The sequence below is a fragment of the Strongylocentrotus purpuratus genome, unplaced genomic scaffold (assembly GCF_000002235.5).
Source record: "Strongylocentrotus purpuratus isolate Spur 01 unplaced genomic scaffold, Spur_5.0 spur5_scaffold_7, whole genome shotgun sequence".
In the NCBI taxonomy this organism is placed as follows: Eukaryota; Metazoa; Echinodermata; class Echinoidea; order Camarodonta; family Strongylocentrotidae; genus Strongylocentrotus; species Strongylocentrotus purpuratus.
In genome coordinates this window covers 34,928,979-34,998,505 of record NW_022145613.1, presented here as the reverse complement: position 1 = coordinate 34,998,505, position 69,527 = coordinate 34,928,979, and the positions used below count along the sequence as shown (strand labels likewise).

At 36.2% G+C, this 69,527-nt stretch overlaps 1 protein-coding gene across 1 annotated transcript; it reads right to left on the bottom strand.

Moving 5' to 3' along the window:
- Nucleotides 1–17,108: 17,108 nt before the first annotated feature.
- Nucleotides 17,109–47,060, bottom strand: LOC578462 (gamma-2-syntrophin). The gene is made up of 18 exons (XM_030974067.1): nucleotides 46,982–47,060; nucleotides 42,701–42,841; nucleotides 34,648–34,677; nucleotides 34,145–34,201; nucleotides 30,588–30,645; nucleotides 29,803–29,846; nucleotides 28,816–28,857; nucleotides 26,565–26,649; nucleotides 25,835–25,917; nucleotides 25,315–25,463; nucleotides 24,382–24,511; nucleotides 23,875–23,913; nucleotides 23,411–23,527; nucleotides 22,807–22,878; nucleotides 21,732–21,884; nucleotides 21,066–21,158; nucleotides 20,485–20,595; nucleotides 17,109–19,660 (listed from the first exon to the last, which is right to left on the bottom strand). Exons 1-18 carry the CDS (start codon nucleotides 47,018–47,020, stop codon nucleotides 19,538–19,540), a joined length of 1,566 nt encoding a protein of 521 aa, XP_030829927.1. The 5' UTR covers nucleotides 47,021–47,060; the 3' UTR covers nucleotides 17,109–19,537.
- Between the last annotated feature and the right edge of the window lie 22,467 nt (nucleotides 47,061–69,527).

Sequence of the window (69,527 nt, the reverse complement as noted above, 5' to 3'; positions counted from 1 at the left end):
GGGTGGAAAATAGCCAGAGTCACGAGGCCTTGTCAAAAGCTATCACAATTCACGCTTAGAGGAATTCAAATCGATGCCACTACTACCCCTCCTACTGAAAACTGTTATCATTCAGATTCATATGTATTCATATATAGCTTACCTCAATTGATTAAAACACCATACTTACAAGAAAGAGAAAACTTTAGGACCTACCTGTTATTGTAAGGCTTATCACAAGAGCTGGTACAGACATACTCAATCCAGCAGTACAAAGGCACGCTGATGATAAGATCGCGCCAATTAGAGCACACGTCCGAGGCGTTGCCACGCCTTTGTTCAATGCATAAGCTACAGCAGGGCCTATGAACGATAACAATGTTAGGTGTAAGAAATAGGGTAGCAAAGATTAAAGTGGTCCATAGTGTTGATAATGGTTAAAGTTGTGCTGAAAATAAATTGACTTCTTCTTTTTATACAGTTTCATAGACTGATCGATGGGTCCAAATGCCTCTATTCGATGATTTTTATCCTTTCATTATTTTTATCCCAAGCTAGTTTTAGGTGAAAGTGTTCACGGGATCCCCGAGATCAAGTTTCCGGGAAAAACGAAAAATGCCGGCCTCCCTTTTCTGACAATCCAGGATCCACCTGTGCTAGAAAACATTCAAAATTCGAAAAAAAATGATAATAAATAGATATTTTTTTTATAGATCCTACTGGTCCAGTAGAGATACCCGCATCTCTTTCTTCTTGCCCATTTGTGTGACAATTTCAACAGATTTGTATTAATCCTTTTGGCTTAAATTACTTTTTAGATCGTATATAGACTAAATAAAAGTTGGCAACAGAACCTCGTGGCATAATTTCGAAAATTATCTTTTTAGATAACCTTTTGCCTTTTTCCTCTGCGGAGGAATATGTGTGTAATATATTTGTTACCCTTGTGACTGTGCCAAACACTGTGGATTTCTTTTATGGTAATCATCATTTGTAAATGTTAGCTTAACCAATATTATCATTTGGGGCACCTAAAGGTAGCCCAGGAGCCCTAAAGCTATTCATCACGGCCCAACAGGAAATGCGTTAAAAATCATTTATTTTACTGACTAGAATATTAAAACATATTATAATGTGGTGAACCCATCAATAATCATCCTTGATAATAAATTATACACCATGGGCACCTACAACTTCAATCACTATGCTTGAAGTCAATTTTCTTCATTAAATCGTAAATTTGGGCCCACCGAAGGACTCACTGTCACTTGCTTGAATAAGGAAGTGATTATTAACAATATTGTATGTTGATCTCATTAAAGGTAATACAAAGTTTTGGGAAATTATGAAAATTGGGTGGATAGTGATTCTTTACAATTTTGATATATTTGGATGCCCCTGTGGATGCATTAAAAGCACTAGAAAATTTGGCCCCTAAAACACTTCTGTTTTCCAGAAAAACTAAATACAAACGTTATCCAGTCTGATGAATGTAAAGTTAAGCTATTTGCAGATGATACCAAGCTGTACTCTTCAATTGCTAACATCGACGATGGTAAGACTCTTCAATCAGAACTAAACAACCTTCTTGTATGGTCTACAACATGGCAACTCCCTTTCAACATTGAGAAATGCAAAGTCATCCACTATGGAAGAAGTAATCCCTTGTGTGACTACACGATGAATGATGTTAACAAGCCATAACCTGCAGTTCATCATGAAAAGGATCTGGGAGTAATATTCGAAGATAAAATGTCCTTTTCAAATCACATTGACACTGCTTGCAATGTTGCAAACAGGAAATTAGGAATCATCAAGCGTACTTTTTCAACTATGGACAACAAGGGACTCACACAGTTATACAAGTCAATTGTGAGACCGGCACTAGAATATTGCTCTCCCGTGTGGCACCCTTATAAGAAGATACATATTCTCAAAGTGGAAAAAGTTCAACGTCGTGCAACTAAACTCCTACAATTCTTTCAAATCAAATCTTGACAAGTACTGGTCACTGAAGAAGGACAAGTTTAATCCTGATGAACTATTCAACTGTCCATGTTCATCGTAACTGCACAACGCCAAATTCAACAGTACCCATTAACGGACACCGAGGGGCAAATAAGTTTTGTATAACTTTATGCCTACTTCCAAGGTATGATTTCCAAGGTATGAAAAATTTACCGGTGTTCCCGGTAAAGTTTGATATATTTTATATAGCGCCTATACGGCCGTACAATGGTAGCTTTGACCATGAAATTATCAGAATATGTAGTTGTGATATATATTTTCCTAACTGGAATAGCTAATCGGACGATTTTAGTCAAGACCCATTGTTTTATAGCTTAATTAATATCTTAACCTTGAGAGGAAGCTATATAACATAAAGAGTTTATTATTAACAATTTCATAACTGTAGACTCGATTTCAACCGCGAAAACGATCACTGATTATTGTAGGATCGCATATGCTTCCAATATGTACATTTGAACCAGATTCATGACCCCAAACATTTGGTTTACCTTTAACAAAGAAATGCGTTAAAACCACATACCTTCGAAATTCCAGCTTTCAAGGATAAATTTTGAATGCTTAAGTCACATGCTTAAAAACACATCTGTGGAGAATGCGACAGGCTTTGTAAAGCAGTCCCATGCGTGACCTTTTTATTAACTCCCACACAACCATGAGGCGAAAGAGGCAAGGAATTTGTGTTCAATGTTAACTAACGGAGATCACAATTTTCGCTTTGAGGACAAATTTCAAATGTTGAATCACTATATCTCTGGTGAATGAGTACTACATGCCTCAATACACATTCGTGCAACCGTCTCGTATCGAGAACATAAATATAGTGCGTCCCAGAAAAAACAAAACCGAGAATTGTCGATGTTTTATCATAAGTTAATCACAATTGTAATTAACAAATGACACATGTTTGTAAAGGTGAGATCCTTCTCTATCAGTTAATGCATATCATGTGACGCATATTTTACGCACGAGTGATTAAAAACAATTTGAAGAGAGGGTACCAAAAAGTTATATTTAGGGTGGTATCTGAATTTCAAAGAGAAAATCACATTTCTAGAAGGTTCATTTTCTCCCCTTTCATATGACACCTCAATCAGGAAAAAAGAGTCAGGAATAACAAAGTTATGTTGTTTAAAGTAATGCTTCTTTTTCATAATTTGATTAAACGAATTGTTTTCACTTGCTGCCTGTCGTAGCAGCAACAGAGTTGACATACTCCGTTTCGTTGACGATCAGGCATGCAAAATGAACTTTCTAGAAATGTGATTTCCTCTTTGAATTTCAGATACCGCCCTAAATTTGACTTTTTGGTACCCTCTCCTCAAATTGTTTTTATTCACTCATGCGTGAAATATGCATCATATGAGTTGCATCAAATGAAAAATGGGGATCTAAGCTTTACAAATATGTGTCATTTATTAATTATAATTGTGATTAACTTATGATAAAACATCGTCAATTCTCGGTTTAGTTTTTTCTGGGACGCACTGTATAAAGACGGGAGCATAGTACATGACGATCTCGGTTGAGTGAATTCTCCCCTGTCAGTTTTGTTTGAAATTCGTTTATTGACAAAAATAACTTCTATTATGAAAGACCCATCACATCCACTATTTTTTCTTGTTTTTACTTTTAACCACTCATGAATCCGCCTGCGTGTACCAATTACCCGTAGAGCCAGATACTGAAATTATGTTATTCCAAATTCCATGCACACCTATATTGCACAAATAACACGAGGTTCACAGCTGTAAGCGAAATAATAGCGATAATAGCGATTATGATTATTTGTTAACTTTTTCTCTACCCACCCAGTAAAATAAATTTGTAGGGATTGGGTTGGAAATTTTTCCACCTTATCATCTTTGTGGGTCAAAAACATCCGTTGTTTAGCTCTGCTGCCGATTTTTGTCTACACTACAGTATTATGGCCATGTATTTTTTGTCATGCATTATAATCTGATTGGAAATGATGCCATCTCTCCTTCTCTATCTCTCCCTTTCCCTTTGGACCCTTACCAAACTCTCCCTATATTTCTCTCTTTTATCAGTCCTTCGAGCTTGAGCTCTCTTTTTCTTTCTCTTTCTGCTCGTATTTCGATTGTGATGCTGCTCCTATTCTACTTTCATATTCTCATTTATATTCATACCTGAATTTATTCATGATGTGATTCAGAATTGTATTTAAAATTCTTGCTATGTATAAGTCATACACATTGTAACTGTCTTGTTTTGTTATGTGCTGAGAGCCGGAGTACCGTACCTACTCATAGACATTTTCTTTATAAAGTTTTGACGCCCTTCTGGCTTTCAGCACACGACACCATGTTGTTGTCTTGTGTTTTACATATTACATGTTACACCAATGGAAAATAAATTTCTGTATTTTACATGGACAATAAATCTTGAATCTTGAATCTTGTTAGGGTAAAGGTTGCAATTGGGTTTTAAGATTACGATTTTAAGGTTAAGATTAGGCATTGTGTTTGGTCAAGGGTTGAAGTTAGGAATTCGGTTAGTGTAGGATGGTGACCATATTACATCAACCTCTCGTGTATTTAAAAGAAGGGGCAAATACCATTTACTGGCATCGGTCTCTCAAAGGACGTACAAATCATGGTCTCATATCTGCAGAATTTACATTTTTGTAAAGTTCATTATTGAAGGAAAAAATATTACCTAAAGATTATAACTGAGAGACCAATGGCGAGAGCAACCAGTGGCATGAATGGCCTGCCTTATTTAAGTCCAACTTAAAGTCGATCTTAGTCTTTGTGAAACACCCCCACGACCCTCCTTAAGCGCATAGAAGATTACATTGTTATTATCATGAGCTATGCAAATTTAACGTTATAATTATCATTATTATTATTAGTAGTAGTAGTAGTAGTAGTAGTCGTTGTTGTTGGAACTAATTCCTTGAAATGCTGAAGCGATGTAATGGCAGCTAGGCTAGGCTAAAGCCGGGGTAATAATTAATGCGCCTCGAAATAGAATTGTTAGATAGACGGCGCTATAGAAATGCCTATAATTAGTCTTTATTATTATTATTGTTGTTTTAGTAGTATAGTAGTAGTCGTACTGGTAGTAATCTTAGTAGTAGTCAAAGTTTACGGATCAGAATAATTTGAAATGTTGTGCCCCTCTGGAGGCCATTGCCTTCTACTTCCTCATTCTAACACTATTCCCTACACATTATCAAGCTTGTATACTCACTTGCAAGATATATCAAAGCCGACGGGATACTACACACGAAACCCAGCGTCCTTGTATTCGTCTGAAGAACAATCATCATGGCGGGTATCAGAACTCCGAATGATTTGGAGATTGATACATGAATACAACTGAAGATAAATTTACTCAGCAAAATGATGTACTTCCATTTGTTCTGAGAGTCCTCCATTTTGCCGTCTCTCGCCATGTTGCTCCTATTCATGCCACCAGTGCCCTGTGTCATAAAACTTATTAACATTAACAAGTTACCAAAATAAATGTTATAAACTGAAAAGGCTGTATTTGATTGTATTGGTTCGAATATGTTATTGTATTTTGACGTTTGTCATTTAAGGAAACCTGGTCCAGATTTGTATTTCTTCTTGGATCATAAAAGGTAATGTTCAATGCGAGTACAGTACCTGATGTCTAGCAAGTGAAAATAAATAATCACGAAACTACACAGCTAATCAAAAAACACTCTTTAAGGAAAATGCTAATTGATAAGATACAATAAGTCGCATATAAAATTATTTCAATATGATTAGTGAATAAGCTATTATAAAGTAATATATTTGAACATTACTCTTCGTTTCACTTTAAATGCTGTAAATTCACTAAATATATCATCTTTCCTAAAAATTAACTTTTTAATTTCTGAGGAATAGTATACTAAGAGTAATTTTGTTAATGTTTCATTTTACCCCTTTCAAAACGTTAGATTTCAATTTCTTTTCACTCCACAAGGTTTTATCTTTTATATATAGTAAAGTTCAGATCGTTTATTTAACGGTCTGATCCAATGGAAACGAATAGTAAATCAAATAAATACGTAAAATACGATCGCAAATACTTAAAGGAAACCTCACCCCAAAGAATAAGTGGAGATATGCTGAAATATAAGATATATTCCTGCCTATTGATATACATTATTCATTACGAAAGTGAACAAGAGATATATAAATGAAGATATTCTTGGCGTGATGTAATTCATTTTAGAATGACATGAGCGCAGATATTTTCTTGATAATAATATGACGCAACAGACAATCTTGTACATATGATGTAGCATGCACCATCAAGCTCTAGTTGGAAATACTATTTAATGAAATAACAAAGCCTTTAATTTCCAATGAAGAAAAATATTAGCTGAAAAGGTAAAAACTATGATTTACGAAAAATGTAATTTAGTTAAAAATACCAGAATATAGCAGTTGGCAAACCAATTGCCCTCGGCACGCCTCGGGCAATAGCACAATTGTAACCTTCCCTTGAGCGTATAAAAACAACTATTTCTCTCAAAGCAGTCATTAATACTATACTATGTGCAAAACAAATGCGATTTCCTGACGATAACAAGGAAAACACGAAGAAGAATATTAAAGGTGCAGAATGTGAACGAAAACAAGGCAATGACGATAATTGTCATTGCAATTATGCAATTTGCGTTCTGATAGTAATACAGGTAATAGAAAAATAATAGCAGGTGAGTGAAATACTTCACCACCATCACACACAAGTGGGAATGAAGCATCCATAACTTTGAATACATTTACTTGATAAACGACTTCGCATATAGTACGTCACGTTATCAAAAAAATGCCGATGCCCATTTCGTGCTGAGAAACTGTTCATAATGCTAAGGATATCTTGCTTTATACGTCTCTCACATACTTATGTGGGGAATCGTGTAGATTGGTAAGAATACAATAAACCTCTCCGAGCAAGTATAGATATTTCTTGGGATGAGGTTCACTTTTAAAAAAATATCAACCGAAGTCATTTCCAAAAGCCTTGCAGTTATTGACATGATTGAATAATTGTGCGAACATTTCGTACATGACTTTCAAATGCAATCCACATTTTAAATTGCCCTTGAGATGATTTCCGGAAAGTCATTGCAATCGTGTAAATATGAAAACGAAATGCATAACAAGTTCTCACCTGTATTGGAACACCGCCTTCGACTGTCGCCATAAAAATCAGTGTAGATTAAACAGGTGAACATACTTTTCAAGTATGATATAGTATTATCGCTCCGGCACATTGGTGCGTGGAATGTAAATACGATGTACAGTGCGTCCCAACAAAAACTATACACTTTTGAAATGGCTGCCAAATAAAAAAAATGTATGATTCTGGGGGAAAAGTTTTATATGTATGGAAAGCTCATAAACTCAACTTTCATATGACACCAAAAAGTCCGAACATAATTCATGCTTGGGTGAGCACTGCTTACTTTTGTACAGGGTATGAAAATTAGGTTGTGCAGGAATTAGCCTTCCAATTTCTGAGAGGTAAATCCTTTGGAGCTTACAAAATTGAGGGTGATATGATACATTCATGATTTGCTGAGTGAATTTAATGGTTTATTAAACCAAACTTTTATGCATGAGTGAACAGGAATTGCATTTGTTATTACCGTATATCAATTTAACTTTCCCTGGTAGACTCAGTGGTGTGTTCATGGGATTCAGGATGGGGTGATGGTGCCGTGTTTTAATTTCCACGTTATACAATTTAATTTTTTTTTCATCTGTGACTTTGAATAAAAACCTTCACCCCACATTTAGGTTATTTTTAAGATTAGTTGAACATCTCATTGATTTACTTAATAACCAGATGGGAATTATGTAAATTGATTATTCAAATACGGTTTGTTGAAAAAAAGAATGTCACAGATGTTGGCTACTTATTCTTCTGGTTAGTTGGTTGATAGATTGAGTGATTGACTGAGTTATTGATTAATTATAATTGAATTATTGAATGCTTAAATAGATTGAAATACTGAATGGTGATTGAATGCTTGATTGATTAATTGATTGACCGATTGACTGATACATTGTTATTTAAGTGATTGATAGCTGAATGTTGATTGTCTAATGAAGCACACCAAGGCAGAGAGAGAGAGAGAGAGAGAGAAATAGAGGGGGAGGGGCATACATGTCCTCTTGATCCTTATCCCATCTACCCAACAAAGTCCTACCCTACATTTCACCTCCCCTGCACCATGTACCATCACCTCGTCCTGACTCCCATGAACCTTTGAGTCTACCATAGAAAGTTACATTGCTATACGGTAATAACAAATGCAATTCCTGTTCACTCATGCATAAAATGTTAATCCCATAAACCACAAATTTCACTCAGCAAACCAAAATTCATCATTATTGAATCTAAATTGGTCATATCATCCTCAATTCCGTAAGCTCCAAAGGATTTACCTCTCACAAATTGGAAGGCTAATTCCTGCGCAACCTAATTTCCATACCCTTTGCAAAAGTGAGCATTGCTCACCCGAGCATGAATTATTTTAGGACTTTTTGGTGTCATATGAAAGTTGAGTTTAAAGGTACTATGTCCCTTTTGCAGCCAACCTCAAATTCTGTAGAACTTTGCAGGAATTAAGAATATGTCATGTATTTCCTATCTGTGAAATTTAAACATTAGCAGTGTCCTCATATTCAAATTATGCAAGGAAACCCGTTTACTTGCTAGACTTCACTGTTAGACACTATTGAGTGACTGACTGGCTTTTTTCTTCTTTGGTAATAACATACATGAAAAGAGTTGTAAAGGGTACATAAGCATTTGTCTACATCAATAACCCACTTCTTGTGATGGCCAAGATTAAACTGATTGAATCTTTGCTCAGCTTAAAACGTATGACCATTCGGTACAATTGCCTGAAAATCAAGACTATTACTTTTGGGCTCTATAGCCCTAAAGTCGATTTGACAACTAATAGTCGTTATTTTCCCACTTGAAGACATTTTCAATCCCCACCTTTTTTAGGGAAGTTCTAAATTAGTATTATCTTTCAAATGCAGTTGGAATTTAACTTTTTCATTTTTTTGGCCTGCAAATGGGACATAGTACCTTTAAGGGTTTTCCATACATATAAAACTTTTTACCCAGAATCATATATTTTTTTATTCGGCAGCCATTTCAAAAGTGTATAGTTTTTTTGGGACGCACTGTTTTTGGTGTCATATGAAAGTTGAGTTTAAGGGCTTTTCATACATATACAACTTTTCACCCAGAATAATATATTTTTTTATTCGGCAGCCATTTCAAAAGTGTATAGTTTTTTTTGGGACGCACTGTATACGTTCAGGCTTTTTTTAATCGCCTTTTTATCACAAACAGAATGCAACCTAAGTCATTTATATCTCATTATTTGCATGCATACTCGCATACTCGCCAAAGCGGAATGTTTTTCAAAGTCGGGGGCTAAGTATTTACGATCAGGTAGAGCGTCAATTTTGATTGATTGATTTTATTTCATTTCATATAACAATTGTTTGCACAATAAAGAACATAGTTGACAAAGTAAGATCAAAATTATGAAATGAAACAGGAACCTACTGGAAAGCATAGCTTGTTTTTGTAGGTTCCCAAGAATAAATATAATATGAACGAATATTATTTTCATAAATCATTTTAAAGTGTCTTATTAATCACAGTAAAATAAATATAATATAATAACATATTTTCATAAACCATTTAAAAATATCTAAATAATCAAAATATACAAAAAGAAAAGAATGACAAAAACGGGACACAAGGGACAGGAAACTGACATAACAAGATAAGACAAGACATGACAAACAATTCCTAACAGGACAAGATAAACATGACATGACAGGACAAGACAAAAACAAAGCTGCACACTACAGAAGTTAGAAGAAGAGAGAGAGAGAGAGAGAGAGAGGAGAGAGAAAGAGAGAGAGAGAGAGAGAGAGAGAGAGAGAGTGTGTGTGTGTGTGAAACAGGGGAGATGTAAGAAGTTTAACCTGTAGGAGATATGTATTTTTTTAATAAATTCTTTTTGAACTCTTTACTAAAACTATATTATGTTGGTTTATCTTTAACTGGATCTGAAAGAGAGTTCCAAAGTTTTCAGCCTGAAAATACAAAAGATTTATTTGAGAGCAAAGTTTTTGTTTTTGGTAGATGAAAAAGCCCGGCAGACCGAGTAGGATGATAATGAATATTAACATTATTTGTAAACATTGAATATAAAACATTTGGCAGTTCATTTCTATTTAAATTTTACATGAATATTCCCAGATTATAACTGGATAAATCTGTTATCTTTAGGATACTATCCCCCTGTCCACACACAACATTTTCCGTGATTAATCATGATTAGCTATACCGTTTCGCGATAGTGATACCGTTTCGCGATAGTTTTACGACCAAAATTGTAGGTGTGGACGCTCACATACCCCCTGTCCACACACAACATTTTCCGTGATTAATCATGATTAGCTATACCGTTTCGCGATAGTGATACCGTTTCGCGATAGTTTTACGACCAAAATTGTAGGTGTGGACGCTCACTAACGATACGTCGTATAACGAAACTAGTCTAACGAAACGCAGGTTTGGGCATCGTTTCGAACTGAAACTCTATAAAGAATCACGCCTAATCACGGAAAATGTTGTGTGTGGACAGGGGGAGTGTAACTAGTGTAACTAACTGGGCGGGGCTTAACGTGACCTCGAGCGAAATGAGACCAGACCTCTTATCACTATCGCGAAACTCTATAAAGAATCACAGAAAATGTTGTGTGTGGACAGGGGGCATTTTATACGATGATTCTTTAGTGACGACGTTTCTTGTGTGTGGACATCCTGGAATTTATACGATGATTCTTTATACGACGTATCGTTATAGAGTTTCGGGATAAATTGTTTTGTGTGTGGACACGCTGAAGGTGCATCCGTGTGCGCTCGAAAATCAGAATGACATATAACACGCAGTGCTTTTTTCTGGATTAATACAATTCTATTTAAAGATAGTCAGCACAATTGCCCCAAGCTATAATTCCGTAGTTTAAGTGTGGGAAGATCAATTTGGCGCAGGGTACACGGGCAATGCACTGGTGGGGATTAAGGGGCAGAGCCCCCTGAAGCTAAAGGGTTGTATATGCATTTAATTACTCACAGATGAGCATATTTTAATATTTTTGTTTGTTTCTTTCTTTCTATTTCTCATTAACATACTTTTTCCCAAAAAAGTGAGATTGATCAAGACATGCATAGCAATCCTAAAATTAAATATCGAAAACTTTAATTAAATATAAGCAAACAAACTTTAATTAAAGAGATATGGTGAGAAGCAGCTGACAATTTGGCCAAACATTCACCAAAAAAGTAGGTATTGAATTGAATTGAACTTTATTTGATTCCAATCACAGTAAAAAAAATGATTATACATTGTTGTAATACATTCATGACTTGACTTACTGACTTAAGTGCCCAGGACGGAGAATCCCCTTGCGCTCCTACGAATGGTCTGCCCAGTGCCCCCCCCCCCCCCCCCTCTGGGAAAAAATGTGTATTTTTACATTTTCCGACGTTAATTTTACCTTTTTTTTGGAGATGCCCCCCCCCCCCCCTGGCGCTCAAGGGGGGGGGGTGCAATTTTTCAAATTTTCGAGGGCCAAACAATAAAATAATGCTCACTACCCCCCCCCCCCCCCCCCCCCCCCCCCCCCCCCCCCCACTGAGCGAATTTTTGGCCGGCGCGTTTTTCAAATTTTGGGGAGCATAAAATACAAAATAATAATAATGGTCACTACTCGCCCCCATTTGACCAAAATTACTTCATTACAATACATTCATAAGATATTTTAAAGACTATCGCCTAACAATCATATGATATTTTTTGTTCTCATTGATGACCTAGAACTAAATACTGACCAACCTATTAATACATTATTAACATTCAACCAGCGATATACGCTTTAGACCTTCATCACGATTGTACTAGCAGACCTCCTCCTTTAGTGAACCTTGTACCTTTTCGCTTGTTTTTCCTTCTTTTTACATTCTTTTTACAAAGGAGAGGATATTTATTCAAGTTTTAATTGACGACGCATTAATGCTGTAACCCAAAATATTACAAAGAAAATACATCGCTTCCCTCTTCATTGTATTCGGAACAGAGGCGCAACCGAACCATGAATTGTGAGTTTAAGAATTATTTGCCTAAACATGTACATATTATACAGTAGGTTTGCGGGTGCACCATGTGAGAGAGAGAGAGAGAGAGAGAGAGAGGGTTGATGAGTCGCAAACCTACTGTATATCTACATCACCATGCAAGCCGACACTTACAAGCAGCATGTACATATTGTATATCATATTTTAATATGGCTCCAAATCATTCCTGCATCTTTAAAAACCAATGGAAATAACTTTCGATATCACCCCAAAATAGGATTCGTTTCTTCATCAGCAATAATGTCAGTCCTGGCGACACCTCGATTGAGATGGTTAGTATGACGCCGAGGAATAGCCGTACGAATTGGAATCCCTGGAGCCGGGCATCGTACGACGTCGTCGGCGAATTCTTCTATTCTGCTACTTGTCAAAGCCTGTTCAGCATCAAGACAAGGACAATTTAATTACATTTAAGGTGAATGGAAATTGTCACAAAGCAATAAAATGGCTCTACATTCCATTTCAGACAGTTAAGTGTTGACAGATTTTTATAGCCTGTTTTATGTATTTTTCTCATGGAAAAATGGTTGGGAAATTTCAAAAATGGTTGGGAGAATTTACTGTTAATCACTGTTAGAGGGTGCCTCACATCGACGCCTTCAAAGAAAACCATAGATATCTTTGTGGTTTGAGAATTTGTTCAGGATTTTTTGCATGTCAGAGGGTTAGTATAGTAGAAGGAATATAGTAAGTAACATTTTATACAAAAATTAAGCAATTTTTTTCATCAACCTTCAACAATATTACCGAGTCACTTTCACCCATTGTCATTAATTCAAGATTGACGTCCGATCTTTTCCTTCATTCATCCACCTCTGTCCTCTCCTTATCTGTATTAATCCCACTCTCCCTCTCTGGTTATCAACACAGATGTTCCGCCTATCACCAGCACGACTGCAAAACCCCTGTCATGCGTTGCCTGGCAACAAACTTTCAACGAATCGTGTGAGCGGCCGAGCTCCTCGGCCCAATGCGAGTACGTACCTCAATGCCAAGCCGACGGTTCTCAGTGGGCTAGCATCCAGTGTACGGTAGATCGACAGACCTGCTGGTGTGTAGACCAGGACGATGGAAGGACTGTACCAGGAACTTTCGCTGAAGTAGATGTCTTAATCGAAGGAGACATTCCGGATTGTCTATGATCATACATGAGTCCTTCTAGACCAAGTACCTGTCCCGAAGTAATTAGCCCAAATGATTTAACCCAGCAGGCCTACAGTTGTATTTATTCTAAAACAGTTGTTAGGTATCCCAGCCGTATAACAGTCAGGTTTATCCCTTTAGAGCACCCCCCCCCCCCTCAAAAAAAAATAAAATAAAAATAAATCAGATCGATTTTAAGATCAAGGACCAAACTTTCTCAAAATAAAGTAATTTAAATGTACATTGCAAAAACATGAAAAAGAAATGACTAAAAGTTCTGTTGGAAAGCAGTAGCCATAGATCTAAGACAGGTTAATTTTCAACCAAATGTACACCCTGGCCAAACTCCCCGACTACTTTCTTTCCTACCCCTTTCTCCCCTTCAATCCATTATGACGTACATGTCCCTTCTCATCTCGTATAGTCTCATCTACTCTCCTCCCAAACTCTCTCATTTCTATTTCTCCTGATTCTTGACTACATGTTAAAAAGACAAACGGTTAATAAAAAGTCACTGTCAAACCAGCTTAAAAGTTTCTTCCATTTTTATTACAATGAAAAGTGTGTTACAGCAACATAGCTGTATAAACCATTGCATTAACTTGGTGCATCCTTCATAAATATTCATCAATGTCTAGTTAAAAAACAAACAAATATTTCTTCTTCTCACAAAATAGCATTTTCTCAGTGCAAAATATTCACACCTACATTGTGCATGTTATTTTACATACAAAGTGTGACCATGATTTACAAGCTGACTGATACGATTTACCTGCTATTCATTTTTGTTGGAAACCATCTAATTACAAAGATTTTGAAATTGAAAATCGAGATAAAATGTATGCATGTTCTTCATTATAAATTAAAACACATATCAGTGGCAATGTTGTCAAGTGAGATCATATTTGTAAAAGTGTCTAAACAAATATTTTAGTGAATGTATAGAACAGTTGCAGTGGAAGTAGATTAAGTAGCTAGCTTGACAAGATTAAAGAAAGGAAGACAAAAGACAGGGAACTGATGAAGGGAAAAAGAAATAATATTACGACATACACAAATGTGAAACAGATGGTTAAGAGGACAAGAAAATGAAGGAATAGAAAAAGAAACAAGAGAATATCAACAAGGAGATGAATGAAATGGAAAGGAAGGATAAACAAGAAGAATGAACTAAATCTTAATTAAAAAGCGAAGAGAGAGTGAAGAGAGAGAGAAGGAGAAAAAAGAGAGAGAGGACAAAGAGAGAGAGAGAGAGAGAGAGATAGAGAAATAGAGAAAAAGAGAAGGGGGAGGGGGAGAGGGAGAGGGCCCAAATGTCTGACTACTTCTTCTCCCTTGCAGTCATTCATTCTCAAACAAGTTATTCTGAAAATATCCATAGCAGAAAAATGGTATCACTGATCAAGATGTACATAAAAACAGTATTATGTGATGCAAACAAAATTGGTCTTTTTACTTGGATCAGTTGTTTTAAAGAGTTTGTTACCAAGTTTGTTGAGGTAAGTATGCAAATAAATTATTAAAAAACATTTATGTAACCTGAAGTTTTAGTTTCAACTAAACAAGAATAAAATGACAAAACTAAATATTCACAAAACATCATATTTTCCCCAATACAACTGATATCTAAACGATATATGGGTAGAAAACAAGCCTGATACAAACTAAATTGTAACTAAATGAATACGATACAGACAAAAATAAAATGCATGATGCATGACAAGGAAAATATATTCCTATGAAAGCGATACATAAATATATATAAAATTATTTTATAAACATAAAACTAAATGGTAGCAATATAGTTCAACATACAGTAAACTAAATAGGTGGGTACATACATAAGCTAAAATACATAAACTAAAACACATACGGTAACATAGCACACTTTTTTAGTAGTCCACTAGAGAAAAGCACTGTTTTGGTAGATCTAAATCTGTCCCTGACAATAAATAGTACTATGGCTTTTTAAAAATAATCATGTCGTACATGAAGTACTCTAACCTTTACAACTGAATGGTAATATGATCGTTAGTAATTGCATTATTTTGTGAAAGTTTATCAACCTTACATCCAACATCAATGTAGCTTCGGCACATCCTGAAATACCCATTACGTATATTTTAAAGGGTCAACAGTTGTTTTAGATTCTCGCTTTCCTTTATCAATAATATACTTTATGTACTATGAAGATAACATCAAAATGAGCATATTAGTATATTAACAGACTATTTGATCAAGAAATAGTACATGGCACATCATGAAATGCTAATGTTGAGTACAAATATTTTAAAGTGTTGTCAATTGCTCATGTGTATCTTTACTATGGATTCTGTCGTTCTTTCAACTATAATATGTAATGGTAATAACTAATAACAATAATAAATAGCACATTGTGAGCATAATATACTAACAAACTTTTGAGTTGATATTATGCAGTTATGTGACCGTTATTTTCTTATAGGCCAGTTCATAGATACAATCATTGCAGAAAATAAATATATACCTAACTGTAGATTAACTACTGAAGAAAGCAAGGAGCAAGGAGAGCATAAATACAGCACACTTTGTAAGGTCTAATAGTGATAGAACTGTGTCAAAAAGTTATCCACGCCATCTTTATTTTTTTCATGCAGGTATTAAGCTGCTTTAGAAAGAAGGCTAGGCCTACTGTTCTGAATCTGCAAAGTTTTTTTTTTGTTCAAATCTGAGCCTGAGCATCTGCAGAATGACTTTAGATTTAAAGGTAAAGACCAGTTTTGGAAATGCCTCCCTCTCAAAATATGAAATGGAAGCTCTTATTACCAATCATGTGAAAGAATATGATTTGACTAATACGAGTTGATACAAATTTACCCGGGAAACTGCCTACTAATTGATATATTTGGTAAATTATTATATCCATCCCGTCCGGATAGATATAATAATTTATCGCGTAGTCCCATATACATTTTTCTGTGTACAATGCTTGTAACTTTACCAAGACTGGGCCAAATATCTTATCATTTTGATGATTCCAGAACCTTGCAATACACACCAATACTTATATGCTAGATGATCAACCTTTTCTGATCAATTCCACGTTTCTTTCACAATGCAATCGCATGACCAGAACTCAACTTTATCTTTAAATGTTGTTAAAACCACTTTGGTGAAATCAAGCTTACTGTACAGTGATTAATATCAAAACATTAAATCAATTCTCAAATTATCATGATCACATGACCCTTTCACATCCAGCGTGCATGCACATCAATAAAGATACATGAATTACACATCACAAACTATGGTGGTCTCGATGAGAAAACACGAATTATTGCAATGAATTTCATGTCGATACAAACATCCCAAAATAAACCAAGTGCATAACATCACGGTCCTTCCTGTCTCGTGGTGCAAAAATTGGAAATGGGATCAAATTGCAGTAACTCTTTTCTTAACAGTACATACAAAGATAAAATGGTGAAGAATTCAATTCAGCAAAGTTTGAAATATGAAATGACCTTTTGTAGACTAGGGCTCTGTCTGCCAAAACAATCACATATACTACTCTTCAGGTAGACAACACAGTCTTGAGTTGATGTTTACAGTAATTTACTTTTTTGTGCAAACACAAAATAATGTTACGCCATAGTAAACACACTTTTATATTGGATATTACAAAATACAATGAAAAAATGTCATACTAACTTATCTGAGTGCATAATAAAATTCTATGACTATGTACAACATCCAAAATATATAAATATACATCAGAATCAGTCAATAAATTTGAAAGAGGTTTCTTCAAAATCCACTAATTTTTTATATCTTATTTCTTAACATTTCAATTAAGACTTCAATGTAAATTTGGAGTTCAAAAAGAAAAACCAACACAAATACTTGTAGCACTTCTTTTTAATTCCCATGAATTCTAAAATAATAAACATTGGAAACATATATTTGATATCGTTTTTTCAAAATAAAGCTTCAAAAGTTTTTAGTTGGCTTACATATTAATGGCTTAAGTAGACCAGTAAGTAGATCAAGTATATTTAAATCTATCATTATCTCCAATTCAAAGTCAGTCCTTCCTATATATTATATCATTTAATAACAGTTCTCCCTGTCCACATGTGGGCATTAAATATCTGTAATTTTTGCATGCTGTTTTTCCAAAGATTTATAATTCTGAAGGTATGTATTTCTGAAAATTAAAAAAAAAAATTCAAAAGGTTTATAGTTCTGAAAATGACATAGAACCCTGCAATATTTGTCATGTCGTTGGAAGAACAAACCCTATTTCATTATCAGAATAATGATCCTATTTCACTTTCCGAATTATCAAGTTTGGGGTAAGCGACCCTTCAGAAAAATGGAACCAATATTCAGAATTATGAACAGTACTTCATTTTTGGAATTACATACCGGTACCTTCTGAATAATGAACCCTATTTCACTTTCGGAATTCAAAATAACACAATAAATGATCGGAATTATCAACCCCATGATATGGAAAATGTGTGTTTTTCAGAACTATGAACCTTCCGGGTAAAAAAAAGAGTGCCTCCCGTCATTGAAAAGCAAAGAAAACTGTACACTGTATACAGGTAAAATATTATTTCAAGGCCAACACTGCTCTTGATCTCATCCATAAAATATATACACTCATATCAAAGCTCTCTTCAATAAAGGCTAACAAATTATTGTCTCACAAATTACAATAGTTAGACATGATCATATCATTCTCATATTTCAAAGTAAAACAAGTTATGTTTTCTAGAGAGGGGGGGGGGGGGGGGTGGAAATGCTTACAGCCGGTATTTCATGATTCCTCAGTTACGCAAAATATTTCAAAAGTAAATTAAGTACAGTTATCTATGAACGAAATAGAAAAGATGAATACTGCTTAGTATATAAATGGAATACTGCTTTTAACATGTCCGGTGAATTCTTGCTCTGTAAATGACCAAGAAGTTCAATGATTTTACCCTTTATAATTTTATTACTACAAAAGTAATAATCATTTTCTAATAAGAAATGGCGATTTTTGAATACGAGCATTATTTTAGAAGAAAGGACTCTGGGGATTGTGTGACTGATGAAATTTGACCTCTCAACTAAAATTGTCTGTTTTCATCATTTCAAGTCATCCTAACTAAAATTAACGTCAGAAAATGATAACAATTTTCACCATCTTTCAGACAGATGCAGCATGTAATCCCTATACCAGCCTCAATATAGCAAATTCATCAGTGCTTTAATAGGCAATTTTCGTAATCTCATCGAATTTGTTTACCGTCTAGTACCTCGTTGCAAACTATTTCATCCACCTGTTACAAATTACTAAATTTCCATTGTCAGAATGCAAATTGCGAACAGTACATGTTGCTAGGTAGGGCAATCCATGATACTTGTCTGACCTAGCAATAACTGATGTATACAATTTGGACTGTTACTATAGAGATACAATAATAAATACAGGTGAATGAAATAGCTTGTTGCTAGGTAAATTTTAATAAATTTGAAAGGACTTTGAAAATGGTCTATTCAATCCGCAATGTGGGATATCATAAAGCATTTTGCTAGTACATGTAGCACACAGTTGTAGCTGAAATTGTTTAATCCTAAAACAGCACTGGTCGTTGTTTCAGCTGACTTTTTACATACTCTGAGATCTTTCATATTTAATTTCGCACACTAGTTTGCATGAAATTGCAAAATGAGAAATGTTCACATGGTTTAATACCCGACATATCATGAGACTTAGGTCGGTATGAAGCACTGCGAGTTGGAACTACTAACAACTAAGTAACTAGCATATAAAAGGCTGACATAAAAATTCAGCTGGCACACATTTTTGAGTTGTGCTTTTTTGAGGTAAAAGTAAAATAAACAAGAATATTGTGCCCGAAGTAGGAATAGTAAAATGCCATGAAGTCATATTTTTTACAAATAAACTAAATAATTTATATTGTCAGTGTTAATTCTATTCAAGACCAATTGAGAGAGGGGTAGAAATACTGGAAAGGATAGGATAGAAAAAAAAGATGGAAACAAAGAGGAGAGAAAGAGAGAACAAGGGAGAGAAGAAGAAGAAGAGAGAAAACATTACATCTTCAAAAGTACGAATCACATAATAACATTTTCATAATTTGATTCTGTGTTCCCTTTCAAACTGTCATGAGTCGCATGGGAGCTGAGTTGTACTGCGGAGGAATTTGGGGTCTATGGCAGCAAGTTTACTTGCTAGGAAGGCATGCATACAATGAAGAAGTTTGCGAAGGTTCGGGCACTCCAGCTCCTGTAAGGGAAAACAAAGGACCAAACAATTAGTTTCCATGATTAATATGTTTTGGCACAGTTATATGAATATTCTTTTTTGTTTCACTGGTATTTAGCTATTTTTTTTTTCACGTAAAAAGCTATAGCTTGTTTGTAAATAAGCTGTTTTCATGTGTCACATCTAAAAAAGTTACTTTGTCTGCATATATGACGATTACACTTACAAGATCCTCTCCATATCTATTGCAAATGGTTCAACAATAACTGCTGGGAGGGTGAAAGACATTTATTTCTTACTACTTCATGAATTCAGCAGACTAAAACCATTGCACAAAGTAAGCTTTTCACATATTTGGGCAGGACTATATTAGAACGGATATAACTTCCAAAATATTACATTTTAGAATGATACACCAAGTACACTATTGGGAGTAACAGCTTTCATATTTCCAAATTGACTGACCATCTCATGAAATGACAGAATCAAATGGAACTAATTTTTTTTTAATCCCCAACAAAAGATTGCCTCAAAATTTATCAACTCATTAAACATATATTATACTGCAAGAGCTACAATGGTGACTTGGAATGTGTTACTAAATACAAACCAAGATGGTGAATTAAAGTTTTAAAGACCGTCAATACTACTGGGCCAGAAGGGATTAGACCACACAGCGAGGTCACTGACAGGAGGCTATAAACTCAGCTCTCAACCAACATAAGAAAAAGAGGATCATGGGGGACCAACAGGCACCGATTGGGGAAGTTTTCTATATAGAGGGGGAGCAAGTAGCTACAAGTAGGACAGTGGGGCTTTAAGAAAAATGAATGAAAGACATATACCTGCATCTCCAGCTGACCTGAGTTGGCATTTGTGAATTGGAGTTTGACTTTTGCGTTGCCGTCATCTGAGGAATTCTTGAGTTGTGAGAAACGGTATCTCCATAACAGAGCCTGAATTAAATAAAATTATTAAGATCAATTATAAAATCTTTATGCAAGTTTATACATATAATAATTTTCTAAGATTGGTAGACTGCCTATTCCCCCCTTTTTTCTAGCACTAAGAAAAACTACCCCCTACCTAAGCTTTAGTTCAGGGAAAATTGTCCTAGGAAAACTTTACTAATGGGTAGTTGTTGGCATTTTTTTTAATGATGTGACATCTATACTTACTACCATATATCTATATTCATGTCATTTTCATAATCATTTGACTTCACCATCATTATCACAGGTGTCAGTTGTGTAGCTTGCTCTATCTTCACAGTTAAAACCATCACTATAATTAATGTGGTTCACAGTATCTAAGAATAATAAATATGAAGGAAAAAAATAAAAACATTTCTGATCATTCCCACTATAAATGACAGGTACAATGCATAACACTATACATTATTTTTATGACCTGTGACCTCATTTACCTTGTTGTGTGCATCGAACAGCGTGAAACCAGTATCTAGGTCAAGGGTCAAACCAACAACCCTTTTCCTCCATGTACATCCATATGTCTTGGTCTGTTGGCAAGAAATAGTCAAACAAATAATCTTTAGAGTAAACAAAACATTCAGAGCTCACAGTTATATCTAACTGAATAGAAGTGTATATCAGAAATAGTACCAATTAGAAATATATAAACTTACTACATTGAAATAAAGTATGACAATGTGCAGTACCTAGAAACTGACTTGATCTTCAGCTGTTAATCTATTGTTTTAAAATCAACTCTTTATATTTCTTGTTGAGGGATTAATTAATTAAACTCACTCCTCCAACAATCTTTGAGATACCTATTGGCATATAGATAATGCCAGTAATAATACAGCATTTTCTTCTATCAGAAAATGGATAAAATATATTTAAACAACGATACAAAGAAGTTTTCCATGCTTGTAACTTATTCATTCAGTCATTGTGCTTGAGAATGGAGACAGACTGAACTCTTTCGTCTTCCACTTTCACCTTGCGCTCTTAAATGTTACAGATTTATGAGTGTGTTTGATATTCCCAAATAACCAATCAAACCAAGCAAGCATAATCCATCTGGCGACAGCTTAGTGATCAGAAAAATAACTTGAATTAAAACTTACACAAAGTTTGCTGACTGATGCATGAGTTGCTCTGAGGACTGCGCTCTGCCAGACGTTTAACTCACTCCTGTTCTCGACACTGAGATAATGACAGTCCTCTGCCCCGGACTGAAGGAGGAAGCAATGGGCGCGGTCGTCTTGAAGCTCAGAATCCTGGGTAAAATAATTGGTGGTTGATGGGTATATAAACATTCAAAGACTCATCTTCTGCACCTGTCTCTTGGATCATATTAAAGGTATAGACCAGTTTTGAAAATGCCCCCCCCCCCCATCTCAAAAAATGAAATGGAAGCTCTTATTACCAATTATGTAAAAGAATATGCTTTGACTAATACGTGATGATACAAATTTTGCCGGGAAATGGCCTACTAATTAAGATATTTGGTAAATTATTATTATTATTATCTATCCGGACTGGATAGATATCGCGTAGTCCCATATACATCTTTCTGTGTAAAGTGCTTGTAACTTTACCAAGACTGGGCAAAATTTCTTATAACTTTGATGATTCCAGAACCTTGCAGTACACACCAATACTTTAATATATGCTAGATGATCAACCTTTTCTGATCGATTCCACAATGTTTCTTTCACAATGCATTCACATGACCAGAACTGGTCTATACCTTTAAGCTTCAACACTCTTTATACTTTTTTCCTTCTTTATCCATCTTATTGAACACATAATTGTACATTAGTGCCACTGCTTTGTTCTTACCCCTTTCCCTTCTCCATCTCCCTCTCCTTTGAATATCATTGTAAATTTACAAGCATCGTGTCACTTGGCTTATATTTATATGAACCTGATGTACTTTTCAAAAGAGTTAGAGATGTTTAAATTGAATTTGAATATGTTTGTTCAGGTTATTTAATGGATGCATGACTATCAAAGACCTGTTCACATCAGCATACATGTATTAGCACAATGTCATACTCTCATAGCCAGTCTTTGATATCAAAGACCTGTTCACATCAGCATACATGTATTAACACAATGTCATAATCTCATAGCCAGTCTTTGATATCAAAGACCTGTTTACATCAGGATGCATACATTAATTAGAGGATGCCATACCTTGAATATTCTTGAGACAGTTTCAAAGAGCTTGTAACTTCTTTCACACCTAATCCAGTCCCTTGGGTTCACCTGTACAAACACAAAGAAAACATTAATTTTGAGTGTTTTGTAGATATGTCACTGGCCCCCAAAAGACCAGGACTGGGTTGAATCTCATCCAGGAATTAACAGCAGGATGTGACGCTACTACTCTACAGAGTTCCTGATGTGAAATAGTCGTACAGCATGCATGCATAAATGATACACATCAAGATATCTTATTCAAGTCAAACATGGATCTACTGGGTAATATCAAAGTTATAAGGCTTAGAGGTTGTAAATAAAAAATGAATGCCATAGCCAGCACTAATAACTATTGGCGAGAGGTCAATCTACATTTGCTACTCTCCATCCAGGTGTCCATGGGTACCTGAAACCCTTACGCACTTGTTACTTTGGCACCTCGGCTATTACCAGGGTAATAATGTCTAAGCGCTATGAGTATCACAGTGTAAAAGACATTGAATGCTGTATACAAAGCTATTATGATGAAAGTAACAGTCAAACAATTATTCCTTTAGACAAAAACTAGTGGTGAATTATAGAGGTTCAGTGCACTTACAGGAGGTGATTCAAAGATGAGGGCATCAGCTCCTCTTATTGCCAAGAATTTAGGCTTCCATATGTTATGATGTGAGTTGCTTGCGAGTCTCTCTTCCACCCAGCCAAAGTGCATGATCTGCCAGACAGAGGTGAAAATGATAGAGAATTACAGAAAGTGGTAGAGAGAAAAAGAGAGAGAGAGAGGGAGAGGAGAGTGAAAGAGAGAGAGGGAGAGAGAGAGCAAAAGAGAGAAAGAAAAAATAGAGGATGTGAATGATAAAGAGGAATATGAATATAAGAGAGGAGGGAGAAAAAATGATAGCACATTTCACCTCTAGTTTACTTCTTCTTTATCAAGAAGATTTTTTTAGTTTTTCAAGCTCATGTAGTACACCACTGTTTCAGACACAAGCATAATTTCAGACGATAACAGCGTATAAAGGAGCAGGATTGCAAATGAAATTCCACAGATTTAAGACTTACTTGGTCTACAGGAGGTAAAAGATCATTAGACAGCTTCATCTAAAGGAGATAAATAGGAAGGGAAAAGGAAAGAAAAAATGAAAACATCATAAATGAGAGCTCACTTTACATTTTATCATCAGCAATTGAATAGGAGCAATCCAATTAAAGAGTGACTGAGAGACCAAATGCAAAAAAAAAAAAATTCTTCTGTACAGCCATAAACTTTACATACATTAGCATTTTGGTGCCCAGAAATAGTGCAAGGATTATGAATGATGAAAAAATGTTTTTAAAAAATCATTCCAATAATAGCATTACAAATTCTGATTTTCATTGTTCTTATATGTCTATTATCTTATTAATATGCACTTGCTTTGGATTTAAAAGAAGCGCTCTCCCATTCAAATTAAGTTAAAATTTGTTGTACAATTTCAAATGTGAAGACAAAAAGTAGGCACTACAGACAGTTTGCTTTCATAGAGAGATGGCCATTGTAGCAGGTTTATCTGATATTTCAATACTCACTGACTGGGCGTTTAGAGTTGCTACACTTGAGTTGATGACCTTGAGCCAATCAATGAGCTCTGTTGAACTTTGACAGAGAAGTTTTCCCGACGATGTCCCGTCCACACCTACCACCTCGAACGTATTCGGCCTGTACATGTGAAATGGGGGCAATGATCGTTTTTATGTGATAGGACATATTTTCAAAAAGACTATCCTTTTCTACTCTGCCATATTCATCAAGATATTTTGTTAACACCTGGGCAGGCTTTGCTGAAAAAGTACTGAGTAACCACAAACTGATGTTATCAGAAGAAAAATATGAACTGAGGCTGAAAATTATAGGGCTTATCTTTAGAGGATAAGGACTTATTTTTGAAGGATTATAGTACAACGGTAAAGACATAATCAGGGCCCTGTCCAAAAAGTAACTGACTGATTAAACTGGCAGACGATTTCTTTTCGACCTATCACCACTATGACTATCCTCCTCCTCCATTCCCCCCATTCCTCCGCCATTCCACCTCTATTCCTCCCATTCCTCCTCTATTCCTCCCCATTCCTACTCCATTCCTCCCCCATTCCTCCTCTATTCCTCCCCCGTTCCTCCTCTATTCCTCCCCATTCCTACTCCATTCCTCCCCCATTCCTCCTCTATTCCTCCCCCGTTCCTCCTCCATTCCTTCCCCATTCCTCCCCATTCCTTCTCCATTCCACCCCCGTTCCTCCTCCATTCCTCCTCTATTCCTCCCCCATTCCACCTATATTCCTCCCCATTCCTCCTCTATTCTTCCCCATTCCTCCCCCATTCCTCCTCCTCCTGCATTCCTCCCCATTTCCCCTCCATTCCTCCTTCTTCACTTAATTCTGACACAATAACTTCTGAAAGGAAAAGTAATGGAACAAATCCAATCCCTCAATCTTTATCTCCTCTCAACTTGAAGGCCAACTCACCTGATCTTATCAGAGCCATTCGCATATCTTGTGACCCTGGCCATGAGTAAGGATATTGAGAGCATATCGACCCATCTCATCTGCATCTTCGGCTGAGGTTGCGGAGATTGATTGTGAACGGTTGCCGTCGTTGATGATGCATTTCTTGTCTGGAAAAGTAACAACAATTACATGTTTAGTGAAACTGTTGTACAGCATGCAGAATTTCCATTCTTATGACTAGAGAAAATTCAAATGGAAAATAGTAAGGTCTTTGTAGGCTAACAATCCATGTACAAATGAGAATAGAAAAAAAACACTGAAATCAATGCATGGCAGAATTTTGAGTTTGAAATATATAACAGTTTGACATCTGTGACATGAAAATAAGTAACACCTAGAAAATTGACTTGATTGAAGCTTTTAGTTGCATTTGTGGAGTTTAAACATGTCAAGGCACAAGCAAAATATTTTGTCAGCTACTAATCAAATTAATGAAAAGAACTGACAAAAGCAGAGAACCATTAAGAATTTGACCCACCTGCCAGCCTTCACCTCCATTTGTTAAATTGTTCTCTGTTGTGTTGTTATTTTCAGGAGACTTCCCCCTGTCTGCTAGCTTAGCTGAGAGATACAAGAGAGAATGAGAAAGAGAGAAATAGAAAGAGAGAGAGAGAGAGAGAGAGGGGGGGGAGGTGGGGGAGAGACAAAGAGAGGCAGACACAGATAGAGTCAGAGAGAGGGAAAATGTAGAGGGATAAAACAGGCAAATAGAAAGATACATTATAATTTTTGTGTCACTTATTAGCTATAATTGGACAGAAAATTGTTTTTAATTATTTTTTAACAATGCATTTATCATCGCTCGAGAACTTTTACTGAACACAGTGAAGTATTGATGATTCGTTTTTGGATTAAGAAGCCCATGGAAGTTGAAGCAACTTCTTCAAAACTGATTTTTAAAGAGAATCCAGAGGAAAAAATGGTTGATCTCTCTAGAAAGAACACTATTTTGTAATATAGTTTTGTTGGATGAAAGTATATTGAATTTTTACTTTTATGTGTAACAAAAGAAGATATTATGTGTATATTTTCCATATGAAATACACTCTGGTTTTACATCCTTATGTTGATACAATGAACCTTTTTTTTTTATCTTAAGAATCACATTGACCTAATTTGTGATTTGTTTTCAAGCTTGCAAAATGAATGACGAGTGTTTATATGAAGCAATGACTAGACAAGATGAATGACCTTTCTGGGTTTTTTACCTGCTTGTTTGAGGTATGGTGTAGCTGCTCTGAAATGTCTGACAGTCAGTTCAACTTCATTCCCAGCATTCTTCAGTGCTATTACCTGCAGGAAATAGAAATAGAAATCTAAGTCCAAAACTGGTATATTTCAGTTATCTATCATCGATGGCTTTTTGTGACAGTCCATCTTAGTACTAGAGGTAACCTTGGAAATCAAATTTGTTTAGCACTAGGCCTAAATGCCACAAAGGTCCATCTCAAAACCATGAAAAACTGATAAGGCTTGAAAAAAATAGATGGCGCTATTTACAAATTTATTTACTATTGATTGCACACAATTTCAACTTCATGGATTGACTTTAAAATGTGTAAATAGTTGCAAATATATCTTATTAGAATAAACTAAGCCATGAGAGTAGATGTGAGTGTGTTGAGACTGAAAACAAGCCATTTTCAATCTCAAGATATTGTTTAACACTCAAATTCTTCGGTAAGATTTGCCAACTAGAGCATAGAAGGGGTTAAATAAAAAAATTAAAAACTTTTGCATGCATTCCAATACGGTACATGCCAAGAAAACTGAAAGCTTAAAGATGCATAGTAGTCGGCTCTCATGGGGAATTTGACACCGCTCAGGTGTTTAATCACCAGGATTAGCCTTCAGTTTTATGACCAAAATGCCTTATGTAATGCTTTGTATTTCGTCATCCACTCCTCCACAAGGTAAAGTCATTATCTCACTTTTCCCTCAACCAAAGACTGTTCGAGAGACAAAAGGGTATTCCTTGATGGACCTACGGGTTCGCTGTGTGCAGACTTTTAAACACATTAATTGTATTCCCACTAAGTCTGGTGTCAGTGAATTATGGCCTTCTGCACATGGAAACTGACGACCGACTCCCTCTAACAACACATCAATCTAAATCAACTGCTATCATTGCACAGCTAGCATTCATGATTCTAATGTGCCAGATTCTTGTCTGCTATCAGGCACACTCGATTGCCTTTATATATGGCTTCATTCTTATAGTGCTTTTACTACTTCCAGCACACAGGAATACAGACAATGGTATAGAAAATGTCAAGGACAGTGCACACATCTTATAGAGTAAAGACAATGTGATGTTCCCATAACTGCTTTATCTTGGTTTTGCGTTACCAAAATGTTGTGCACAACCTCACTTCATTACGGTCCCCCTGTACTATACTTTTCAGGTGCTAGTATTGTGTGCAGGGAGATTGCACATTTGAGGAACACAGCATCATTGTCTTGATGTACTACTTTAAGTTGTTTTGCCTTCTTTTTTTATGGTAGTCAGCTCCTTAACTGATTACTAGCACATTACCGGTAGTTCATATGAATCACAACAAGGGTGTCCCAATGGTAAAATTTTGGTGATTGTCTCCTTGTACGTAACCTTTTTATTTGTAATATTAATATGTCTACTCCTCTCGTTGATTATCATGAATTCAACTGAACACCGAAAACACAGTGCTTGGGCAAGTGGAACACACATCTCATAGACATGTGCACAATATTCTAGTCACAATTTTCTGTGTACATACAGGACATAATGTGCATCTTTTATTCTATGTTTACCGAGCAGCCTCTTCACGGGCTTTACACAATCGATCATGTTCAAAAGCAGTTCAAGGCAAATTCTGACCAATTCCGAGGCTGCAATAATGTGAACAGACTTACATTGAATCAACCTCATGCAGTATGCAATTTCCTCTCTCAAATTTTACAAATCTATTGAAAGGAAAGCAGCGGTTGTCTTCAAATGAAGAGGCATCTGTATTCTTTGTTCATCCATACTACATAATTCAATTCTACCATCCCTACTCACTCACTTACTCACTCAGAGCACAGACTAAATAAAAGCACACTTATCATCAAGACAGGAATATTACAACAGAAGAACATACTCTCTGGACTATAGGCATTATTTGATTAAAGAAAGTACCACAAAAAGTGGCGTGTGCTGTGATTCAACTTACTATGAATGTCTTATTGAACAGAATTCTACTAATTCAAGGCATAGTAACATTTGGGAATAAATCAAACTTGGGGAAATATAAAGCTTCTCCTTTTTCAATAAAATAATTTTATTTATAAAATCAAAGCTTTCCTATCTCATCTTTCTGAAGAAAAAATTAATCCATTGTTGCAATGAATTGTATGTTGAGTGCTAGAAAGGCAATAACTCTGTGGCAGAGGGGAGGGTTACTGCCCTTCTGTCTCTCAAAAGATGAAATATGAACTTACTGCTTCATCATGAGTTGCCCTTTCTATTGACATTCCATTGACCTGTATGAATGGAAGATGAAAGAAAGGAAGAAAAAGAAGATGAAGAAGAAGAAGGAGAAGAAGGAGAAAAAGAAGAAGAAGAAGAAGATGAAGAAGAAGAAGTAGTAGTAGTGTTAGTAGAAGAAGAAGAAGAAGAAGAAGAAGAAGACAAAAAAGAAAAAGAAGAAAAAGAAGAAGAAAAAGAAGAAGGAGGAGGAGGAGGAGGAGGAGAAGGAGGAGAGGGAGAGGAGAGGGAGAGGGGAGGGAGGAGAAGGGAGAGGAGAGGGAGAAGGGAAAAGAAAATGAAGCAGAGGATCAAGAATGATAATCACATCAATCACAAATTCACTTTTGGCTTAAGTCTTCTCAGAACTAAAGATTTAAACATATAATTCCTATTCATATGGCAATTACACCATAACCCATGAAGACACACCTTTATTTCAAACATTCCTCTTCACAGAACCACACACAATAGTTTTGTCCTTGCTAAACAAGTTTCATTTAAAATATGTCCATGAATTAAATGCCTTGGGTAGTAATATCTCTAAATTTCCTTGCGTCTTTATAATTATCGCTAAGTGCTATAAAATTCAGAACCTTTTGCCATCATTAGATGATTAGAGGAAATCCTTCAAGCGATCCTTGAAATATACTTCTGAAGTACTTGTATTGTGACAAAAAAATTTCTTTTCCAAAACAGGAAATTTATTTCTGATTTATCTTATGGTGCGGATATTTATTCCTTCAGGACTTTCCACATCAAACTACATTCTAAAATGATAATTTTATTAAGATTTTCATCACACTTGTCCATTCTTTGCGACGCTGGAACTTCTCTTACAACAACTAAACTAAACTACTAAAACATAGGAAAGCACTCATTTTAATAAAATTCTCTTTCCCTTTTCTAGGAGGCACAAAGACTGGTTAATATCCCATCTTCACATCATGTCTTACTCTTACCTTTAAGATTGCATCACCGACATATAGTTCACCAGTCTGATCAGCTGAAATGGACAAAAGGCACAAATGTATTTCTTTTAGATTCAAAGAAAAATAGAATGGTTCAAAAAAGGGTATATCAGATTTCCATATACGTAGTCTATATGTACCTTATACAGAATGCAAACCTGAAGCTACCGCTCAAAATAAAATTAAACATTTGTGGGATAAGACTCTTGTATACCCCAGTCATACCCATGAGACCGACACCAGACCGACGACAGACCGATCAAACAATTACATTACCTCCAATGGTAAAGAATGGGTCAGTCTGGAGTCGGTTTGACTAAAAGATATAAGAGATATCGTCTGTTTTGAGCCAGAAGGGTGTTAATTTTACATAATATAACACATACTTAATGCCCTTCAAATTCTAGTGTCAATATTTGGAATGATTTGGATGAAGCATACAATTTATCAACGTATAGTTTAATCTGTCTAGGTGTACTTAGGAAGGACACATGACGAAGACATCATCTTCCCGCTTTTACATTTGTTGATGACTCCAAGTATTCTGGTGTAAGAAATGGTGTATCAAAAGAGAATTGAAACCATCCTTAATCATGGAAGAACTGATCAGAATAATTTCTAGAATACAGATGTGTATTTGACCCTCCAGCACCACATAACTGCTAAAAACACTTATCCCTTTTAAAGAAATTCATTTCGTAATTCTCAAAAATAAGGAATACATCACCATGTGTGTTAAAATCTTGTTTGAAAAAACTTTTTATAATGTTTCTCACCTGCTTGCTCTTTAAATATTCTTGATACTAAGATGGGTATATTGTGCTCTGCTCCACCCTATACATGGATAGAAGAAAAGACAAGAGAGAGAGAGAGAGAGAGAGAGAGAGGGGGGGGGGGGGGATAACAAGGAAAAATGTAGAGGGAAGGGGGGGGGATAAATAAAACTTCAGATTAATCATACAATATAAAAGTCAATGCACCTACACAAAATAATACAATTTCAATGTGATTGAATGACTGTGCTATGTACATGTAAGTGATACTAACCGATAATTCTGAACAGGCAAATCTTCATTTTTTGCAATAATCAAATAAAAGGAAATATACACCATTCTGCATACAGTCGGCAAGCAAGGCAACAATCTGAAAATCAGGAGTTGCTATTTTGTCTTTCTAACGCAGCTTTTCCGTTCACTGAGGAAAAAGTGTAACTTTGCGACATGCAACTTGCAATTGTATACCCCGTATGACATTTTAAATGGGACGCCGATTAAATGTTTCAGCTAGAGTTACGCTCATGGCTTCTTAAAGCCTTTGAATGCTGGCTGAAAGGCAATTGCTTGCCATTGCTGCTTAGAATCAAAGCTTTGAAACCAAATTTAAAGGTAGAATCAGGAATCTTGTTGGAAGATCACTCCCATTTGCAAGAAATTTGGTTTTTATTTGATACTTTCTTGATATACCATTGTGCCACTAACATCTGCTGACAACCGAAGGAGAATTACCTGTTATAATTTCACATAGACTTAATGCCCTCCTGAATGTCACAAGATGATGATATTCTGAAGCTTTAAGTGTCTGGTAGTTGTATATCACAATCACAAAAGAAATATTCCACAGACCTCCCCCCCCCCCCACCCGCCCCCCCCCCAAAAAAAAAAATGGGGGGGGGGGGGGGTGAAAACCCCTCTTCCAACAAGAAGGAACCTTCCTCATAACACACAAACAAGGCTCGAACAAGGCTTAAAACTCTTAGTATTATTTATTCTTTTCAATATTTCATCATCTTAACCGGTTCCTACAGTGACTACTGGAAAGCCACATGTATCATCCTCTCATTATTTCTCCTTGGACTAAATCACAACTAAAATCTATAATTCTCCACCTCTCCATCTCGCAAATACACTGATCATGAGGATTTTGTAAAGGATTGATTTTGGCACTTGTTCGAACGGGAGAATTTATCTTTAAAATATCAAGTACACCTGTAGTGTTTACATTTGACCAAAGGCTTCCTCCTAATATTTACAGAAGGACTATTACCAGCGCATTTATTCCAAATCCACTGTCATATATCGCAGCCAAGAAAATTGGTTCTACAGGAAAAGAGAGTGAGAGAACGAGCAGGAGAGAAAAAAGAAGAGAAAGAAAAAGAGAGAGAAAGAGAGAGAGAGAGAGAGAGAGAAAGAAAGACAGAGAAAGACAGAGAAAGACAGAGAAATACAGATAAAGAGAGAGAAAGAAGAAAGATAGTATGAGAGATAGATAGCCAGATACAGCTAGAGAGAGAAAGGAGGGGGGGGGGGGGGAGATAGCCACAGAGAGAGAGAGAGAGAGAGGAAAACTCATGAGAAAGACTTTACAAATATTGATCTAAACAACAGATAGGGCAGAGGGAAAAGGAGAGGGAAAGGAAAAGGAAGAGAGAGGGAGAGGAGGGGGGGGGGGGGGGGGGGGAATAGGAGAGAAATTTCCTCTACCCAACCTACTGTAATGTTATGATTCAACTGTTTCGCAGCATGAAATTTTCTTGGATCTGAACCACTCACAAAATTTCAATTCATACACAGGAAAGTTTCTGTTTTTAGCTCATAATGTAAAGTCACCATCGGCCAGGTCATTGTGACATATTTAAAGAGAATTGCGCTCATCAAAGCAGATCTCTGTATGTGACACTTTGATCCCTATACACAAACACCCATCCCATCATGGGAGCTTTCCATGTCATCTCTGTTACTCATCCCCTTTCTCAAGAACTACCGGTAGTCGCATCCCAAGCAAATCTTTTTCATTTCTAGATCATGGAACCTGTCCTAGATTGTACAGCACAAATAGATTTTGATATGTTTTTTTTTTTATCAATGTGAAGGCAGTGCACTTTAATACATAACCACTAGTCTGATGTCTAGATACTTGGTTGTTTTGTTACTCTACTCCTAAAGGAGATGAATCGAACATTGTTATCTTTTCATAAATCGATTTTCATGTATCCAGAGTAATGGTGCAAATCCACATGATGGCGGTCTCCTGCATTTTCTGTAATTTATCTTTCTTTTTTTTTCATTGAAATTATATTTGTGTTTGTATGCATCTTATTCAATGTACTTAAAAATGTATAATTATGTAACTGAAGAAATATTTGTTACTTTATATATATGATTATGTTTCATTTTGAAAATGCAGAAATAAAAACAAACAAACACAAAAGAATCCCTCTATTCTTGTTTTGGCTTCTACGAATCTCTTCTGGCAAATGCTTAACAAAGGGATTACCAGAACATTTCTCCAAAGTCCAAACATCATTATACTATTAGAGGTATTTAAATGAAAATCCTTTGGTCATTAGATATTAAAATCACAGCAAAGCTGCCTGAACATAAGATGTATTTGAAAAGAAAATCCGGAGAGCGTGTTGCTGCACTGAAAATGGAAAATACTCCCAACCGACTTCCAGGTAGGCTAACATGAATAGCCCTTCCTCATCTATGACTGATCTCTGTTCACTTTCAGCAAAGCTACTGGTCTATCATAAACAAACAGGTAGACATGATCCTGATTCCACCGATAGTCAGAGCTCGGACACAGAAGGACATTAAACTCAAATGAGTTTACAGAGAGTTAACGTCCTTCTGGCTCTCAGCAGAAGATATCATCCTATCACGCTGGTGATGCACTCTACAGGCCTGTTTTCATCAGCTCGAGATTGCCAAATAGCCCACTATTTCTGATTTGGGAAATAATCCCAAAGTAACAAATCGTGTCTCCATCAGCTCGACAAATAGCGGTATATTTTGCAAACTTGCCCAAGATATCTTGGGATGATTATCTCGACCAAATATCCCGCTAATTGCAACTTCGGGCTGTTGAAGACACAAATTAACTAGATAATTTGCGATTGGGATAGTTCAAATAGTGGGATATTTGGCAATCTCGAGCTGATGAAGACAGGCCTAAAGAAAACGAATGTCATCCTCCTGCGTGTTTTGGTAAGCTCCTCCTCAGATGAAGGTATGAACTGGTATCAAACGCTGATGCAGGCAATTCCATCCTTTATCCCAAACAAGAGTAGAAATGAGAGTCCTGTTTTCCAGGGGTTTTTTTTCTCAGCAAGAAATCAATCTAAAATTTCATCTTTCTATATCTCATCAAAACAAGAGGGCTGAATGTCATGTATACCTAGATCATGTTGTGATATGCGAGATTACTGGCAAGAGCACAAATGTATAAGATAAATTGATATACATATTTTTTCCAGCTATCAAAAGAGATAAACAACCATTTAGAGCAAGCATTTATCATGCCATTTAGATGAAACACTGTAAAAATTGCTTACCTTTATACTGAGTCCAAGGCCCCCAACCCTTTGTCTTCTTATTGTAATAACTCTCTCCTAAAAGGGGAAAATAAAGCAAAAACAGTACAAAAAACATTACTTGAAGAAACCAGAAGTATCAGGCAACAGAAGAATTGTACTATTCTGTAGGCTCTATTTAAAGATTATTGGTATTGGAATACAAATGAAATACATTTTTGAGAATGATAAAGATGTTCCTTCATGAAACTTTTATCATTTTTTCCAATAAAGGTTAAATACAAAATATTGATATGCCTTGCTTGGTTCAACTTCCTTGATTAATTCGGGTAATACAAAATTCTTTCTGATTTAATTCTGGACAGAAATCTCTCACTCTCTTTTTCTCCTATTGTCTTTGCTTTCCAAACAATTTAGCCTAATGCTGATTCATTGCATCTTTCATGATAGTAAAAAAGACAAACTACATTTTGCCTGGAAACTGAAGCGTTTTTCTTATAAAGTAAACAATAAATCTAACTTACCCTTGCGGAGTCCACTTCTGTTCCATTTGTCTAAATAATAAATGAAGAGAGAAGAAGAGAATGTCAAAGGATATTCAGTGGGGGAACTGGTATCTAAAAAAAAAGATAATGTGGATTGTGCTTCTTTTAAAGATGAAGTTGAGTTCTGGCCATGTGATTGCATTGTGAAAGAAACTGTGTGGAATCGATCAGAAAAGGTTGATCATCTAGCATATAAGTATTGGTGTGTAGTACTGCAAGGTTCTGGAATCATCAAAATGATAAGAAATTTGGCCAAATCTTGGCAAAGTTACAAGCACTGTACACAGAATGAGGTATATGGGACTACACAAACATGTGGCATAAAAATTCTACCCTGTATTTTTACGATGTTACATGACATTTTAGAATATGAAGGCATTTGAAGAGCCATGCTTTTCAGGGAATATGTCTTATCTGATGTTCTTCCACACTTGCATAATAAGAATGATAATGCTCACAAATTATTTTTCACCTCTTCCCAGAACTCAACCTTCTCTTTAAGTACTCTGTTGGATAGCATTATCAAGAAAAGTATTGAAAACAAGTTGAGAATCACACATAAAACAAGTTGTAATTACGTAATACACCTGTCGTTAGTTTCATTTATTTTCAATTTGCTTTTTGCTTTCAAGGAAATAAATGATGCTGCCCACAACAGTTAAGACTGGTTTTAAAACATGTTTTCTTCTGGTATTCTGGGCCAATGGTTAGGAAACGTCACTTAAAGAAAAAACCTACTGCTATGTCATTCTGACTTATTCATCTTCACATCCAAGGTCACACTTCTGCTTGTTGACACCTATATCAAACGCACCTGTTCCCAAATCGACTATGCCTGCAGATACACTGCAAATAAAATCTACTGCATCACAATATACCCAGTAGATAGTATCTACTAGTTTATGAGAACATGATATCATACCATTGATCGATCAACAGTATGCTAATAAAGTGTGAAAGTAATTAATGAATTTCTTCTCTGCACCTGCTTTCATGCCTTTAACAATAGACACTTGATGAAAGGTCTAGTGGTAATTGATGACATGAATGTCAAATTAAGTGGCAATACGTGAGTGAAAGCATGAAACATGTTATGAACTCTGGATATCCGCATCATATAATGGAAAGCAATTTCTGAACAACTCCACATGGGTCTTCACGGATAGTGCATTTTCTGTTTGGACACAGAATGGTATTTTAACAGATATAAGGTCATTTTGGCTCCGGACATACATTATTAAACGCCTGCTGTCAGCAATCATGTCAAAACAAACTTTCGAACAACCTAGTCATTTTCATCTTCCCCAATTTCATCCAAGCTACTCTACACAGGGTTACCAGAGGACATTCACCAACAAAAAATTGCTGGAAGATGCAAATGTTACTAATCCTCAAAATTGGATGAAGAGGCATCTAAAACAGCTGCTTGGTAGCGACCAGGATGGCCTAAATACAATTAGCTACATGTAGCTGAGAGAGAGAGAGAGAGAATGATTCCATCCTTAGGGTCACCCTGTAAATGGGACTTAATGGAATCAAAGATGAATTGTAACTGGGCTGATTTGTAGAAGGCACGGAGGAAGAACAGAGAGGCGGGATCGAAGAAGGTGTTTTCCCATTATCTCAGGATAACAACTCTTGGTCATGAGATCTACCAATCAATTTAATTAAGGGTTCTAGACTGTTTCATGAAACCGTTTAATCAATAACAAGCGTTAAATATCTAAAACAAATTTGCTCACAGACAATAAAATTCACTGATTTCAATAGCATATAAACAGTTATAGCAACTTGTTATCAATAAAAAAAAAAGTGTTAACATATCTATAACAAATTTGCTCTCAGCCAATCAAATGAACTGATTTTAATAGCTCTTGCAGTTATCTACAATGTAGCTTGTTATTGGTTAAAAGTTTTATGAACAGGGCTTTGCTCTCACTCTAAGCATAAGAATGCTGGAATGCAAATTACAGGAAATCAAAGGCAAATTATGAGATAAATTTAAGATGTTGATGGACATAATGTTCAAATTGGCAAACCCCAACTCGCTAGGGAGAAATGTAGTTTTTATTTTATCTATCAATCTTTTATTAATCTATATTTTTATGAATTAAACTGATAGACAGTAGAATGAGAGAGAGAGAGAGGGAGAGGGAGGAGAGAGAGAGAGAGAGAGAGAGAGAGAGAGAGAGAGAGAGAGAGAGAGAGAGAGAGAGAGAGAGAGAGAGAGAGAGAGAGAGAGAGAGAGAGAGAGAGAGAGAGAGAGAGAGAGAAGAGAGAGAGAGAGAGAGAGAGAGAGAGAGAGAGAGAGAGAGAGAGAGAGAGAGAGAGAGAGAGAGAGAGAGAGAGAGAGAGAGAGAGAGAGAGAGAGAGGAATGGAAAGAGAGTACTCCGTAGTACATTACACTGTCAATCCAAATCCATATTCAACCATAACTAGAGCATACATGGCTTTGGGCATGATGTGGTTTAAGACCTCATTCCAACGACACTCACATTTCAAAATCCTACATATTCCACACTGATTTTAAAAAAAAAATAATACGCAAACAACTGTCTGCATATCCATAATTGTAATGCCCAAAATGAAGCTGCACCCCCCCCCCCTTCCAAAAAAAAAGTACCAAGGTTTTGGACAATAATCACACCTCACATTGAGTAACTGGGGGTGATGTTCACTGTTCAGACCTGAATGTCACATGATTTCCCTGGCATAATTTTGGTTTTAAAAAAACACACACTTAAGAAATAACGTTAATAATGTTAAAATTTCGACACATTTTGTTTAAAACTCTCCTCATAATGATATAACATCCCCAAAACTCTTGATGAAAGTATCCTAAAAAGTATTTGAATGAGATTTGCTTGTCTGAGTGACATCACACACAAAAACACCACCATAAATAGGTTATCCATAGTCTGTAAGCCATACATGGATCTGGAAACGCCTTTGGACTGTTTACAGTGAGCTTTCTGTCCCCTGTTCCACTTCCATGAAGTAAAATAGGATCTTCCTCTTCTATGCACACTCAAAGAGTATTTGAACACTTTAGGGGAGGGTTAAATTAGAAACTGACAACACTGAAAACACTACAGGACATTTCTGAAAGAAAGAGAGAGAAAACAATGAAATATGGTAAAGAAAGGGAACACAGCGCGGCACTCAAAGAAGAAAACCCCAAAATATCAATAAGAGCTCGGCCGTAATCTGTGCGCCCCATTTCCCCCAAGGCCCTGAAATAGTTTTGCGACTAGGTAGAACATTGCCGACAGCCTGGGTTTGCATGGATTGTGCTGGTATGAAAGTGCAATTACGTGGGATCTTTTCTTGAAAGGGATGGCGGAGATTTGTTTGAAATAAGGCATTTAGCTCCAGGTTATTGAACTTCAGATGGAGTAATGACTCAGAAGTGATCTGGTTTCTACACCCTTTTATTTTTAACATGCAGAGTTTGCTTTGAAGCATTTTCAGAAAATAATACAGGCTAGGTTCGCAGTATTATCTGGGGGCTGTGTGTATGTATTCGTAAGACAACGATGGGTCTTTATTCTTAGTTATCCACATACTGGTAACTGTTGGTATAATGACTTACATATTTGAAGTTTTGATCTTTGATATTTAAACATTGTTACAGGTTACTCTATTTCTGGCAATTAATTGAATAAGAAAATATTTATGAATGAACCCCTACCCCCCCCCCCCCCAAAAAAAAAAAAAAAAAAAAAAAAAAACCCACCTCACTTTCCATCTTTAAACAAGAAAGCAATGACAGGTACCATTACAAAGCTTTATTTTTTTAAATTTTTTAATACATTGCCACCTCCTAAATTCTATTTAAACTTAGATTTAAGTGAAAGATGGGACATAATGAACTACAAAACAAATGTCCAGATCTTTCCAACATTAAAGTTTGTTTCTATATTACTTTAATTAATAAAGATTTGTTTTCAAATTGTTATCATTCAAAGTGAATTCGGCAAACCACATCATCCACTTTCACATTAGTGCTCGATGGACAAATGGTTCTGTGACACATCTTCCAGTGACCCTGCAGTCAATATCCTACACTGACCGTATTCTTAACTTCAACCCTGGACCCAGCACCATACCTAATAACATCAAAGATCAAACAAATTGGTACTTGAGGTCTAAGATGTTCGCTTGGTCTTGATTAATTTTACAGGGGAGGGAGGAGTAGCATGGAAACGAACAACAAATTTCTCAAATTCATATTTCAGGTTACTGAACCGATGGCAAAGATACACATCTAAATTGTCATTATTGGCATTTCTTCATGTCCGTCTTGGGAGCATACTGCCATGCATGAGAATGAGACCATTACGTCTGCCTTCTGAAAAATATAATGCAATTCTTATTCCATAAAAAACATGGATGATAGTGAGCATCTGAAGAAACAGTGATTTGCATTTGATTGCAAGAAGGGGGGGGGGGGGGGTCCTGCACTTTTTCCTTTATAGCATTTCAAATTTCATGAGTTTATTATTAGTGTTTTCCCTCAAGTAATCCTTTAAAATATCATGACCCCTATATACCCTTTGTTCAAGGTCTAAGTATGGTTTACCGGTATATCCTTGCAAAGATGGTGGCTTTGTTCCCACTTTCATCAGTTTTCAATTGTTTATCATAGCTGAACAATAGTGGAACTAAACTAGATACATGGGCATCTCGGAATATTTGATTGTTTGCCTGGCTCCATGATTACAAAAAAAACATACTGGAAAAAATTGTTTATGCATGCTTCAGTTAAAGGCAACCAATTTCAGTAATGTCGATACTAGATTATGTTCAATTAAAATTTCCATTTTGTTTATAGGGCATTGCAAGGTTTATTCCTTTCTGTTTTAGGTGTTAAGAAACAAACCCAAATAAAATTGCTATTCTTCTTGCTGAAGAATTTCAAAAAGTTAAACGCTATATCCACATCTTCCTAAGATAAAACGTTAAAGGTAAAGACCAGTGTTGGAAACGCCCCAATTTCAAAAAAATGAAATGAAAGCTCTTATTACCAATCATGTGAAAGAATATGTTTTGACTAATACATGATGATAAAATTTTTTGCCAGGAAACTAATTGATACATTTGATAAATTAGTTTATCTATTGGGATGTGATAGATAAAACGCATGTGTTGCGCACGTGCGCGTAGTCCCCTATATACATCTTTCTGTGTACAGTGCTTGTAACTTTACCAAGACTGGGCCAAATTTCTTATCATTTTGATGATTCCAGAACCTTGCAGTACACAGATGATCAACCTTTTCTGATCGATTCCACAACATTTCTTTCGCAATGCAATCGCATGACCAGAACTAATCTTTATCTTTAAGGCAAGGCTCCACTCTAACTTTTTCCGGAAGGGGTCCAGAATAAAATTTTAAAGTCTGTATGCACGAGCCCTATGTAAATAAATTCAGCATTTGGGGGTTCGGACTTAAAATGTTGGTGCCCATGTGTCCAGGTGCCCATATGTCAGGGCGCCTGTTAGTGTTGAGCCCTGCTTAAGGTATTACAGATATAAAATGGCTTAAATGCAGTCCTATATATAGCTTTCAGATATTCGAATGCTAATGCTGGAGACTGTTCAATAAGTAATTTAAATTATCTTTCACTATTTTGTTACAATATTTAAAAAAATCATTAAGCTGGTAAGCATTACAATCTGGGACAGTATTCTGAAAACTGTGTTGTAAATCGTAAGGAAAAACTACTTATTATTGGTGCTCATGCAGATCTGTCTCTCATAATTGTACGTACATGCGTGACCTTCAACATGCACTTCTAGAAATTCTAGTATCAGATGAAACTGATGATTAAGAAAGGTTAATTTGAACATTAAAAGAGAATAAATCGCTATTAAAGATTCATCAGTTGTGATACTCAACCCACGTACTATAAAGCGGGCCTTAATCCAAACATTCTGGATGCTTATGTCGCCTTTAGCTCTAACCTCTAATTGCCCATTCCCATTAGCCGCATTCCCATCAATTAAAGGTGCTGTGATATCTGTTTGGGGAGTCCTCTTATCACAGTCTCATTATTCAGTCTTTTAAGTCAAACTGGAGACTGCATGTATCACTATGAACATGACAGACAAAGAAAGCGGACAAAATATACAGTTCCTCAGGTAGACAAAGGAACATCCTTTCACTGCTATTATGTAAAAAGGTGAATATGCATGTGACACCTGTTCTACAAATTTTTACATAATAGCAGTGAAGGATGTTCCTTTGTCTACCTGAGGAACTGTATATTTTGTCCGCTTTCTTTGTCAGTCATGTTCATAGTGTATATCATTCACATGAATGATAATACATTATTTTTATATAACAAATTCCATGAATACTAATTTTGTTGACATGTTTATCATCAATAACCAAGAAAATAACACAGAAAATGTCACTGAAGCAACTGTAGATCGAAGCACCAATAATAATCTTCTCTGAACCTGACAACTATGTGATGACTCTCTTGCATTACAAATCATCTAGGGGTGCCACAATGGTGTTAACTCATATACTTTTACCAGTGAAAAAAATAAACGGGGGCTCGAGGCGAATTTGCCCCCGACACGCCAAAAAGAGCCCCCGAAAGTCATAAAAGAGCCAACAAAAATTTGCATAGAGTTCAATGCAAAACAAATTAAAGAGTGTAATTTAAATGCAATCAAGCTTGAAAAGTAGCCCCCGAAAATTTTAAAATAATTGTTTCCCTGACTTTTACACAGAATCCCCACCTTTGTGGTTCCAAACAGATAAAACGATGAAGTAACAAAAGAGAAGTCTACAGATAGAGACTAGCTTGTAAACAGTATGTGCTCTCTTGCTCAGTGAAAGGGCAAGAACAAGTCAAGAGGGTCTCAAATCACAGCTCTACCGATTTAATTCAAGCAGGGAGATGTGAGTTTTATTCGTGAGGTATCAATCGTTAACCCCTTGTCTTATCAAATCATGTGTTCATTCCAATTGCTCAAGGACAGCTGGACTAAACATTAAAGGTTTCTTGTTTAGTTTCAAAATGTTACAGTGAAAGAATAAAGAAGGAAACCTCTGTGAAATATTTCTGACAACAATTAAATTTGTAAATAGTAATAAAAAGTTACACTTCCCTCAACTGCAAAAGGCAGTTCAAACTAGGATGTACTGTACTACAAAAAAGGGTCAACAGAATTTCGTTTCATATGCATTTTTCACCATTTTTTAATACCATAATTTTAAGATTTTTATCCAGTGACTATATTGACAGTCAGGAGAAGGACCTGTAAAAAAAAACTGTATGAATAGTGAAACATGCCATATACCACATGAAAAACACAGCTAATACTCAAAATAACTTTCTCTATAATAGAAATGCAGTGTCATTCTGCAAATGCATGTTGCTTTGCAGATAGCCTGAGAGGAGCTGAAAAAAAGTTGAATTTCACAGAGTTTGATGATACCAGAAAGTGAACCGTTTCCATGGTGAAACAAGAGGAACCTGATTTAACCCTCATGCAATGCGCAAGGTGATGAAGATTGACCACAGATGGCTCTTCTTACGGCTGACCACCGCTTCACCGTGCAGCTGTATTTTCCTTGCCGATGCATTACCAAGGCGGTTGTATCAATGTCAACTACATTTACAATGCCTAGTAGATGTCAAATAATGCCAACTAGATACCTGTAGCATATTGTGCATGTGTTTAACATGAGCAGAGGAAGCTGTATTTCTGGTTCAAATTATTTCTTTAATATGTCATATGCAGATCAAGAAAAATATCCAAATCCCTACATCCTTACTCAAATTTTGTTTGCTCTGTTTCTCTTGTTTTTCTGCATCTAATAATGCAAATTATTTTAGGAGTGGACTTAGCATTTAAGCCCTCAATGAAGGACTTGGTAATGAGGGACCTCCCGATAACAAGACCACTGCTCTACCACTGAGCAATTTTGCTTCCTGTATCAAAGTTATGGCCTTTTGGATCTCATGAGACATGCATAAAATTGAAATAAAGAGAACTTGAGTTTGGACTCACTTCATGACCGCCATTTGGATCTACGGGGTTGACTACAAATGTCTCTTCTTTCTGGAGGATGATGGTTTCTGTTGAGAGTTGGACGCGGACTCGCTGGGCATTCTTGGGACCGTTACAGATGCTCAGGAACCCTGTCTTCACCTGCAATTACAGATTAAAAAAATAAAAAATGTCTGAATTAAAATTATGATGATGATGGTTATGATAACACAAGTAAGGACAACAACAACAATAAAATAATATAACAATATTTGATGATGATTACACAAATAAAGACAACGACAACAATAAAATAATATAACAATAAATGACGACGACGATGACGACGACGACGAAAACGATGATGATGATATTAATAACAATAAAAACAATAGCATTAATTATTCACTTATAATAATACAGGTATTCATGTAACTCGTGAGGTAGATATGAGCACTGTTAAAGTATCAAATTGTATTATTTTTATTATAACAAGAAGAAACAAAAAATCCTCTAATTGCTTTCTCCATAAACCCGACCACAAAGCTATTCTTCATCCATGATGTAAAGAGCTAAAGCCTCACACAATCATGCTGATTGTTGATTGGTGCAAAGGAAAGTTTCAACCGGAAAAAATAAATCCATCTGCAATGCATAATATGGACTTAAATACCTGGGAATTATCAGAGGAAAAAAGTTACCCTGGAATGGGATCTGGGGAGGCATTGCCAAGCTGACTCTCTCCAAAGTAAATGTGATTATATCAAGTATCGTAATTATGTGGCATGAAAAATCTCTTGTTTTGTACAAAAGACGAGGTTCATAGAAGTGAGCGGAAAGTACATTGCTATTATACACTGGGGCAAATTGTTGGATGAGGACAAGAAGGCTGCTACTGCCATTGTCAACACATCATCGCTGTTTTCACGAAGTGACGGTAGTGAGGAAAATCGTCACGAAAAGTGAATGCAATTTTGTTTCACTACCGTCACTTCGTGAAAACAGCGACGATCATGGCTCTTACAATCTTTATGCAGGCAGCCGAGGAAATGCATGCTACTCATTAATTATGAAGAGGCATGTCCCCATGAAAATAATTAATTTGTACTCTATTCATACTTTCTGTAATTGATCGTCTCCCTCATAGGGCACGCATTATGCGCACTAATCATGTAGAATTGTACATGTACGTGCATTATTAACAAGAAATAATATCTAAAATAGAATACAGTAGATAGGTTCAACTCCCACTCAGTCCTAGAGAAAAAGCTGTAGGCCCTGTCATCTACAAGTAGTGTTCAGATGGGATGACTTAAATTTCATTGAATATCCATAACTTGACAAATGTAGCAGAATATAAAGTATAGTTACATATATATGCATCTACCAGTACAATTCATTTGAGGGAACTGAACTACACTAAAATGCAAAAATATATTTACATGTGTGTTTAGAAGATTGTTTAATAATAAGAATAAAAATATAATTATTTTCTATATGCATGTTCAAAATTCAAATGTGCTTTACAATTATGTTGTTAACAGAAAAGATAAGTTGTGAGATATTTTTTAAAGATATTGAGAGATTGCTGGTTGCAAAAAAAATCTGGAAAGGTTATTCCACAATATGGGAGCAGCAGTTGTGAATATCTATCAACAAATATGCAAATATTTCCCCAGTCAAAATAGAGCCTCTGCTTGCAAAGGACAGAAAATAACACAATGCTTGCTTATGAACCATAAAACATGGTTGACTTTATAGTAAACACAACCTCCTCCCCCCCCCCCCCTGCATTATACCACAGAGTAGGTCCATGATTATACTAGGCACTGATCAGATAATGGGGAAATACAGTATTATATGGCACAAATTACCAGAAGTAGGTCATAAAAGAGAATAAATACTAGATAATTGATCAATCAAGTCATAAATTCCACAAGCTGTAAATGGTAGGGCTATTCTGTATCTTTATTTGATAATGGCTTAAACTGGCCCATTTCGATGGAGGGAATGAGCCCATTGGGATATGTGATAGGCAGTCTTTGGATCTTTTTAAAGGATCGTTTAACAACTTTAAAGCTTCAAAATGATCAAGAAGTGCCTCAAGACAGTAAAACCTTTGCGGGACCGGTTTTACCAGACTCGTTTTCCCCAATACACTGTAGTGTTATTAAAACCGTTTGGCAAACTTTGTCATAAATATCTGGATAATCTAGCTGACAGGCGATCGGCTTGTAAAAGTCATGGGGTTCCTGACTGACCTAAAGGTTTATAATTATCATTGCAGCATGAGCTAAATCAAGGATTTTTTAAAAGGATCTAAGACAAATTTACCGGATCCCTTAAAACCGGGAATGTACTGGCATGATTAATGATAATAACAAACTTGTGAATATACAGGTGTAGTCATGGTGCTGAAAATACAATTAAAATGTAGTCATGAAGCTGTATGGGGACCAAATAACATTGCAATTAACAAGAATATATAGTTTAGCCCCCCCCCCCCCCCTCCCCCTCCATAAATCAAAAAAATTACTTTTAAATACAACTTCTTTTCTAAATTTAGTTTAGCTTCATACCTACACCTGTACATGTACATGTATGTTTCCATAAAAACCAACTTGAAGATTTTCATTCAATTCAAATTCAAATTCACATTTATTCGGCAAAAGATAAAAACATCAAAATGAAATCATTACAAATGAAATCATTATAAATAAATACCGGGATTGCTAAAATAAGTTAAAAACTTGTAAACAAGCAACCCCAAACATAAAAACAAGATGAAATACGATACAATACAATACAATACAATACAATAATAATAATGTTTCATGCTAACAAAATGTATGAGTCAATTATGTATTTCAATAAATCAATAAGTGGCAAGTATTGTTCTTTTCAGTTTAAGTTTAAATGCGTTCTGGTTCTTAATACCCTTTAAATAACTTGACATGGAGTTCCATTTGTGAGGACCTTGATATCTAATTGATTTATTTTGCAAAAATGAGTTAGTGAATTTTGGTAGATGGAAGTCTTTTTTTTTTTCTTGTATTAAAGGAGTGGACATCCGAGTTCAAATGAAAACTGTCATAAAACGTTACTGGTAGTAAATTATTTTGGAGTTTGTACATAAATAATAAAGTCCGTTGAGAAAGAATATCTGGAAGTTTGAGTAAATTTAAGGATTTAAATAATGAAGAGGTGTGCGCCCTGAATGAAGCATTGCAGCACAACCGAACAGCCCGCTTTTGAAGTATGATAAGGGGCTTTAATAAATTATTAAACGTTCTCGCCCAAACTAAATTACAGTACGTTAAGTAAGGATATATGAGAGTGTAGTAAAGAGAAAGCATGGTAGAGGATGGTAGAAAACTTTTGAGCTTATTCATTACACCGACTTGGGACCGAATCTTCCTGGAAATTAATTCAATGTGTTTTGCCCATGTAAGTTTGTTGTCAATGGCAACTCCTAAAAAATTGGCAAATTGTACCTGGTCAATACAGTTACCATCTATTGTCAGATTAACATTTTCAATTAAGTATCATTTTTTTTTACCAAAGTTAAATATCATGAACTTTGTTTTGGTCTGATTAATTTTTAATTTATTTGATGAAAACCAGCTAGCAACCTTTTGAAGTTCAACATTGGCTTCGAAAATTAAGTCTTTCAAATTTTTACCAGAATAGAAGATGTTTGTGTCATCGGCATACAGTACATAATGTAATTTCCTTGAAGACTCAACTATGTCATTTATGAAGAGCAAAAATAATAACGGGCCCAAGATACTACCTTGAGGAACACCTTGCTTCATTAATAGCAATTCAGAGTCAGATTCATTATAATTTACAAATTGTGTTCTATTAGACAGATAACTTTGGAACCATTCCAATGGAATGCCTCTAATTCCATAAAAACTTAATTTTCTTAATAAGATTTTGTGATCCAAACAATCGAATGCCTTGCTAAGGTCTACATACACTCCTAAAGCTATCTCTTTTTTTTCATAAAACTTGTACAAAAGTTCGGATGCAAAAATTAAAGCTGACTCTGTTGAATAACATTTTCGAAACCCAACATACATCATGATTTTAAAAAACACATCATTGAAAGGATTTGTCTCACTAATGAGTGAGTATTAAAAAGAAAACAAAGCATGTTGATAAATCGAGGATATAACACACATGCAAAAAAAAACATAAACATAAAAATAACCACTGTAACTCTTTTATTGGACTATCCATTCAGATACAAAATGTTAATTACAACCAAATTTTCTGTACATACATATGTATACTTACCACAACCATTGTATTATTGTTTGCACAACATAAAAACATCTGATTGATAGGTCACAAATTAATTAACCTTGTATCAAAGCAGATTGAGTAAATTCACTTTCAAAGCAACCAAGTAAAAATAAAACATTGCTGAAGTATAAATATCGGTATAAATCCAGTCCGTCATCCAGTAGTGATTCACAGAGCAAGTGAATCCCAGCGGAAAAGCAAATACTTAATATCCACACCATGAAACCAAAGGCGTATTGTGGACGTTGTCAGATTTGAGACTATAAATGAAGGTTTTGGGTGCCTGGTCCACCCACATTCCTTCCCTATAGTCCAGACAACGTGTACATAAGCAAGACCTGGCCAGGGTTGATAAAGGACCTCAACTCAAACAAAATCATTTCATTCACCCTCCCTGTCAAATATCTCCACTACTGTCCTTCTGTATGAATGGCCTAATGAATAGGGCTGGACAAAAGAAGTAACTACTACTGTGGGGTGTGTCCACACTAGACACATAAAATGACTTGGAACACTTTCTTATTTATAGCCTGGTCAGACTGTAGGGACTTTATACCAAACTTTCATAAGGTCTAAAAAAAAAAGGGAAGATGGTGTATTGCCCTTTAGGTGCCAAAACATGGGACGGTCGGTAGGAAATCTTCTTATTTTTTAAAACTTTATTTTCTTTCTCTTTAGGCAGATGTTTCTCAGTTTGGAATGCTTTAATATTTTTTTTCTCTAAAAAACAGTAACAACATTTTTTTTCTTCAAAAGCCATATATTTCAAGATTTTTGGTGCGGTCCTAAAGAGCAATACAATATCCTTTTTAGGCCTAAAGAAATGTCATATTAACGAATCATAGTATAATGAAAACCACTTACAGACTAGAAAGCAACATTGTATAAAGAAACATATTTAAACAATTTTGACAAGTCAGTTGACATGATACATGTAGCTGGCCAATCATTAGTTCATGCTCACAATTAGCCCTGCTGAGTTTTATACAATTTTCTTTTTTTATCACATTCAGTGGGATCCTGATTTTCTATCAAGTTTTTGTTCAACACGATGCTCGAACGGGGGTTTCATTACACAACGTTTCATTACAGGATGTTTCTTTATATGATGTTCAGACTCAGAAAAATGTAATGAATTAATGAATCCTGGTCGTCTAAACGCAGGGTTAGACAAGCATTGAGAGGACAAAATTTTTTTAGACAATATGGGCAAATTCCATAGAAGCTCTGTCGATGGAAACACTACCCGAAAGCAAGTAGTTATGTTTACACACATGAACATTTCATTTCAGAGCATGCTTTTGTCCCCAAAATATAAGCTGGAATGATACTACTATGTAGATGGTTTCATTGGCTTAGAGACTTCGGTTGTAAGCGCTTTATAAGTAACATTTGTATTATTATTATTATTATTATTATTATTATTCAAAGTCAGTGTCTGACTCTTCATAACAACAATAGACACATTTTCTTACAAAAAAAAAATCTTTATTTGCTGTAAAATGTAAGAAAGTGTATCAGCTTTCCATCTTGTTTTTATTTTGAATGTTCTTAAGGTTTTGGTCACATGGGGATACTATAAAGGTATTGAAGTATTACATGAGTCTCATGTTTCTGATAGGAGTAAATAAAAATACACAACTTTGGTTCTCTCAACATTTAAATGCACCTGTAGTTTGAACAACTTGTTCACACCTTCCTAACATAATGCATGCAAACTATATATTTTCGCCCACTATTCATTAAATTCAAAGTGTAAACACAGTGATACAGAGGTAAAAATGGTAGACTGTTAAAGAAAGAGAGAGAGAGAGAGAGAGAGAGAGAGAGAGAGAGAGAAAGAGAGAAAGAGAGAAAGAGAGAAAGAGAGAAAGAGAGAGAGAGAGAGAGTGCGCGCAAACAGATCAAAACACAATCCTCAATTATCTTGTCAACTAAATACCAACCCCCAATTTTCTGAATAAATGGATCTTTTTAAATCCAGGAGATCAGTCTTTCCTCTCATAAAAGACTTTATAAACATTCCTTCGCCTTCTTTCATTTTGCCAACATCCTTCTTCTATTCAGGGGCAAACTTTGATGGATTTAATTGTGAAATAAGTGAATTCTTTTAACTTGTTTTTTAACGGATCAAGGATTTAAGAAGGGGGTAGCAGAAGGTAACAAAAAGCATGCTCACCTTTGTGAATGATTTTTATTTGGCACAAAATAAAAATAGGGACCAGTACCTGTTATTATGCAGCCCCTCTAAGTGTACATTTCTTGCTTTCTGAGGCTTTTATTCTATAGGACAGTTTCTAGCACGTTAACCCACAAATACGAGGCACAGTTAAATGATTAAATATAGAAATTTAAATGCTTTTCGCAACAGATTTTCTTAACCCTGTACTATTGCTAACCCTGTATTATCTTCAACCCTGGAATATTATGTTGCTCTTCACATGCAAACTTTTAGATTGTTATATTTACCTAATTTGGACCCTAGACGAATGAGGTAAGAAAATGTATGCTGTTCTCACTCAAAATTACTAGCTCCAGACTACTTGGATTCCTTGTGGATACTGCTTTGGCCTTCACTGCCATTCTAACCCTTCTCTATTTTGCTTTCTTAGCATCACTTTTTCACACTGGGGGCCCCCCAAAATGGTGCTATAACCCTGCCTTTTTTTAGGGCCAAATAATCATACACAATCAATGGGTCTAGCCCTTTTTGATAAAATTGATTTTTGTTTTTCTTTCTTCTCCCTGCAGTTATTTTTTTTGTCAAATCACCTCTTCAAAACATGTAACTATGTAATCAATTAGATATGGATTGTATGAAACAAACTGTTTTTCATCTCCCGACATTTCTCCCCCTCCATCATATATCACCTTCATATATTTATAGTTTCTCCCCTAAGGATATTGAAAACCTTTTAGTTTAATGACTTAACAAAACTCATTTGTGTAACAGCACATTCAAACAATCTACAATCAATCAAATTCAATCTAAAATGACAGATTGCTATAATAAGAAAATCACACTTCTTTATAGTTTCCTTCCAGCATGTAATCGTATTTCGCCAGACATCTGAGAATAGGTGGTGTATAAACCTAAATAAAATCTTTGTAAATGAAATATAAAATGTAAATATTTCCTGCGCTCAATCCTCAGATGCACACCAAACATATGACATGATCGATAGAATTTGCCTTACAATATCCCTTGGGTTGGCTGAAATTTGGTTCATTTCCTGAATTTGAAAAACTCTAAATTCCAACGTGGAATACATGGAGGGCCAAGGAATATCTTTGATAAATAAAACAACCTCTGATTCAAAGAAATTTGTTCAATCGAATTCATCACTTCCAATTGCTGACTTTTTTTTTTTTTTTTTTTTACTTCCTAGAAATAAAAGTAGGCATGCTAGCACATCCTTTGAATACTAAGAGGCACAAGACACCCAGCACTGATTGGTTTCTCAAGGGGGATTTGATACTATTCTGTTATTTACCCGATAATGGGTGTTATCAATCACCCTAGAGAACCTCCATGGACTTCACTTTCGCAAATGACAGGCCTTACATAATGCACCGTTACACCCTCGTTCTAAACCTGTGTTTAGACTACCACGATTCATTGTATAGCTATACGGTAAGTAATTATTTTTCAAATTCTGAATGTCATACAAAGAAATAATGTAGAACGAAACTTATGTTTGAGCATAATTTCAAACAGAAACCAGTATTATGCTCTAAACGTCATATCGTATGAAAAACAAAAATCGTGTAACTGGGCGGGGCTAATCATGAGTGCGCATTGATGATTAGCCAACTGTTATTGAGTCCTGACTATCATGTCAAATGGCCTCTTCAAAATTTGTTTCTTTATTGAATGTTTCTCTATACGATGTTGTTTTGTAGTCTTCATGCTCATTTCACTATACAAGGACTCTCTGTTTTTTAAACAAGTTCCATATAAATTTCCCTCAGTTCAAACAGTTTATGGTATATGAATCCTGGGCGGTGTTTCGCAAAGATCCTAAGTTGAACTTATCTCCAAGTTGGACTTAACAATTATGGAAAGCCATTAGCATCTTTGAAAATATTTTTGTAAAAGTTATTTTAGAAGACATATAATGTTGATTCAAATCATTCATATTTTCTATTATCAAGGAGATTTCATGTTCTTGATGTGGAATTTATAAAAAGTCTAACATATTTGATTTTTTGCTTTTGAATATTTTTTAGGCTACAAATGGCTTTTCATAATTTTTAAGTCCAACTCAGAGTTAAGTTCGACTTAACACCCCCAGATTCAGTCAACCCCTTTCTCTAGTCCTAACCACAAAATGCGATCTACATGTAGGCAAGTTGTGGGTTTAGTCAGGACTTCATGATTACTGGTGAAATGGAATGATGGATGAAAGATAGAGTAAGAGAACAGCTTTGCATCAATCAGGAAAAAACCCACAAACAACAAGATGAAAAATAGTCAAAAAGTGGGAGTTTGTTATCTGGAGCACTCAGAGACAAAATCCTGTAATTACCACTCCACATAAACCACATTTAATGGATACTTAACCAATTGCGACAGTTTTTGCATCATCAATCTTTCATAATTTTACGAGATTAAATATTAATCTACATGTGTGCCACACATCCTTGGTGAACCATTAAAAACTAGTGGATATGCATCATTTAGTCAGTAAATATGCAAAGATTTGGAGTGTAATGCTTCCCAAGAAACTTTTGATCTAAAAAGCTTCATAACATGTCCATGGTTTTTCCCCACCATTTTGAAAGCAATATTTCATGAAACTGAGATTAACTTTGTGCATTCAATTATCAGACATATTAATAATTGTACAAAACATGGTACGATTATAGCTTGACACTGTTACCTTTTGTTGTTACTGCAGTTATTCATATCTGAGAATTCTTCCTGAAATACAATCAATTTACATCTTATATCACCCTACTTCCTCCTCCTCAATAATCCTATCTTGAATTCAATACCTAGAATAATCAATAATTCAATACCTCAGATAACCAACATACAAACATCCCCTCACAATATATCTACTAACATTTGCCTACAAAATAACAAAAATGTAAATGAAGTTAAAGGAAAATAAACCATATACCCAGTGAAATGAATGCATGTGGCTCACATAATAAGTGTATTTCTACTTTCTGCCCATGTATTGACATAAGCATGAATATTGAGGAATCATAACTCGGAAATGTAGATGATGTAACTTTATAGCTTGTGTGCTCAAGTGCCAATAATCATTGCATTCTCCTGAGCATTGCTACATTACTCCAACATATCATGTGGAAACCTGAATTGCTCCAGATCTTTGCGATACAATATGAGGTTGCCATGACAACTTACTATTGTTGCTCCTCGTATGAATTCAGGCATCAGATTGCCAATCGATGTTGAGGGAATCGGAAGCTGCGTGTGCCTGGAGAGACAAGCCCTTACTGTACTTGCTCCAAGAAAATTATGACTTGCTATCACATTACACAAGATGATTTGCTCAGTTCATGAAATGCATACATCTTGTTTCATGAGACTTAGAGAATTTTGCAATGTGAATGAAACTAATCTTTATCCTAGGGCTTTGAGTGTGTGATTTGTTTTAAATGAGCCTTTCATTTTAAAGCACCTATATTTAAAACCGTTTGTTTGCATTGTGAATAAAATGCTACATCAATGTATTGTTTCTTTAACAGACTTTATAACTAATATCAAACATAATATAGTTCTTTATTATTCTTTTCATTGCCAAATTTAGTCCAATGATAATAATAGATTTTCAGATGTGTTATATTTTGCTCATTCATTCCTCTTCAATGCAAATGTGGAACATAAATCAGTCACCAAAATGTCAAATTCCGCACTTGCAAAAAGATGAATGAAAAACAAAAAAAATCATAGGACTGCAGATCACTGTAAACGATCTGAAATTTGACATACATGTAGAGAACGATTCTGAGGATGGTTACTATATATTGATCTATACAAAACTCTTTAGAGCCCATATACCCCTAGCTTGGTCCCACATATACATTTTGCTGTCTTACCCCATGTGTGAGCCACAGAGGCTGTCGAGGTTCTTGTCTTACGATGGGCAAGTCCCTGCTGAGGCGAAGGACATACGGTTCCAGCCCTACCGACAGAATCAAATTGTCAAACCACAGCGTCATTGGCAAGGGGGCGGGCACTTCGTCCGAATTGCGAAAGATTTTGTGGCGGCGGCGTCGTCTCTGCTTTTTGCGGATCCACAGGAGCTCGCCGATTCTCATCCTTTTTGGTTTTTGAACCTAGTACTCTGGTCACTCACGCTTGGCGTATGTCAGTGGGCATACTCACTATTAAAAAGTACAAGTCATGTAACCAGCTTTCGTAATATTGCTATGGAAACTCACAAATCTGGGAATGTGGCCTTCGCTATAAGTCATGATGATGATGGGATGAATCCATTGTCATTGTCACTTCTATAAAAGTTTGCGACTTTTCAGACATGCCTGCTGCAATATGGAATCATTCCTAAAGAAATTCACAAATCTGATGATATATTTTGTCAAGACCTGTACATGATGGCTATCGGTCATCTAGAGTACGAAGCCATCATAAACAGGAAAGAACGCATCAAAACTCAAAAGTGCATCCACATGTAATTACCACATGGAGAGTCACAAATGTTGTCGTGAAGTAGTCTCACAACAAACAGCCTTCACACATTGCCAATGAATCTAAAAATGACTCCAATTTCTGGGATATATACAAGATAACACCACCAGGGGCGAAATGTGTACCGGTACTTATAACTTCCTCTGCAAGTCTCAAAAAGAAGATTTTGCAACAGATCCAAACTACAGAAGATGAGTAAAGCCAAGTTAGACATCGCTTTTTCATTTATCCACTGAGGAAAATACAATGTGTTTACATCTTTAAGTGAATAATACCAGCATGAATAAAAATAAATTATTTCCAAAAAAAATTATGCATCAACAACTGATTCAAATGAAATATTCATTAGGAAAAAGGTTCCTAAATGCAATGCCAGGTACAAGCATCACGATGCAACACATTGAGAACTAGGACACACATCAGCGGTAAGACGTAAGATCACCCATGACGAGAACTGACAGTGAGGAGGCTCCTCAAAATTTGTGAAAACAAAAAGCCGCTCAAATTTACCAAATTGACCTGTCTCACAATGGGGACAACAAACAAAGCAACTGACCGAAGAGGGACGTATCTCATGACCAAAACCTCGTGACTGTCTCCTCGCTGGATAACGACATTAGGGTTGGAGGTGTCCGGTAACATGGGCGCAGTGACCACCTATAGTAGGTATGGTAACAAATGATTAGATTCAGTGCAGAGCAACAGAATTCTGGAGAGCACTGCATGCAGAGCAACAGAATTCTACTGAATTGTACAATGTAGCATCATGTCTGGATAGTAGGATAAATACAACTTATTTGTATGTGGGTACACAGTGTAGACCCAAATGACTGTTATGGATCCCTAATTGTGATAATGCTCGACCTATATCTGACGCCACAACAACATGTTTTCAACACATTGAAAACACTTCAAACAATACCACCAAAGTATATGCAGACATAGAAGGAGAAAGCATCAATGGGGGCACCATACCACCAAACATAATACGTATACCTAGTTACCTACCCAACACAAACCAGACATCTGCCACATTTACAACAAAAGTACTATTGTATATATTGTTGATTATAACCTGCTGCCTAACCCACTGGGTTGACGGGCCTGGTTTTCTTGTGTGCATGATCTCTAATAAAGACTTGATTTGTCATCTTTCATTAATCAAGAGACAAAGAATGTGGTTCATGAATTCTAGATAACTTTGTACATGGTAGATGCCTGTTTGCCCATTGGCTCTATATTCTAGCCTAATAATAATAATCTTTAAAGTCCACTCCAAATTTTATTAAGTTAAACCGAAAATGGAAATTCTTTTTGCCCAATTGATCGCGAGTCCGGCAGCCACTGAGCAGCGCCAGATCGACGTTGCTCTATCCCTTATTGTTGAATGCCAAACAAGGTAGCAGCAACTCCCGGCTTTTAACGTCTTTTGGTATGACGCGGCCGGGGTTCGAACCCACGACCTCCCGGTTGTGAGGCGGACGCTCTACTGACTGAGCCAACACAACGTATGACTTCATAAAATTCAAGACCATCTGACCAATTATGCTTCCTCTGGAACACCTTCAAATGCTTCAAACACAAGAACACTCAATCCATTAACTTCTAACGAGAGGCAAAATCAACAAAGAAACAACCAGCAATACTGGTGGGTAAAGATTTTTTCTGTATGTAACTATTTCTTAAAAGACTACAAAACTTCATTGAAATACAATACAATCTGTTTTTACATCCTTCATACATTATCCTTAGCCTTATGCCTGCATGTCTACACTTGGGACTCACCATAACAAGGTTGTAATCAACACAATCTAGATGATATCAACATAGGCTTATCAAGCAACGAAAGACAAGTCTACACAGACCGATGGCACGTCTGGCATCATATGGGATGGTGATGTATGAAGCAACGAGGAGAGAAGAGACATGGTATAAGAAATATCATATTGCATTTGGAGGAGGCAGGAAGAACAGGACCCATGAGAAAGAGAGAAAGAGATAGATGGAGAGAGAGAGAGAGAGAGATAGGAAGATAGAGAGAGGGAAAACTGCTGCTGCCGCGGCAAAGGTAATACTAACAACGCCTGAGGGGAGGGACGGAGATATAGGAGACTAGAACAACCCATCGAGTGATATCCCTGCGAGGAAAAAAATGATTGATCAAAGTGGTAATCTGGACCAGAAGAGAGATCAATGCATGTACAGTATTGCAAATCTTCCTTACCAAGAAACTCCAGTATAGGTGTAGAGAAAGTTTGGTTAAAGAGTGTGCATCATGTATGTTCAATGACTAATTCATTAACATCAGTTGATTTACACGAATACATGGACATCATTTTCAGCTATTCATTTATATTTCTATCTTTGAAAAGCAGTTGAGCAATAATGTGAATAAGGTGAATAAGGTGAAGAAGAGTAGCTATGAAAGGATCTCCTTTACGTTTATGTACAAGAATATCAACTCAATATCACTCCCCCCCCCCCCCACCCGCTCTTTCTCCCCTTTTCCTCTCTCTCTTCTCTAACCCTCTCACCCCTTCCCCTCCATCTCCTCCTCCTTCTTCCCCACACTGTACTCTCTCTCTCTATCCATCCCGGTCACTTTTTAGTCCATAGGTGTGTAGGCCGGCCTATCGCTCGTTCTCTCTCCATCTCTTCCTATCTATCTGCCCCTCCCCCCCCCCCCACACACACACATCTCTCACTCATTCTCATAGGCAATCCATGCTTGCCATCATAAACCCTGCATATCACGCAGTGTGTATTCTTCTCTTCCTCTATCAATTTAGATTCAATAGGCTTTCCAATCTTATAAAGTGCTCTTGAAATTGAAAATGGAAATTAAAACACAAACAATTATCGTCAAGGTTGCCAGACAGAAAGGGCCAGAGAAGGGGCACTTTTCATTTATAAATGGAAGTTGACCTAGTCAATGAAATGCAAGTGTTCACCAAAGTTGTCGTGCAGTTGCAAGTAGAGACATAAAACAGATTTGGCAAATATTGGTCAGGAATTAATCTAAGATTGATAACTGGCTTGAAAGAGAGAACTTTGGGAAGAATAAATTGAGAAAGGATAGGGGATGGCAGGTTTACGATGAGAGTGAGATTGTGGATGTTTGCTTGCCTGCCAATGAAGATCGATAAGGTGTTGGCCTCTCATTGACTTTTAGATTAATTGGAACTGTTAGCTTAGAAGCTCAACACGTGTAGCCCATTATTCAAACTGTCAAGCAAACCCAGTTAGCAATATCAATCAAACAATAGAATACAAACAACCAAGGTGAGATGCTTCTTAAACAGAATTCACAACTCAGTTTGAAGGTTACATGAACAGGAAGAGCATTCTAAGGTCATGCAAGAGTGGGAGTTTTTTTCTCTCTTAAAAACATGAGAATAAGGTATTATATCATTTGGGGAAAAATAATCTGCATTTAAAGTATACCATGGGAGTAATATGTATATACCTGTTGATAAACCAAAAATACAATCAAAGAATTACAAGACTGCCTGAATTACCAATCATATTGTAGTCACCTTTCTCCACTATACATCCCAATCTGGAAAAAAACAGAAGAAACTAGATAGATGGAATTTTGACTGCGCGCAGTCGAAAATGATGCCTCCGCCATAGAGCAATTTAAATAATAGTGAGGTCTCTTGCTTTGCGCAATTTCTCAAGACGCGTGCCAAATTTCGAGGCAATCGGCCCCTCCCCCCCCCCCCCCCCCAGTCAGGGAGGTGCTCAAAATAGCCCAGTTAAGTACGGGTTAAGTAACGGAACATATTTCAAGTGGTTCTTGACATATCATGACAAGTCCTATACATGTAGTCTGAAATTTTCAAGTTGACCTCTATGACCTTTGACATACATGTACTCCAAAATCTAATCTGATCGTTTTCCTATGGTGATATATATACTATCCTTAAGTTTGAAGTTTAAATCTCCAGTGGTTCTTGAGATATTATGATAACAATCTCAATGTATGGAATTTCATAAGTTGACCTCTGTGACCCTTGACCTTTGACCTACGTGCTCCAAAATCTAATCAGATCGTCTTCCTATGGTGATACATACTATCCTTAAGTTTGAAGTTTAAATCTCAAATGGTTCTTGAGATATCATGATAACAATCTCAATGTATGGAATTTCATAAGTTGACCTCTGTGACCCTTGACCTTTGACCTACGTGCTCCAAAATCTAATCAGATTGTTTTCCTATAGTGATACACACTATCACTAAGTTTGAAGTTTAAATCTCCAGTGGTTCTTGAGATATCATGATAACAATCTCAATGTATGGAATTTCATAAGTTGACCTCTGTGACCCTTGACCTTTGACATACGTGCTCCAAAATCTAATCAGATTGTTTTCCTATAGTGATACACACTATCACTAAGTTTGAAGTTTAAATCTCCAGTGGTTCTTGAGATATCATGATAACAATCTCAATGTATGGAATTTCATAAGTTGACCTCTGTGACCCTTGACCTTTGACATACGTGCTCCAAAATCTAATCAGATCGTCTTCCTATGGTGATACATACTATCCTTAAGTTTGAAGTTTAAATCTCAAATGGTTCTTGAGATATCGCGCTAACAAACTCAATACAAGGAATTTCATAAGTTGACCTCTGTGACCTGTGACCTTTGACCTACGTACTCCAAAATCTAATCAGATCGTCTTCCTATGGTGATAAATACTATTCCCGAGTCTTAAGTTTAAATCTTAAATGGTTCTTGAGATATTGTGATAACGGTCAAACGGGACGGACGTACGGACGGACGGACGGACGGACGGACGGACGGACGGACGGACGTACGGACGGACGGACGTACGGACGGACAACCCGAAAACATGATGCCTCCGGCACCACCTTCGGTGGCGGAGGCATAAAAAACTATTTCTACTCTTCAGAATTGTATAGGTTGCCAAGAATCCACAATCAATATACAACAATTAGATTGATGAACCTGGCCTTCAAAAAATAAAGAAAGAACTGTATTTACATATTTCAGCGTTAAATATACCAAACAATGCTGGTTGAAATTGGTGAGCAGAGGCTTTTAGAGTGTGCTCTCCTATCCCCATGACAACCAAGTGGCGAAGCTAGCTAGGGCTGGCTAACCCATATTTTCCATCAATATCTAAATTGCATTACATTGCGGGAAACATTTGGAATGGCAGGTAGCTGGTAGATAACAAAGATAGCTTGTATGGGCATGCTGACTAAGATGAACTTGGTAGATGGGAATCCAATGGCACTGGGTTCAATTTCAGTTTATGTTTAATGGCAATCCACAATCTCAATTGGGTTAATTTTTAAGTGTATTTTGCAGCTATGCTTGTCTATGTCCACTGTCGACTGATATCTATGTTCATACATGTATTGTGAACTTTTCCTGCAGCTACCAGAAATGCTTGGACTACTTGAAGCTTCATGAACTGTATTTTAGAATCTAGAATTTATCAGTATTTTCTTGATGGACTTTAGTAGTGCTTTATTTATATGTAGTCAATGCAGATAAACATGGACAATTGTGGATGTACTTTTCCTTTGTAAACCCTGCATGGGTTTGAATAGGTGGTATCTCTGGATTAGTAAAGTTAGATAAGTTGGATGAGATTGATGTCACTCTTTAATGACTGATTTACATGTACAAGCAAATCTAGGGAAGATATGAACCTATCATACATTTACAATCAATGCCTCAGTCAATAAAAATTGATAGCCTCTCACAAAATAATTAAATGGGGCTTACAAATCATTTCCAATCAATGACTGGTTCAAACTCCACTTAATAATAAATATGATACTTCTATCAGACCCACAAAGATGATTAAAACCCTGTCCTATGATACAGGCTCTGGTGACAATTCTATGCATTCAATTTGTTATTTTGATTTCAGATCCATATCTATACATTACTCCTAATATAAAACCAATTTGCAACTCTACCCTTCATCTTTGACCCCCCCCCCCCCCCCCCATAAAAAAAAAAAAATAAGCTTGAAGCAATTTTAGCCAGAGCAAGTTTCCGGTCATGCAAAACACTGCAGCAAACACCCTTTTCCCTTAAATTTCTAACATATTTTTACCCTTCTGTTACTTTCAGTTTCACCCAGCCCCCCCCCCATCCCCCCCCCCCCCCACCATCAAAATATCATCAAAACAACCCGACCCCCACATTCAACGATTCCCTTCCAAGTCTGAACTGCACCCAAGCCATGCGAGTCTGCTGGTGCAGAGATTATTAGGCAGAGCAAATTTACATTTCATTTTTTACGCGGGCAGAAAAGTAAATGCCACAATGGCAGTCACCATTCCACAGAACGTTCACCGAAACAAATAACGAAATAAAATGGTTGGGGGAGAAAGATCATGAAATTGTAGATACAGTGATGTGCCGACTATATATACTGAATACAATCTTTCTCCACTATCTTACACGTATATACAATCGTGATCATTTACATAGACTAGCTTTTGATTTTTCTTTAGTTACCCGATGGGCGCAAGTAAAAATAATGCTGTGGGTGCCTGAGCGAATGTCAGTAACATTTTACGGTTAAGTGCATGCCTGGTTGCCATTTCTACTCAGACCACTGCATGCATGCAGTTTAATGAAACTATAAGCCGCAATATTAGTTTCTAATGCACCTAAATCAGGCAACCTATGCGCATAAAGGCATGGGTATTCACATGGAGGCGGATGAATCCTTTCAAGTCACGTACAGCAAGCAATAACTGTATCTACGCATGGATGGATGGTTATACTACTTAGTTTGCAATTAAGTAAAGGTAGAGTTAGGGTAAATGGCTGATGATCATAGTTTGTATGGTGCAGACGAGTCTTTATATCATTTTCTCTTTTGCTCTTTGATCATCTGAATGTCTCGCATATATCTAGGAGAGATATTGATATCTTGAAACAATATTTTGGTGATTTGATAAAAGAGCTCATACAAATTTGTCGGCGAGCTCCAACGCAAAAAATATCTTTCATACATAACACTTAAAATGAGAACTTTCCTGTGGGATTTTAAGATTTTATAAAAATGGAAACATTTTCTATTGCATTGAAGTGAATGGCACTATACATAGTAAACTGGCTCTTCCTAGAGTAATATGGAGTTTATCTCATATAAATGTCAAAAGAAGCTAGAATATTAAGTTGTCTGTTTAGAGCCAGAAGGGTCTAAAACAGGATGAACGTCCTGGCTCCAAACGTATCAAGTATAAACCTGCTGAAAATGGAAACACAAACTTGAAAGCTTCTTCATTTGTTAAAGGCATCGTTTAACAATGTTAAATCTACGTCTTATCAGTGTCTGTAATATGGTATGATTTTGAAGCTCTAAAAAAATTGCGCTTCAAAATGATCAAGAAGTGCCTCAAAAAAGTGAAAATCTTTGAGTGACCGGTTTTACCATACTCCTTTTCCCCAATAGACTGTAGTGTTATGAAAACCGTTTTGGTTTCGATTTCCAATCATATATAGTTTGATAATCAGACAGTTTGTAGAAGTCATGGGGTTCTTGACTGACCTAGAGGTTTATAATTATCATTGCAGCATGAGCTAAATCCAGGATTTTGTTTCAGAATCCGAGACAAAGTTACCGGACCTCTTTAATGTGACTGTCAGAGAAAATCACCTGTTGGTATCATAGCACATGACTGTATGTCATAAAGTACAAGTCAGCTTAAAAAAGAGATATTGTATCCTAAAACGAAGACTATCCTCTCCCTTTAGAGGTGAACATCATCGCACACAGACACGCTCTCATGGGAAAGTGGAGTACATTCCCTACTCGAGATGAATCAGGAACCCGTTTCACAAAGCCTTTTTTTCGATGACAAATGACAAAAATCAGTGACAAATCTGCTGATACCCAATCAGAAGCAGGATTTCAGTAGGTTATAACAAAAATGTCATTTGTCACTGATGACAAGTTTTGTGAAATGCCCCCCCCCCCCCCCCCCCCCCCCCGTTAGCTTGGTGCTGATACACTTTCAAGAGAGAGATTTATGTCACACACATATAAATGTAAAGAACTTCATGAAACAGATTATTATGGGAAGGGAATCACTTTGCAGCAAATGAACAGTAATTCTAAATCTTTACAAAATTGTTGTGATACATTCATCAATGAATTAAGCTTCACTGCGATTCTCACCAAAGAATACATGAACAAAAGATAATAAGTGCAGTCTCAAAAAAGCGAAAGAGAGGTCAGCACTTTATTCCTATGGGAAATTTCACAGCAAAAAATGGATGCAAGATGTAAATAAATAAGAAACTTGATAAAATTTTAACAAGCTTCCAAAAGTTTCTACATCTGCATGTACACACAAGATGAAATTCAAGACTTTAATCTTGGGCTTAAGAATGTAATGTGTAAAAGAAGAAAATATGAAGTACACCTGCTGAGTCTTTTTGGAATGTTAGCATTTCTACTCTATTACTGCGTTGGGTTTCACAAAGACGCTTAGCGCTTTGTAAGAAATGGAACCTCACTGCCATACTGGAGAAAGAATTGAATGAAGCATTAAAGGGGAAACCCATCTTCTCCTCATACAGACTTTAGAGGGGATGATTATAGATTTGCCCATATAATCTTTCTGTATCGAAACCCCAAACTTCCTGAATTAAATCAAAGAAGAAAATATGAAATACCAAGTCTCTTTGGAAACTTCTGTTAGCATTCCTACTCTATTACTGCATTGGGTTTCACAAAGACTCTTAGCGCTTTGGAAGAAACAGAACCTCACTGCCATAACGGAGAGAGAATTGAATGAAGCTTTAAAGGGGAGACCCCATCTTCTCCTCATACACAGACATTAAAGGGGAGGACCATAGATGTGACCATATAATCTTTCTTTATCAAAACCCCTAACATTCATTAATAAAAGCATCTATTTGGCTTTCTAAGATATTGGAAAAGTGTTAATACATCTAACTATGGGGAAGACATGTTCAAGTTGTTTCTTTACGTCTTTTTCAGGAGAGAACTCTCAAAGATTTGCCAATACATCATGCTGTACATTTTCATATAGACATCCAAAGCCAGTGAGTGATATTAGTTTCATACCCATATCACCTGTACATGTAAAGGTCAACATACCTCATATATATAGCTAGTTTGGGCCTGACCATATCATAAATTGGACAAGTTGATATATTGGCAGATACTACTGAAGGCAAACTATAAATATATGTCATACACAAACCAATATCAATAAAGTATCCCGATTTGCTGGTAAAGTCTGCAGTCTAATCAGGTTGCACGGAAAGTTACCTTGATTCATCTTTGCCCCCGCTATTTTCGCAAGAACATTTATTCTCGTCTTCGCTTTCCCGGACAATAAAATGTCAGAGTTGTAAATTTGTACGTCTGGATCACTATCTACAATTGAGGAAATGTTGTCACATTTTTTCCTTTCACTGGGTGAATAAATGAAGAAATGTACCACTAATACCATGCATTATATGTTTTATCTTTTAAATCTTGAATATGAATATCACCATTTTCTGGTGCTTTCATTAATTTAGTTTATTTGTAAATCCTTGTTTCAAATCAGTGCCCGAGGTCCATATTCCTTTTAAGAAACCGTTTCCCATCTAGGAGTGCCCATTACGGAGTGTTAATGGCATTCCTTCATTAAGAAAGAATGTGGGCTAAATGATGCGATCCGACGTGGCAGGCGGTCGGTCGGTGGCTGTGATGTGGGTGAAGAGAAAGTGAATTAGTTCTAGCCGAGCAATGGAGTAAGATTATTATGCCCTTTCATGATCGAGCGCGGTGTATGGTTTCAGCACGCTTGTTGTACCACATCATTTCTAGTGAGATGAAAGATTGACATATATAGGTGTACAACAGGACCTGCGATTCTGGGACAGATATGTATGAGGTGATCTCATTTCACTTTTTCTATATCATACAGTACTATAGACTTACATGTCAATATCTAATATGCCTCTGTCATATCTTATTATACAATCAGATATGTTTCTTATTCTTATTCAAAAAATCTAATTTTGCCCACACGAAGAAATACAAAATCATTCACTGATACAAAATCATGACTTAATCCCAGCAGAAATGTTTCAATTGTATAAACTTGATAATATCTAGATTTCCTTTGTTGCACTTGACAATCAAAATTAAAAATTAAAAAAAAAGTACTTTGACATCTTTTGTGAAGTCTACAAGATATGTCATTGTTCAGGGGATTCCATATCTAAATTGAAGTCCATGCAGCATTTACAATCCATCATACTAAAGAGAATGACCTTTGACCTATGGCTATTGCATTCCTAATTTCATAATATTAAATGCCTAAAATCTGAGCATACTTTTTAACCTTGAAAGCCAAATAGAAAGTAAAACAGCCATTGATTTTAGGGTAGAATCGAGAGCAAAAATCTTGAGCCGGAGAGACAAGATCAAAACAAACGACCTCCTTAGAAGCATAATCTGATTAGGTTTAGAGGTATAGGCTGGTGGACGTACGTGGCTCCCATCCCTGGGGCGGTCTCAAGATATCTAAACCACTGCGCTCTTCGTTTACACTCTCAAAACCTCTTCTTTCTCCTCTTCAACTCTTCGCTACTCCACAAGCCGTCTGCCGCCGCCTCCAAATTGAAAAAAATTCCAGTTTCGCTGGCGCAAACGGAAGCTAATGAGCAAAAGGTGTTGTTACCTAATATGAACTAAAACAGAAGGCAAGTTGTTCTGCCTTCATCTCTCTCTCTCTTCTCCCTCTCTCTCATTATTCTTAATCTATCTCTTCTTCCCAGTTCTACCGCCTCCCTTTCTTTCTCTTTCTCTCTCTCTCTCCCTCTCTCTCCTCATTCTCCCTCTCTCTCTAATTTGTAAGCAAACTCACAGGGTGTTATTAAATGCAGGCAACGTGTAATAAATTGCCTTCCTCTAGTCAGCTATAGTTTCACTAAAAGATAATATCATAACACAATGCCGATGAAAGCTACAATGCATACACACTCCCATTACTCAACTAGAAGCGATGTCATTTCTACATATGTACATACCTGAATATTTTCATAGCAGAGGCTTTCTGTTTTAGTTAGGACCATGCTTATACAAACACATTTAGCTGCCAGATGTAAACAGAGTGTGTCTGGTATTGAAAACAAACGCAAGAAGATGTATGTGGGGCTAGTCTGATTCTGTCGTTGCCCTTTGTGTAGAAAAGCCCCATTCATCCTTGTTAACTTACTGTAGTCGGTAACTCGAAGGCAAGTCAACTGCCAAATTTATACAAATATACCTATTTGAGGTCATAAATTTATTTCTTCTTATAAATGAACCAATATGAAACTTTACAACTACAAATGTAAACATTCTCCGCAAATCACCTCAGCTACATTGTAACAAATCCAAATTTGTTTTCCAGAAAAGGTTGACAGCTTAAGAATTCAAAATGGTCATAAGCCCATATTGTTGCGAAGAATATTATACTGCATGAGGGTGATTCGAATATTGTACTTCTGGCAAACGGCACATTAGAAAGAGGTGAACTTCCTATCAGATACCTATTCTACAAAACCACACCTGGGTGGAGAGAGAGCGTAGTACATACAATGCCTCTTTATTAGTACAATACAGGAACAAACCTGCACACCCATTTTTGCTGATGACAGGGAGACACATATTTTTGAAAGTTGTTGTTTTTGTGATGATTATAACACAGGGTACTTTGACAACACATACATGTATTTGGGAAAGCATTAGAACTCTAGAAGTATACATTTAGGTGTTTTTAAATTTGCTACAATTTGCTAAATTTGCAAAAATATGACCATCAAAAAAATTACACAGTACACAATGAGCATCACATTCTGGCAAAAGTAATGTACATGTAGGTCTACTAGCTAGGGGGGGGGGGGGGTGGGAATGAAAATAAAAACCTACAAAAAGGAGGAAAAGGTGCTACATGTACTTCACTTCTATTCAGCATTTTCCGGAGCATTGCTCCATAATATGAGAAATGCCAGACTACAGCCCCTCGAGTTAGGTCCGGAAGTGGGGATCAAGTAATTGATTGATTTCGATGCTCGTTCCTCCATTAAGTAGGCTGGATGTCGGTCAAAGAGTGGTAAGGTCAAGAAACCATCCCAAATTCAACATCTCCATCTCATTCTCATCCATCTTTCCTGATTTATGTCACTTCAGAATGGAATGGGGAAAGAAATGACAGATCTCTATCACCAGGTCTTTTGAAGGTAAATGCCCTAGTCAAATCAATGGTCTACATGTCTTGTAGGTTTTTGGGAGTTTTTTATAACGAAAAGGAAGAAAAGAAGTCATATTTCTGCTTTTTCAAATCTAAAAGTTTTTAAAATATTTTTTAAAGCAATAATTGGAACAACCCTGACAACCCAAAACAGTGAAGTTTCAAAACTGATCTCAATTTTTTTTCTGTATGAAATAGAACCCTAAATTCAGCTCCATCTTAAATATGGTCTACAGTTTTTGGTTAAAATATTAACATAGACCAATTTCAAACATGGATACGCAAATTCATAAAAGATCTTTTGGAAAAAAAAAGAAGAACAAAATATTTCTAATAAAATATATCTCCTAGAAAAGGATTTGAACACTGCCACTGATCCTCCTACTCCTTCAGAGTAAATCCAGTCAATATTTGTCAAGCGAAACTTCCTAATTCGGAGTGTGATGCACATGACATCGCATGTTCCACAAGTGTACTGAGCGTGTTTGCAGCTGAAAATTCGACACAAGACAGCCTGCGGAGGCAGCGACGCTCTCCCCTCCAATATTTGCAAAGTAAATTCTTGCTATGGAGATGCTAGACTAACTGAATATATGAACAGTAGCTGGAGCAGTAAAAATACATGGAGCCAGCCAGGGGAAGCATCATGTAATATGGAAAATATATGTGGTTGTTTGAAGATGTTATTGTGCTTTGGTTTGGAATGAGTTGTAATGTAAGATTACGTGAAGTATAGATGGAGACTGGAGCCCATTTGCAAGGCACAGGGTTTACAACTTTACATGGCGTTCAATAAATGCAGGCTAACAAAGTAACATGCTCAGAAGAAAAGAATTATGTGCATGTAGGAGAAGAGATAGGTACAGAGGAGGAGAGAGAGAGAGACAGAGGGAGGGAATTCAATTTGATCAGATTTGATTTGAAATGAATAAATAACACAAAGAAAATTCCCAATATTCCACCACTAAATTGGGAGCCTTCAAACAGTGAGGGTTCCATAAAATGCATACATGCAAACAACCAATTTTTTTTAAAATAGAATATTTGTACATTTACACTAAATCATATCACTTACAGGGGAAAGATAGATCATAAACCATCCTGGAATTAATTAAGATTATCTATAACTCATAGTAAATAGAAAAGAAATATTAAAACTGGGTCAATATATTGAACCAGTGATTATTTCTTTGCTTTGACTTTGAGCACATTTGTGATTCATGGCGGTTCATAACGAGAGCCGACAGCGTCGATCTAACAAACGTCAGAATTAATCCACAGAATAATGTCTCACACATTCAAGTCCAGAGGGCAACATGAAAGACAAAGTTCCCCACATGCTTGACAGAGTCGCTTAACCCAACGAGTGCCACTGGGTTCAGTTACATGTATATAAAGAACATTTGACGCAAATAATGCAAATCAGGGCTCCACACTTAATGCTTTTGAAGGGGGTTCTGACTTTGATTTTTAGAGTCTTTTTGCAGGAGCCTCATGTAAATATTTGAAATTTGGGGGAGGGGAGGGTGTCCTGGGTGCCTGTTATTGTTCAGCCCTGCATAAATATCTAAATTCTCTTTTCATAAGCTCAGGAAAATGTATCAATATCCACTCTACTGAAGGAAACAATAATGAAACACATTATGCTCCTCAGGACAGAAAGGCAATGTTGAGTTCTGGGGGGTGTTTCACAAAGATTCTAAGTCGAACTTAACTCTAAGTTGGACTTAAATATTATGAACAGCCATTGGAGTCTTAAAATGAAATATATTCAAAAGCAGAAATTCAAGTATTTTAGACTTTTTATAAATTCCACATCCAGAACATGAAATCTCCTTGATGATAGAAAATATGAATGATTTGAATAAACAATTAATGCCTTTCAAAATAACTTTTACAAAATATTTTCAAAGATTCTAAGCTAATGGCTTTCCATAATTTTTAAGTTCAACTTAGAGATAAGTTCAACTTAGGATCTTTGTGAAACACCCCCCTGGTCATGTAATATCATCATAAGAAAAAGTCATAAGTCGTAAGAAATGTCCTAAGTTATTATCAATCGTCCAAAAATATTGAAGAAGTAAAAGGGATATTTGTGTTTTATGAATTTTGAAATTGTAGTTTCAGAATCTTTATAATCTTAACAAAATTGTGAGACATTTGACTATTTGACACAGGACAAAGGAAGATTAAGTCAAAACTACAGTCACTACACAAGTAAGTGAAAACAGGATTTGGTCCAAAGTTGTAAATTTTTCTTGTCCTCTGCAAAATATAAGAGCAGTTCAAGCAAATCCTTGCCATAGTAAATGACTAGTAGCGGTATGATATTCTTCCCCAATAACCATATGCATGGGCATGATAGAAATTAAAAAGCTCACAAAATCATTTTTCAACTTTACCAGAACCTTCGCTTTAAGACTACATAAGACTGCTTTGCCCACCATTCAAGTACGCATACTTTCTCTGCCTGCCAACTGTGATTATCATGACCAAATGCATCCCCCTCTTTGTTACTTCTGTAAATAGAAGCAGAAATCAGATTCTTAATTCACTCTCCCTTTGATAAATCCTGCCTTCTATACCTCAAGCAGTCGACCCAGACCCATTGATTGTAAATTCAAACCTTGCAGGACAGGATTTGTCTTCACGACTAAATTAATCACATATTGTTCTTCAAACTGGCAACAATAATATTTTTTAATTACTCTCTTGTTAAATTAAAGTGTAATGTCTCTAAAAACTGAGGCAGATCCAATTAAATGGTTGAAAACAATATTCAGTAGGGGTTAAAAGCACAATTAACTATGTTTACATACCCCCCCCCCTCTCTCTCTCTCTCTCTCTCTCTCTCTCTCTCTTTCTCTCTCTCTTTTCCTTTCATATGCTTATTTCTCTCTCTATTCCTCACTTTCTATACTAGATTTGTCCAAATCCATTGTCCATTTTCTATAAAAGTGCATTGACATTTACTGAAGCAGGTCTTGTTTACCCCCGGTCTCCTACCTTCAATCCGTACAGCATATTGCTCATAATCGTAAAGAGAACGAGTTAAGCGGCTATTTTGTATTTAAAAAAGGGCTTGTGGAGAGCTCTCGGCAGAGAGAAGGACATGGTAGGCATTCAAATAATATAGTGTGCTTGAGAATTGGCTTGGAGTGGAGTTCAAACATATTTGCTTTGTAGCAAGGACTGACGGCTAACCTTGGACTAGAAGAGAGAGAGAGAGAGATATATAAGATGGGAAGTGGAGATACAATGTGAAGGACAGGAAGAGTCAAATACCAAGGAGAGAGTCTCTCACAAGACAAAAGAGAAAAGAAAAGAGATACAACAAAGAAAAAGAAAAGGAGAGACTGACAGCAACAGCGATAAATGTAACAGAGGAATGACAGGTTTCAAGAGAAAGAGATGGACTATATGCATACAATTTCAGAGGGGGGAAAGAAAAAGCAAATAAGAGAGTCAAATTCAGATACTGTGTAAAATTTAGAAAGAAAAGGCAGTTATAGGTACACTGAGAAAAAAATGTTACAGAACTAAACAGATAATGAAAGATGGAAAGTGCAGAATTCTTTTCTTTTAATTGGTTGT

Coding starts and splice junctions, on each gene's coding strand:
- LOC578462 (XM_030974067.1), bottom strand. CDS start 47,020: ATGTTTTTATGTTGTGCAAACAATAATACAATGGTTGTG. Junction 23,914..24,381: donor CAACTCTAAACGCCCAGTCA/GTGAGTATTGAA, acceptor TATCTCCTTTAG/ATGAAGCTGTCTAATGATCT. Junction 23,528..23,874: donor TTTTACCTCCTGTAGACCAA/GTAAGTCTTAAA, acceptor TCTGTCTGGCAG/ATCATGCACTTTGGCTGGGT.